The sequence below is a fragment of the Procambarus clarkii genome, chromosome 51, assembly GCF_040958095.1.
Source record: "Procambarus clarkii isolate CNS0578487 chromosome 51, FALCON_Pclarkii_2.0, whole genome shotgun sequence".
Classification (NCBI taxonomy): Eukaryota; Metazoa; Arthropoda; class Malacostraca; order Decapoda; family Cambaridae; genus Procambarus; species Procambarus clarkii.
Window position 1 is genome coordinate 11,330,970 of NC_091200.1, and position 52,500 is coordinate 11,383,469.

At 43.8% G+C, this 52,500-nt stretch overlaps 1 protein-coding gene across 1 annotated transcript; it reads left to right on the plus strand.

Annotated features, from left to right (window-relative positions):
• Positions 1-40,233: 40,233 nt before the first annotated feature.
• On the plus strand, positions 40,234-44,918 carry LOC123749260 (SUMO-interacting motif-containing protein 1-like). The gene is made up of 2 exons (XM_045731370.2): positions 40,234-41,775; positions 44,778-44,918. The coding sequence occupies exons 1-2, from the start codon at positions 40,234-40,236 to the stop codon at positions 44,916-44,918; spliced, it is 1,683 nt and encodes a 560-aa protein (XP_045587326.2).
• Positions 44,919-52,500: the final 7,582 nt, after the last annotated feature.

A 52,500-nucleotide genomic window follows, 5' to 3' on the forward strand; every position in this document is an offset into this window, starting at 1 on the left:
GAGAAATGAATCGATACCCTCCGGGAGATCATTTACATATATCAGAAACAAGATGGGACCGAGTACAGAGCCCTGTGGGACTCCACTGGTGACTTCACGCCAATCGGAGGTCTCACCCCTCACCGTAACTCTCTGCTTCCTATTGCTTAGATACTCCCTTATCCACTGGAGCACCTTACCAGCTACACCTGCCTGTCTCTCCAGCTTATGTACCAGCCTCTTATGCGGTACTGTGTCAAAGGCTTTCCGACAATCCAAGAAAATGCAGTCCGCCCAGCCCTCTCTTTCTTGCTTGATCCGTGTCACCTGATCGTAGAATTCTATCAAGCCTGTAAGGCAAGATTTACCCTCCCTGAATCCATGTTGGCGATTTGTCACGAAGTCCCTTCTCTCCAGATGTGTTACCAGGTTTTTTCTCACGATCTTCTCCATCACCTTGCATGGTATACAAGTCAAGGACACTGGCCTGTAGTTCAGTGCCTCTTGTCTGTCGCCCTTTTTGTATATTGGGACCACATTCGCCGTCGTCCATATTTCTGGTAGGTCTCCCGTCTCTAGTGACTTACTATACACTATGGAGAGTGGCAAGCAAAGTGCCTCTGCACACTCTTTCAGTACCCATGGTGAGATCCCATCTGGACCAACAGCCTTTCTAACATCCAGATCCAGCAGGTGTCTCTTGACCTCCTCTCTCGTAATTTCGAACTCCTCCAAGGCCGCCTGGTTTACCTCCCTTTCTCCTAGCACAGTGACCTCACCCTGTTCTATTGTGAAGACCTCCTGGAACCTCTTGTTGAGTTCCTCACACACCTCTCTGTCATTCTCTGTATACCTGTCCTCGCCTGTTCTAAGTTTCAATACCGTCACTGTTGTTTTCCTTCTGATGTGACTGTGGAGTAGCTTTGGTTCAGTCTTGGCTTTGTTTGCTATATCATTTTCAAAATTTTTCTCTGCTTCTCTTCTCACCCTGACGTACTCATTTCTGGTTCTCTGGTATCTCTCTCTGCTTTCTGGTGTTCTGTTATTCCGGAAGTTCCTCCACGCCTTTTTGTTCAGTTTCTTCGCTTCGATACATGCCCTATTATACCATGGATTCTTCTGTTGCTTCTCGGATTTTTCCCTTTGGGCCGGGATGAACCTGTTTACTGCCTCCTGACACTTTTGGGTAACATAGTCCATCATACCCTGTACAGACTTGTCTCTGAGGTTTGTGTCCCAAGGTATTTCACTTAGGAAACTTCTCATCTGTTCATAATTCCCCTTTCGGTATGCCAGCCTTTTGATTCCTAGTTCTTTTTTGGGGGAGATAAGTCCTAGCTCTACCAAGTACTCAAAGTTCAATACACTGTGGTCACTCATTCCCAAGGGCGCTTCCATCTTAACTTCCCTTATATCCCATTCATTTAGGGTAAATATCAAATCAAGCATTGCTGGTTCATCTTCTCCTCTCATTCTTGTTGGTTCTTTGGTGTGCTGGCTTAGAAAGTTTCTTGTTGCCACGTCCAGCAGCTTAGCTCTCCATGTTTCTGGTCCTCCATGCGGGTCTCTGTTCTTCCAATCTATCTTCCCATGGTTGAAGTCTCCCATAATTAGTAGTCCATATCCATTCCTGCTAGCAACAGAAGCTGCTCTTTCTATTATGTTAATGGTGGCCATGTTGTTTCTATCATATTCCTGTCTAGGTCTTCTGTCATTTGGTGGTGGATTATATATGACTGCGACTATAATTTTTTTCCCTCCATTTGTTACAGTACCTGCTATGTAGTCACTGAAACCTTCACAGCCCTGAGTGTGTGTGTGTGTGTGTGTGTGTGTGTGTGTGGGTGTGTGTGTGTGTATGTGTGTGTGTATGTGTGTGTGTGTGTGTGTGTGTGTGTGTGTGTGTGTGTGTGTGTGTGTGTGTGTGTGTGTGTGTGTGTAATTACCTAAGTGTAATTACCTAAGTGTAGTTACAGGATGAGAGCTACGCTCGTGGTGTCCCGTCTTCCCAGCACTCTTTGTCATATAACGCTTTGAAACTACTGACGGTCTTGGCCTCCACCACCTTCTCTGTGTGTGTGTGTGTGTGTGTGTGTGTGTGTGTGTGTGTGTGTGTGTGTGTGTGTGTGTGTGTGTGTGTGTGTGTATGTATGTGTGTGTGTGTGTGTGTGAGTGTGTGTGGGTGTGTGTGTGTGTGTGTAAGGGAAGGGGATATCACGGCCGCCTGCTCCTGCTCGTTCCTGTGTCTCATTAACTCAACTGTTGTTCGAACTTTCTTTTTTGTTTAGTTAAAGTATTGAACGACATATTACAAAGGATTTGCGGCTGGGTGAGGGGGAGATAAGAGGGGTGGAATGAAGGAGGAGGAAGAGGAGAAGGAACAGAAAAGAACGGGACTGAAGGAGAATAAAAAAAAAATGATTAAATAAAAGGAGACTTGGGAATGGAATGCTTAGTGGAAAGGTAGGGAGAGAGAGAGAGAGGGAGAGAGAGAGACAGACAGACAGACAGACAGACAGACAGACAGACAGACAGACAGAAACGAAAGCGTCTTCCACCCTTCTCACGGAGCAGCCATCTTTAAGGACTTAACTACAAGGTATCTGCACAATATTAAGACGGCACTAACCACTTCAGGCCCGGTAGTTAGATACGGATTATGGAAGGGTTAGATTACCAGTGAATGACCAGAGAACACACCTGTGAAGATCACTTGTAATTACAACGTTTCAGTTGTAATTACTCCCAACTCTCTCTCAGTTTAATTAATGATGGATTAGGTGAGTTTTTATATCCGGTAAGATAATCACGTTCTTGAAATTTCATTCTGAATCATTTAAAATTTATGTTATAATCGCAGTGCTTGCGTAACTGTTTCGTGTTACGCAAGCACGAGCGCCGACCTGCTTCATGCAGGTCGGCGTTCAATCCCCGACCGTCTAAGTGTTCGGGCACCATTCCTTCCCCCCCGTCCCATCCCAAATCCTTATCCTGACCCCTTCCCAGTGCTATATGGTGGTAATAACTTGGCGCTTTCTCCTGATAATTCCCTCCCTTCCCTCACTCACTCCTGTTCATTAAATGTCGACAATCCACTTGGCCCACTTTATCCAACCTGTCATCCAGAAATAACAGGACCGGTGGCTGCTATGGATGTATACTTTTTATACTTATGGATATAGACCATAAGTATAAAAAGTGGATTCCTTCTTTTTACTGCAGTTCATATTATGTACAGTTCATCAAGAATAGCTATAGTTAAATAAATAAATAACCCACACATGAAATGAAACGTTCAAAATCAAACGTCTCGACAATCCTTGAAGGCTTGAACCCATGCCACCTACGTCACCTACCTGTTCCGTTTTCTGTTCGTGGGGGGTTATCTGGTAGGGTAAGATATGGCACTTTAGTACGACAGTCTTTTGACGTCGGGAACACTGGCGAGAATGGGCTGGATTATCTGGGGACCAGGAGCCAGATTCACGAAGCAGTTACGCAAGCACTTACGAACCTGTACATCTTTTCTCAATCTTTGGCGGCTTTGTTTACAATTATTAAACAGTTAATGAGCTCCAAAGCACCAGGAGGCTGTTTATAACAATAACAACAGTTGATTGGCAAGTTTTCATGCTTGTAAACTGTTTAATAAATGTAACCTAAGCCATCAAAGACTGACGAAAGATGTACAGGTTCGTAAGTACTTACGTATTAATGTTAATAAATGGGCAAGGCCTCAAAATTAATTAAGACATGCCATATGTTACGGCCCTATTGGGTCGCAACTGGGTTCTTTCTCTCTTGTTATTAGAGTTTGGGTATCCGGCCCCAAGTTAGTAGTGGCTTTCAAGGGGTGTGTTCCGTAACGCAAGTAAATTAAAGGGGAAGGGATACAAATACACAAAATTAAATATATATTGCTACCACCACCATAAATAAATATATCACAGTCACACGCGGGGTTGCTATTACTACACTTATTATTTACAATAACTCGTCTTCCTCCGAAGACACGGGATGCTCCATGGTGCTCACGATGAGTAGCCCTGGTCCCCTGGTCCTCTTCTCGTGGCCTCACGATGAATCCTTAGATTCTTTAGACGAGTCTACCCCGGCTACAGGCCAGCCAAATCACAGTCCCACTGGGTGCACCGTCGTGGAGGCCTTCAACCACAAATCCAGCCTGTAGCTGGCACGTTCCAATCAGCTACGCTGCGTAGGCCACTCCACGACCGATACTAGGGTTGCGAGCCCTAGGCAGGAGCCTCGTGTGATTCCACAGATCACTCTCCTCACCACAACACCCCAGTGGCTAGTCTTCTCCACCAGTCAGCCCCGGGTACGACAATCCCTGGTTCTGCCACCTCACAGGCAGGCTAACACAACAGTGTTTATCCGGGGGGTGACTCACAGCTTCTGCAGCAAACACGTGGAGATACTATGGCTGCCTTGGGTAGACTGCCCACCGTCCGATTCAGCAGTCCCAGGTCGACTCTGTAATCAGACACGTCATCAGTACTGGTTACACTCTAGGGCACCTCACTTACAGGCTTAGACGCAAACGCCCACCTAGCCACTCCATAGATGGCGTTGCTGTCTAAGCGCCACCTCACCAGAGGTCAGCAGTGGCTGTGTTATGAGCTGATCAAGACGGGAAGGTATATCTCGTCCTCGCTAGATGGCGTCGTCCATTTGGAGGGGGTTTCGGGAGCTGACACACAGATGGCGTGGACGTCACTGCTCCGTGCTACGACGCTGGGCTCGGGTCCGTAACACCATAATATATACTCTTCTTGCCCTCGTTATCTCTAACGCAAGGGCATACCAATTACCTTAATAATTAAGCAATAATTAATTGAAAATGAATAATTAACTCCTCCCGAAGGTCGTCTGAGGCAGAAATCTGGAACAGGAACGGCTGCTTCCAATTGGCTGAGAGTTAGAGGTACTGTATGATTGGCTGATGTTTCTGGAAGTAACTCGTGATTGGCTGAGGCGTTTCGAAAATGGCTTGTGAGATAAAGTAATTTCAAAGCTCCAGGTACCTCATACCGACAGGTTTGAAGAGTGAAATGAGCGGATATTCAATAATGTAGTGTGGGAGATCATGCCGCAGTTCCTGCTCACAGAGTTTGCACCTGGAGTGCTCAGGATTGGGAGATCCGTCACCTGTAGCCACCTGCCACAGGTAACGGTAACCCAACCTGATCCTGGCAACCACTGTGTCGCACAGTTTGGTGGAGGACGTTCAGTGCTGCCTTTATATATATATATATATATATATATATATATATATATATATATATATATATATATATATATATATATATATATATATATATATATATATATATATATATATTAGAATATTTTGGTAGCAGTCTTTTCTTTTTCGTTTTTTTCTTTTCTTTTTTTTCACCTCATCCAAAACTGTTGTAACATATTACCTCACCCAAATGCAGGTATAAAAAATCGAAGATGTTTAAGCTCTGTTCAGTTATAGTTGTGTGTGTGTGTAAACTAAAGTCTTTGAAAATGTAATAAGTTTTACGAAACGCCCTCAAGTGTCGCGTCAGACTAGAAATAAAAATGAATTTTTCAGTTACCATCAACAGTGAAGAAAAATGTAAGAAACATTGAGAAAATTCATGTTAGAATTATTAATCTTACTTTTTCGGTCATATTTAATAATATATATATATATATATATATATATATATATATATATATATATATATATATATATATATATATATACAACAATTCTATCCACCAACATCCACCCACTACTAACCAACTGAAACACAACTCTCCACCATCATAAGTCACTGTCATTATACCCTCTGGCGCTACTTCCAGCACGACCCGTCGTAAGAGTCGTCCCCGTCGCTGGAGGCCAGAACACCTCGACGACTCCAGGAGCCACTGACTGCAGGAGACGCGGCCGGGACCCATCAACAACTCCCTATAACAAGATAACACGGCCCTTGCAACTCCCACTCAATCTTGTCTCCTCGTTCTCACACTTTTAACTAAGGTTCATCATCTTGGGCCACTTTTACCGGGCCAGTATAGGGTTAGATAGAGTAAGAACATAAGGACTGGAGTCCTAATGTGTCGGCGTTCGGTCCTGGACCGTATAGCAGAGGTGAGGATAAGTTAGTTCGATCCGGTGGGAGAAGGATGCCGAGTCAGGTTAAGGGGGCAGGCGGAATTGATCATTATGGAGTGGTGAAGTAAGAGCCAGGGAGGGTGTGGCGTAGAGGGCAGGGGAATCTGGTCTCTATGGTACCTCTGTACAACGGTTCTTGTCCTCTGCTGGTTCTGGGTTCCGCGGCCGAGAGTGAAGTTAATGGTATAGTAACATAGTAAATTGTTCTTTATAGATAAGAGCTAAAACAATAATTAAAAAGATTATATATAGAGAAAAAATGCTATATATTTGCTACTAAAGTTGAACTAAAGTCAATGTAAAGTAATGAAACTAGGTGAAAGGAGCAGAAAGCTGAACACAAGGTACCATCCCGGAGGTGAAATCCTCCTAGAGTCAAGAAGAGAGAAAGATCTGGGGGTTGATATCACACCGAACCTGTCCCCAGACGCTCACATCAAACGAATATCATCAGCGGCATATGCTAGATTGTCCAACATAAGGACTACATATAGAGACTTGTGCAAGGAATCATTCAAAACCTTGTATACCACATATGTCAGACCAATCCTGGAGTATGCAGCTACTGCCTGGAGTCCATACCTGGTTAAACACAAGACAAAGTTAGAGAAGATTCAGAGGTATGCCACCAGACTAGTCCCAGAGCTGAGAGGTATGAGTTACGAGGAAAGGCAACAGGAATTAAACCTCACGTCGCTGGAAGACAGAAGAGTTAGGGGGAGACATGATCACCACCTATAAAATTCTCAGAGGAATTGACATGGGTGGACAAAGGCAAACAATTTAGCTTGGGCGGTACGCGAACAAGGGGACACACGTGGAAACTAAGTAGCCAAATGAGCCACAGAGACATTAGAAAGAATTTGTTCAGTGTCAGAGTAGTTAACAAATGGAATGCATTAGGCAGTGATGTGGTGGAGGCTGACTCCATACACAGTTTCAAATGTAGATATGACAGACCCCAGTAGGCTCAGGAACCTGTACAACAGTTGATTGACGGTTGAGAGGCGGGACCAAAGAGCCAGAGCTCAACCCCCGCAAGCACAACTAAAGGGGAGAAGCAAACCTTCGACTTATAGTAGATAGTTGCCAGGACCACTACCACTTAACCAGTAATTTGGTTGTTAACGTTGAGTCATTACCACTGAGGCATTAAACCACTTACTCCCACGGCAGCCTCCCCCCCTCTCCAACATACACCCTCCTTCCCCCATCTCCAACAAACACCCTCCTCCCCCCATCTCCAACAAACACCCTCCTCCCCCCATCTCCAACAAACACCCTCCTCCCCCCATCTCCAACAAACACCCTCCTCCCCCCCTCTCCAACATACACCCTCCTTCCCCCATCTCCAACAAACACCCTCCTCCCCCCATCTCCAACAAACACCCTCCTCCCCCCATCTCCAACAAACACCCTCCTCCCCCCATCTCCAACAAACACCCTCCTCCCCCCATCTCCAACAAACACCCTCCTCCCCCCATCTCCAACAAACACCCTCCTCCCCCCATCTCCAACAAACACCCTCCTCCCCCCATCTCCAACATACACCCTCCTCCCCCCATCTCCAACAAACACCCTCCTCCCCCCATCTCCAACATACACCCTCCTCCCCCCCATCTCCAACAAACACCCTCCTCCCCCCATCTCCAACATACACCCTCCTCCCCCCATCTCCAACAAACACCCTCCTCCCCCCATCTCCAACATACACCCTCCTCCCCCCATCTCCAACAAACACCCTCCTCCCCCCATCTCCAACAAACACCCTCCTCCCCCCATCTCCAACATACACCCTCCTCCCCCCATCTCCAACAAACACCCTCCTCCCCCCATCTCCAACAAACACCCTCCTCCCCCCATCTCCAACAAACACCCTCCTCCCCCCATCTCCAACAAACACCCTCCTCCCCCCATCTCCAACAAACACCCTCCTCCCCCCATCTCCAACAAACACCCTCCTTCCCCCATCTCCAACAAACACCCTCCTCCCCCCATCTCCAACAAACACCCTCCTCCCCCCATCTCCAACAAACACCCTCCTCCCTCCATCTCCAACAAACACCCTCCTTCCCCCATCTCCAACAAACACCCTCCTCCCCCCATCTCCAACAAACACCCTCCTCCCCCCATCTCCAACATACACCCTCCTCCCCCCATCTCCAACAAACACCCTCCTCCCCCCATCTCCAACAAACACCCTCCTTCCCCCATCTCCAACAAACACCCTTCTCCCCCATCTCCAACAAACACCCTCCTCCCCCCATCTCCAACAAACACCCTCCTCCCTCCATCTCCAACAAACACCCTCCTCCCCCCATCTCCAACAAACACCCTCCTCCCCCCATCTCCAACAAACACCCTCCTCCCCCCATCTCCAACAAACACCCTCCTCCCCCCATCTCCAACAAACATCCTCCTCCCCCCATCTCCAACAAACACCCTCCTCCCCCCATCTCCAACAAACACCCTCCTCCCCCCATCTCCAACAAACACCCTCCTCCCCCCATCTCCAACAAACACCCTCCTCCCCCCATCTCCAACAAACACCCTCCTCCCCCCATCTCCAACAAACACCCTCCCTCACTCCATTTCCTTCACGAGTCTCTGAAAACTATTTTTTCCCGTCAACTTATCAGTCACGGTTGTCCGCCTGTTTTAAGAGCATTAGGAGTTTACCAAAGTTTATATATATATATATATATATATATATATATATATATATATATATATATGTCGTACCTAGTAGCCAGAACGCACTTCTCAGCCAACTATGCAAGGCCCGATTTGCCTAATAAGCCAAGTTCTCATGAATTAATGCTTTTTCGACTACCTAACCTACCTAACCTAACCTAACCTAACTTTTTCGGCTACCTAACCTAACCTAACCTATAAAGATAGGTTAGGTTAGGTTAGGTAGGGTTGGTTAGGTTCGGTCATATATCTACGTTAATTTTAACTCCAATAAAAAAAAATTGACCTCATATATAATGAAATGGGTAGCTTTATCATTTCACAAGAAAAAAATTAGAGAAAACATATTAATTCAGGAAAACTTGGCTTATTAGGCAAATCGGGCCTTGCATAGTAGGCTGAGAAGTGCGTTCTGGCTACTAGGTACGACATATATATATATATATATATATATATATATATGTCGTACCTAATAGCCAGAACGCACTTCTCAGCCTACTATTCAAGGCCCGATTTGCCTAATAAGCCAAGTTTTCATGAATTAATGTTTTTTCGTCTACCTAACCTACCTAACCTAACCTAACCTAGCTTTTTTTGGCTACCTAACCTAACCTTACAGATAAATATAGGTTAGGTTAGGTTAGGTAGGGTTGGTTAGGTTCGGTCATATATCTACGTTAATTTTAACTCCAATAAAAAAAAATTGACCTCATACATAGAGAAAAGGGTTGCTTTATCATTTCATAAGAAAAAAATTATAGTAAATAAATTAATTCAGGAAAACTTGGCTTATTAGGCAAATCGGGCCTTGAATAGTAGGCTGAGAAGTGAGTTCTGGCTACTAGGTACGACATATATATATATATATATATATATCAGATATATTGGGCAGTTGTGTGTTGTATTTTACCCAAATGTGATGTAGTCTGTTGTATTATTCCCTAAAGACCAGCCTAAACTACGTTACAGCCAATTAGGAGGAAGATGTTGGTAGATGATCACGTGATCAGCATACACAACCAAGGGGGAGGAAATAGTATAATAAGGAAATATGCGAAGTACTCAATGAGAGCTTCCAGGAAACAGTTTTAATTTTTATACAAACTTTAACGTGGATTAAGCGAATGGAAAATCTTCTTGGTCGACTTTCAGAAGTTTTACAACAAGATGACAGCAGTCAATCAGGAGGGAGAGGTTCATCAGGATATATTTTATCTTGACAGAAAGTTTTCGACTCATTCCCTTGACAGAAAGCTTTAGACACTTTCCCTTGACAGAAAGCTTTAGACACTTTCCCTTGACAGAAAGCTTTAGACACTTTCCCTTGACAGAAAGCTTTAGACACTTTCCCTTGACAGAAAGCTTTAGACACTTTCCCTTGACAGAAAGCTTTAGACACTTTCCCTTGACAGAAAGCTTTAGACACTTTCCCTTGACAGAAAGCTTTAGACACTTTCCCTTGACAGAAAGCTTTAGACACTTTCCCTTGACAGAAAGCTTTAGACACTTTCCCTTGACAGAAAGTTTTCGACTCATTCCCTTGACAGAAAGCTTTAGACACTTTCCCTTGACAGAAAGCTTTAGACACTTTCCCTTGACAGAAAGCTTTAGACACTTTCCCTTGACAGAAAGCTTTAGACACTTTCCCTTGACAGAAAGCTTTAGACACTTTCCCTTGACAGAAAGCTTTAGACACTTTCCCTTGACAGAGAGCTTTAGACACTTTCCCTTGACAGAGAGCTTTAGACACTTTCCCTTGACAGAAAGCTTTAGACACTTTCCCTTGACAGAAAGCTTTAGACACTTTCCCTTGACAGAAAGCTTTAGACACTTTCCCTTGACAGAAAGCTTTAGACACTTTCCTTGACAGAAAGCTTTAGACACTTTCCCTTGACAGAAAGCTTTAGACACTTTCCCTTGACAGAAAGCTTTAGACACTTTCCCTTGACAGAAAGCTTTAGACACTTTCCCTTGACAGAAAGCTTTAGACACTTTCCCTTGACAGAAAGCTTTAGACACTTTCCCTTGACAGAAAGCTTTAGACACTTTCCCTTGACAGAAAGCTTTAGACACTTTCCCTTGACAGAAAGCTTTAGACACTTTCCCTTGACAGAAAGCTTTAGACACTTTCCCTTGACAGAAACTTAAGACACTTTCCTTGACAGAAAGCTTTAGACACTTTCCCTTGACAGAAAGCTTTAGACACTTTCCCTTGACAGAAAGCTTTAGACACTTTCCCTTGACAGAAAGCTTTAGACACTTTCCCTTGACAGAAAGCTTTAGACACTTTCCCTTGACAGAAAGCTTTAGACACTTTCCCTTGACAGAAAGCTTTAGACACTTTCCCTTGACAGAAAGCTTTAGACACTTTCCCTTGACAGAAAGCTTTAGACACTTTCCCTTGACAGAAAGCTTTAGACACTTTCCCTTGACAGAAAGCTTTAGACACTTTCCCTTGACAGAAAGCTTTAGACACTTTCCCTTGACAGAAAGCTTTAGACACTTTCCCTTGACAGAAAGCTTTAGACACTTTCCCTTGACAGAAAGCTTTAGACACTTTCCCTTGACAGAAAGCTTTAGACACTTTCCCTTGACAGAAACTTAAGACACTTTCCTTGACAGAAAGCTTTAGACACTTTCCCTTGACAGAAAGCTTTAGACACTTTCCCTTGACAGGAAGCTTTAGACACTTTCCCTTGACAGAAAGCTTTAGACACTTTCCCTTGACAGAAAGCTTTAGACACTTTCCCTTGACAGAAAGCTTTAGACACTTTCCCTTGACAGAAAGCTTTAGACACTTTCCCTTGACAGAAAGCTTTAGACACTTTCCCTTGACAGAAAGCTTTAGACACTTTCCCTTGACAGAAAGCTTTAGACACTTTCCCTTGACAGAAAGCTTTAGACACTTTCCCTTGACAGAAAGCTTTAGACACTTTCCCTTGACAGAAAGCTTTAGACACTTTCCCTTGACAGAAAGCTTTAGACACTTTCCCTTGACAGAAAGCTTTAGACACTTTCCCTTGACAGAAAGCTTTAGACACTTTCCCTTGACAGAAAGCTTTAGACACTTTCCCTTGACAGAAAGCTTTAGACACTTTCCCTTGACAGAAAGCTTTAGACACTTTCCCTTGACAGAAAGCTTTAGACACTTTCCCTTGACAGAAAGCTTTAGACACTTTCCCTTGACAGAAAGCTTTAGACACTTTCCCTTGACAGAAAGCTTTAGACACTTTCCCTTGACAGAAAGCTTTAGACACTTTCCCTTGACAGAAAGCTTTAGACACTTTCCCTTGACAGAAAGCTTTAGACACTTTCCCTTGACAGAAAGCTTTAGACACTTTCCCTTGACAGAAAGCTTTAGACACTTTCCCTTGACAGAAAGCTTTAGACACTTTCCCTTGACAGAAAGCTTTAGACACTTTCCCTTGACAGAAAGCTTTAGACACTTTCCCTTGACAGAAAGTTTTCGACTCATTCCCTTGACAGAAAGCTTTAGACACTTTCCCTTGACAGAAAGCTTTAGACACTTTCCCTTGACAGAAAGCTTTAGACACTTTCCCTTGACAGAAAGCTTTAGACACTTTCCCTTGACAGAAAGTTTTCGACTCATTCCCTTGACAGAAAGCTTTAGACACTTTCCCTTGACAGAAAGCTTTAGACACTTTCCCTTGACAGAAAGCTTTAGACACTTTCCCTTGACAGAAAGCTTTAGACACTTTCCCTTGACAGAAAGCTTTAGACACTTTCCCTTGACAGAAAGCTTTAGACACTTTCCCTTGACAGAAAGCTTTAGACACTTTCCCTTGACAGAAAGTTTTCGACTCATTCCCTTGACAGAAAGCTTTAGACACTTTCCCTTGACAGAAAGCTTTAGACACTTTCCCTTGACAGAAAGCTTTAGACACTTTCCCTTGACAGAAAGCTTTAGACACTTTCCCTTGACAGAAAGTTTTCGACTCATTCCCTTGACAGAAAGCTTTAGACACTTTCCCTTGACAGAAAGCTTTAGACACTTTCCCTTGACAGAAAGCTTTAGACTCATTCCCTTGACAGAAAGCTTTAGACACTTTCCCTTGACAGAAAGCTTTAGACACTTTCCCTTGACAGAAAGCTTTAGACACTTACCCTTGACAGAAAGCTTTAGACACTTTCCCTCACAGGGGAACTTTTACTCAATCACTATAAACTAGATGGTCCATAGAGAAAGGCGGCAAGTTGCATAAACGAGTACACTGCAAAATTATATATATTACAATATTTACCTTGAAGCACACCGGAGGCGGTCTGAGAAATTGCACTTGAACTTTAACCCAAATAAATGTAACGTAATGAAGATAGGAACTGAGTGAAAAGACACAAAATACAGTGTACAATGAAGAATGAAGCAGGTTGACCAGGTCGCAAAAGGAGAAACATCCTAGAGACATTTAATGGGGTGAGAATAGCTTGAGCTACCTCATCCCTTTGTGTGTATTTTACCTCAATAAACTTATTTCAATTTCCTAGAGACAACATCACCCTAGTGTTATCACCAGAGTTACACAGTTATGTTGCATGAGAAAAATAACATCAGTAACATATCCGACTAAACATCTGGTTAGCTTTAAGAAATACTGACAAAGGAGCCTCGAATCGCTATATGTCGATCGAGGCTCCTATATATGTCGCTATATGGAGCCTCTCACAACGTTGTGAGAGCCATTCTTGAGTGTGCTGTCCAAGCAAACACAAACTAATTTAAGAACAGTTTCAGATATGCAACAATTAAGGCCCGTTCCGGAGCAGAGGGTACTGAGCTATGAAGACAGACTGAAGGAACTGGACCTCACCACATTGGAAACGCTATTTAGGGACATCAGCATCAGTAATAAAGAAACCTGGTCTTAGTTAATCAATTATAAATGATATTGAGATAATTTTTTTATTTTGTATCATTTTAGAAACACGAAAATACTTCTTCGCATCATTTGTATCGTTAAGCAGAGATTTGTGAGTGTGTTGAAGAGGACACGATCATAATTTACGATATTTTCCCCCCTTCTAACTTACGATATTTTCTCCTTCTAACTTACGATATTTAATATGCACTGAGACGTTCATTAAATCCATTACTAGAGAGGGGGTACCTAGCTGCCCTTGGGGCTTCTTCCTTCCCTTCTCCCTTTCCTTCTCTCCCTCTTTCGCCCAATTTCCCCCCTTCTCACATCCCTTGCATTATCCCCCCTCTCCTGTATCCTTTCCTCTCCACCCTCTTCCAATTTCTCCCTTGTCCCCTTTTTCACCGTTTCCGCATTTCTTCCGTCCTGTTCCCCTTATTACCCACTCTCTCTTAATTCCCCCCTCTCATTTCTTCCCTCTCTACTTTGCTTTCCCCTCTCTCTTCCCCCACTCCTCTTCCCTCTTCCCGCTCTCCCCTCTCTTTCTCTCTTCCTCTGTGTGTCGGTCTCTCTGTCTCAGAAAATGTAACCCAAATTATATATATTTTTTATTTACATATGGTGGAGTAAGCATGTAAACGATTTGGAATACATCCCCGATTTTATTTCTCACCTCATGAAAATAGCAGGGAGTCGCTATTGGTGACGATATTTCTGAAAGTGTGGCACTGAGGCCGACCCCGATTGGACTTTAACACTCCCATACCCTATGATTCATCTTAGAAAGTTGTGTGAGGTTAGGCTCAAGCCTCTAACCTCCAACCTCGGACAGGCAAACAAACAAACAATAGACATTCTCTATTGTTTATAATAGACATTCTCTATTGTTTATAATAGACATTCTCTATTGTTTATAATAGACATTCTCTATTGTTTATAATAGACTTTCTCTATTGTTTCTGAATAAATAATGTTCAAGAAATGCTTTATTAAAAGGTCAATAACATTTTGTAAGGTCTAGAATTATTTTTTGTATATATAAATCTTACGAAAGTTCGTCTATTTCAAATGTGCTGAAGCTTTAAATGCACTTATGAAATTAATATATTTAATTCCATAAAATGTGTTTGTAAAGTGTGCAAAATTTACTAGATATATCTTTCAAATAACAAACATAATAATAATAATTACTAGGCTGCTCATTGTCTCTTTGGGAATTTAATTAACAAAAAAAAATATGAATTTGCGTTAATAAAAGTCTTATAAACTCTTATTTTCCGAGAGCGAGGGTAAAAAAAAAAACAGGATAAAAACCCGGTGGTCCGAGGCTGTCACGTTCTCCACGGTAAAAACTATCACAAACCACGCCCACCAAAACTCGAGAAACACATCAAAACTTAAATGAAAGAACGGCGTTGTTTTTGTGCCGTCATGACACGCCGAATATAAGAGCGGTACAACTTTTCCCGCCAAATCCGTTAAGAGAGAGGGGGGCCCCGCCAAAATTCAAATCCGTCAGAAAGTTGGCGCCAGAAGTTAGGGCCGCTGCCAGGGAGCGAAAGTCACTTACTGGAGCGCCTCTTCAGCCAGTGTTACAAGGTCGCTTCACCAGCAGATAAGAAGGGATAAGAAAGTGTTGCTGCCTGTGTATCGGCAGCTGTCGGTGCGAGTTGTGAGAAGCGCATCGCACCATATTTTTCATCGTTGAAATAGTTTGTAGCTTTCAGAGAATATATATAATATATATATATATATATATATACATATATATATATATATATATATATATATATATATATATATATATATATATATATATATCGCAAAATGAGAGCGCAGGTATATATCTCACATTTATATTAATATCGGGATTTCAAGAGTTGTACGGGATTCGAACCACCGTCCCAGGATTTCCATTGAATACTCAGTGTTTGAATGGTTTGAAATGGGGACAAATAGAATGAAATGTAATGACTTTCATACATATTTACTGTTTTTACTTCGCCCACAAAGCTATCCACCCTTGTCTGGATGATATTTTTTATGATTATCAGTCCGATTGATTACAGTCTATTTCCTGTCTGACCGTGTGGCTGATAGACTGTGTGTCTGTCTGACCGTGTGGCTGATAGACTGTGTGTCTGTCTGACCGTGTGGCTGATAGACTGTGTGTCTGTCTGACCGTGTGGCTGATAGACTGTGTGTCTGTCTGAACGTGTAGCTGATAGACTGTGTGTCTGTCTGACCGTGTGGCTGATAGACTGTGTGTCTGTCTGACCGTGTGGCTGATAGACTGTGTGTCTGTCTGACCGTGTGGCTGATAGACTGTGTGTCTGTCTGACCGTGTGGCTGATAGACTGTGTGTCTATCTGACCGTGTGGCTGATAGACTGTGTCTGTCTGACCGTGTGGCTGATAGACTGTGTGTCTGTCTGATCGTGTGGCTGATAGACTGTGTGTCTGTCTGACCGTGTGGCTGATAGACTGTGTGTCTGTCTGACCGTGTGGCTGATAGACTGTGTCTATCTGACCGTGTGGCTGATAGACTGGGTGGTAAATGAACTCTGACCAGTTTTAGACTGAACTTTACGAAATTTTATACAAAATTTATATAAGATTTAAACAGATAATGATAAAATTAATAATCTCTCTCTCTCTCTCTCTCTCTCTCTCTCTCTCTCTCTCTCTCTCTCTCTCTCTCTCTCTCTCTCTCTCTCTCTCTCTCTCTCTCTCTCTCCTCTTTGCTCCTTTCATTCTTCTATCTCCCTCCCTCCTCTGTTTTTGTCATTAGGAATAGTTCTGGTGTTTCTAATGAAAAAAGCAGACTAAGGTATGTTATCTTACATCAGCTCATACGAAGCATTTAGATTAGAAATTGATTTATTGAGTTTATTATTCAATTTTAAATAAAAATAAACTTTTACGTAAAATTAAATTGTAATCATGTAGGAAACAGGATGTAGCTGGAGCCAGCTGGGTTTGCTGGACTCAACACGTGACTCTTCATAGTCATCGAAGAGTCAGACTTGATCTCCAAGATGTGAGTGTGTTGAATAAATGTTTCAAACACAGAATGTTTGGTTTGAGCCACACACCCGTACGTCTGTCCCATGGTGTAGTACGCATAATCGTCTGTGCTTTACCAACACCAAATGTAATCTTTTTGTAGCTTCCCCCCCCCCCACCTGGTAAGTATTTCTGCAAATAAATGATTAATGAACCTTGTAGCAATTGGCATTTCCTCGTACACGTAAAGGTTAGAGTGAAATCATCAGCATAAGCCTGATCTTCAGATGTAAGGCGTAGTAGATGGAGGTAGATATTCCACATCACGGAGCCCAGCACACTAACTACCCTGTGGTTCACTACCATCATCTGACTGGCTTTCAGATACTCCTTAATTAAAGACACCCTCTAAAGTCAGTTTTTTTTTAAGGTAGTCCCTAGTCTGCAAAAGAATGGAGTCTAACACACCAAGTGCTTGAATCTCTCCCTTCTCCGTCTCTTCCATCTCTCTGTCTCTTCCATCTCCCTGTCTTCCCTCCCTCTCTCCTGTCACTTCATCGGGCGCCCCGCACACACACACACAGTCTCAAACACACCAACTTCAGCATATTTTTTAGGTCGTATTCCACACATCCGTTCCCAAAACTGGAACCACCTCTCGCGTCTCGTATAATCCTTTTGCCCACTGTATCAGCAAGCAGGAGGGAGAGAGGGAGGGAGAGAGAGAGAGAGAGAGAGAGAGAGAGAGAGAGAGAGAGAGAGAGAGAGAGAGAGAGAGAGAGAGAGAGAGAGAGAGAGCTTTTTGTGCGAGAGAAAGTATTCATCTAGTTATGCTTGGGGGGGGGTTGAGCTCTGCTCTTTCGGCCCGCCTCTCAACTGCCAATCAACTGTTACTAACTAGTAATTAATTTTTTTTTCACCCCTCACCCCTCGCCAGAAAGCAGTTCCATAACAGCTGTCTAACTCCCAGGTACCTATTTACTGCTAGGTAACAGGGGGGGGGAGGGGCATCAGTGTGAAAGAAACTCTGCCCATTCTGTTTCTGCCATCACTGGGGATCGAACCCGGACCCTACGATTATGAGTCAGTGTGCTGTCCACGCAGCTATCAGACCCCCGTGTGTGTGTGTGTGTGTGTGTGTGTGTGTGTGTGTGTGTGTGTGTGTGTGTGTGTGTGTGTGTGATTCCTCTCCATAATTCTCTCTCTCTCTCCCTCTTATACTCTCCCTTCCCTTCCCAAGCTCATAAACCTCCCCCACTCTCACTCTCCAGCTTATCCACTCTTCCTCGTGTTGACTTGAGCGTAGTTTAAGCTGCCGCTTGAGTTCCCTTGTGTGTCAGTGAGGGTCTTGACTTCCAGGAAGTAGGCACTCGGAGCAGGCTCGACCGAGTTCCAGGAACTTGGACGCTGGGCAGAGCCTGGATTCCAGGAGGCTCGGGGGCGGGGGTCGGAATTCTTGACGCTGGTGGAGGTCTGGATCTTGGACGCTAGGGGGAGGTCTGGATCTTGGACGCTAGGGGGAGGCCTGGATCTTGGACGCTAGGAGGAGGTCTGGATCTTAGACGCTAGGGGGAGGCCTGGATCCTGGACGCTAGGGGGAGGCCTGGATCCTGGACGCCGGGGGAGGCCTGGATCCTGGACGCTAGGGAAGGCCTGGATCCTGGACGCTGTGGGGAGGCCTGGATCCTGGACGCTAGGGGTAGGCCTGGATCCTGGACGCTGGGGGGAGGCCTGGATCCTGGACGCCGGGGGAGGCCTGGATCCTGGACGCAAGGGAAGGCCTGGATCCTGGACGCTGTGGGGAGGCCTGGATCCTGGACGCCGGGGGAGGCCTGGATCCTGGACGCTAGGGAAGGCCTGGATCCTGGACGCTGTGGGGAGGCCTGGATCCTGGACGCTAGGGGTAGGCCTGGATCCTGGACGCTGGGGGGAGGCCTGGATCCTGGACGCTGGGGGGAGGCCTGGATCCTGAACGCTGGGGGGAGGTCTGGATCCTGGACGCCAGGAGGAGGCCTGGATCCTGGACGCTAGGAAAGGCCTGGATCCTGGACGCCAGGAGGAGGTCTGGATCCTGGACGCTGGAGGGAGGCCTGGATCCTGGACGCTGGGGGGAGGCCTGGATCCTGGACGCTGGGGGAGGCCTGGATCCTGGACGCTGGGTGGAGGCCTGGATCCTGGACGCTGGGGGGAGGCCTGGATCCTGGACGCTGGGGGAGGCCTGGATCCTGGACGCTGGTGGAGGCCTGGATCCTGGACGCTGGGGGAGGCCTGGATCCTGGACGCTGGGGGGAGGCCTGGATCCTGGACGCTAGGGGGAGGCCTGGAAGCCAGCACAAGCATCTCAAAGGCTTCACTTATTAGATTGTCAAAGTTGGTGTGTGGGCGGCGGAGTTTGCCTGTGGTTGAGGTGTTTAACAGAGTTATATCATAGTGAAGTGTCTGTCACTCCTGCGAGTTAGGACCACGCCTGTAACCTTGTTACTTAGCAGTTTGTTCTGAGGGTACAGGCTTGTTCTACACACAATATAGGTGTGTGGAAATAACTTTTTGGGTATAAATGTTTGCTTCTGCAATGACGCAAGGGGAGTAATTTATATCTCACCTTGTGTGAGTTATAAAAAACATAGTCTTGCTATCACCTAGGGGTAAATAGGTACCTTGGGAGTTACTCAGTTGGTATGGGCTGCTTTCTGTGTGTGTGTGTGTGTGTGTGTGTGTGTGTGTGTGTGTGTGTGTATGTGTATGTGTGTGTGTGTGTGTGTGTGTGTGTGTGTGTGTGTGTGTGTGTGTGTGTGTGTGTGTGTGTGTGTGTGTGTGTGTGTTGTGTGTGTGTGTGTAATTACCTAAGTGTAGTTACAGGATGAGAGCTACGTTCGTGGTGTCCCGTCTTCCCAGCACTCTTTGTCAGTGTTGTGTATGTGTGTATTAGAGAGTAATATATGTAGTAGATATAAAGGAAAAACAGATTGATTATAAAGGCAGAGGCCAAGAGCTAATAGCTCGATTCTGCAGGCACGAATATAAAATACACACACACACATACATATCTGTTAGGTAAGTTCTAACATGGGTAAAGAATTACCTAACGGACTGGAGTCATAGAGTGAAAGGGACGAGAGGTCGGACTGGCGTAGGGTAACAAACGGAGTCGAGGTCCATAATAATGACCCAGTACCTCAAGGATCGGTACTGGAGCATTATTACTTCTCACATAAATGACCAAATCTACAAGGGCCGTGATGAGGGTTCGAACCTACGTCCGAGAGGATCCCAGATATGTTGACCAGACCACACACTAGAAGGTGAAGGGACAACGACGTTTCGGTCCGTCCTGGACCATTCTCACAATCGACTTGAGAATGGTTCAGGACGGACCGAAACGTCGTCGTCCCTTCACCTTCTAGTGTGTGGTCTGGTCAACATATCTTTCATTTCCTTCAGTGTGGTGACGTCCTCTTCCCATAGACTGCTCTCGTTCCCTCGGTTCAGGAACGAGCCTCGACGCGGACGTTCATCGGCGTTATCCCGTGTCGATCCCCACACCCATGAAGCCATCACAAGTGAAACAGTTACATCCTAACATCAGTTACATCCTAACATCAGTTACATCCTAACATCAGTTACATCCTAACATCAGTTACATCCTAACATCAGTTACATCCTAACATCAGTTACATCCTAACATCAGTTACATCCTAACATCAGTTACATCCTAACATCAGTTACATCCTAACATCAGTTACATCCTAACATCAGTTACATCCTAACATCAGTTACATCCTAACATCAGTTACATCCTAACATCAGTTACATCCTAACATCAGTTACATCCTAACATCAGTTACATCCTAACATCAGTTACATCCTAACATCAGTTACATCCTAACATCAGTTACATCCTAACATCACAATCATTCTACACCACATCGTTGCTCCTGATTAATTGTACCTAAAAAGTAACAGAAAAACACACACAATTACCAAATTATATCACACACTATAAATGTGTTTCTGTATATATTTTTTCCGGTTTATAATCTCATTTCCGAGCAGCTGACGCGCCCAATAGCGTGAAGTAGAGGCGACTCTCTCCCCCTCTTCCCCCCCCCCCCCACGACCTTCGCCCGCACAAAAGTGTGCCGATGGAAACCCATTACATTACCATGTGGTGTAAAAGGATGAAAAAAAATTATTCATCGTTCTTTACCGTCTGGCCTGCAACTGACAGCGCTCAAATAACGCCCTTTTGTGCCCCACAATAGATACATGGATTTCACTTTGTTAAAAAATAAATGTTGGGATTCATAAAAGGATCGGAACCCCCCCTAAAAAAAATATATTCGATAGAGGGCGTTGAGTTCGCAGCGGCGACGTGAATAAGACAGGTTTGTTTCTGATGTTGAAACCGGTAACTAAGGAGTGGAGGGTGTTGGGTGTACCCGGGGGAGGGGGGGGGGAAGGTGTGGGGATGAACAAATCCACAAGGGCCGTGACGAGGGTTCGAACCTACGTCCGAGAGGATCCCAGACGCTGCCTTAATAGACTGAGCTGCGATTAAGGCGCTCAGTCGAGTGTTGGGATACTCGGTGTACCAATAGTAAGGATAAAGGGGTTTTGTGTAAGTGTAAGCAAGCGGAGAGTAGTGCCGACGAGAGAGTGTAAGGGAGGTATAGTGTACCCAGGGTGGAGTAAGGTATTGGGCTCGTGAGTGTACTCAGAATGGGTGTAGGCGTGCTGGGTGTGCCCAGGAATGGGTGTAGGCGTGCTGGGTGTGTCCAGGAAGGGGTGTAGGGGTGCTGGGTGTGCCCAGAAAGGGATGTAGGCGTGCTGGGTGTGTCCAGAAAGGGGTGTAGGGGTGCTGGGTGTGCCCAGAAACGGGTGTAGGCGTGCTGGGTGTGCCCAGAAACGGGTGCAGGCGTGCTGGGTGTGTCCAGGAAGGGGTGTTACTTGTACCCAGCAAGAGGTGTATTAGGAATACACCCCAGGGCGTGGTCTGGCGTAAATCAAATAACACACTCAACTCTAAGACACATTCCAATCGTTCTATTCACGAACATACTTCAAAGACACATGCCCGAAACACTCGGATGTAGCATAACACACTTGGGTGTACACACAGCTACATAAACTAACATTCTTTGATCTCCCAAATCCAGTGGAAAAGCGAAATGAGAGTTTTTCATTTCGCTTTGGTCCCAAAAGACAAAAAGAAAGATAATAAGAACAAAAGAGAACGGGACAGAGATAAGAGAATGGGACAGAGTTGAGGAAATGGAACAGAAGTAAAGGGAAAGAAGAGATAAGAGTAAAACCAGAAATAATGAGAAAAACGGAGTAACAGATAAGAGTGAGAAGACGCTGTGGGAGGAGAGGAAGAGTGTGGGGGAGACGGTGGAAAAGGGAAGAGGGTGGAAAGGGAGAGATGGGAGAGGGAAGGTGTGTGGGAGGGGGGGGGGGGAATAACAAGGAAGTAAGTAATTATCAAAAGAAGGCGCCAAGTTGGCGGAGGATATGTAGCAGGGGGAGATAGCAAGAGGGAAGCGAGGAAGAGGGGAAGAGAGAAAGAGGGGAAGAGGAAGAGGGGAAGCGAGTGAGGGGAAGGAGAACCAGACCACTGAAGACTCTCAGGGTCTGAGACTCTGGGGATTACCCAGATGTCAAAAAGAGAAGTGGGAAACAATGGGATTATTATCGGGTTGACGTGTAGAGGAGAAAGAGAGAATGAGAGGCTTTAGAAGAGAAAATAATACTAATTCATTTTGCTGGGGACAGGCAGCCTGTTTATATGGAGTATGTGTGGAGTCTGTACACCATATAATACATTCCAGCTGTTTAATACGATAACAAAACCAAAAAAAATCATTCTAATGTCTCCCTGAAGCGTGTTTGGTTGTTTAGCTAAGGTCTTTGTTCCCTGCTTGAAGCGTTCATGTACTATTCATGTCAAACGTCTGTCTCTGTCTGTCCCTGTCTGTCCCAGGAGAATAAATATCGACGAAACAGTATAGGGATTTGTGGGTTAATATTATTTGTTTTTCTACTGTTGGCTATCAGGCTTAGAGCTTTTTCTTCCTCGTAGCTCCCAAGTCAAGAGTTTCAACTCTTGAGAAACTCAAGAGTTTCCCCTGGAGCAAAACCCGTTAATGGGATTACAACCAGGTTTCCATTTACTGCTAGGTGAACAGGTTCGAACTGTTGAGGATCAGTGACCGAACTGATCCTTGCCCAAGGCTCGAACCCAGGTGAAAGTGCGTGGGGGCGAGCGTGCTACCACTGCGCCATAGAGACTTTAATGGTGATTGACAGTATGACACTTGGGTGATGGCTTTTATAATGGAAGATCTGATTAGTTGAGAGTTGGTGATGTGCCATGCACGCAGCCTCTGATTGGTCGCGAATTTATGGCGTGTGCAGCCTCTGATTGGTCGAGAGTTCACGCTGCACAGACTATGATTAGAGGAGTGTTTGTGGTGTGTGTGAGCGCACACCCTGTGATTGGCTGGTAGCTGGTGGTGTGTGAGCCGCAGTCTATGATTGGTCGAGAGAGAGAGTTGGTGATGATGGTGTGTAAAGTGCAGCCTGTGAGTGGTAGAGTGCGCATGAGTGCAGTTTCATGTCATGACTGAAATACGCATGAAGCGAGTAATGACCCTGGTGTTTCATTTTTCATGAAACAACTAAAACGTGAAATGACAGCGAGATGGTGAGGGCAGAGTTTCGTCAAAACCGTGTTGGCACTGACTGGTGCCAGAGTACACCTAGATGTGTTTGTTGAGTCGGGTGTCAGCTCCCAAGCCCTGCCTGTGGAACCATTAACATCTTACTGCACTAGCTCATTCCTATTGTGTTTTTTCGTATTATATTTAATTAAAATTGTGTATTAAGTTGGATTAAAGACCGTCTTCCTTAACTCCATTCTATTTACTTTAAATTATTTCATTTTAAAATCTTTCTGACTTGTATGTGATTTTTTTGTACCTCTCTACTGCTCCTGTGAACACTACTTTTTGTCGACTTTCAGCGTTGTTTGTTTGTCGTTATCAAGTCCCTTTTATTCTCTTAGCTTTCTGTGTGTTAAGCTCCAGGTCCCTTAGTCTTTTCTCATGGGTCAGAGGCTTCAGGTGTGTGTGTGTGTGTGTGTGTGTGTGTGTGTGTGTGTGTGTGTGTGTGTGTGTGTGTGTGTGTGTGTGTGTGTGTGTGTGTGTGTGTGTGTGACAGGGAAGTGAGATCTAATTCCTCATGTCCCGCCTACTTGTCTTTTTGCACTTGTTTCGTTATAATATAAATCTAGTGACGTTAGGAAATCTTTGGCCAAACCCACACGTACAGGGTACGAATATTTTCTCACATTTCTTTGAGTCACTTGTACTGGCAACTTCCAGGATGTCTCCTCTACTTTCTCTCACTTGAAAGAAGTTCTCTTTGTCCACTATCTGTTCCTTTCAGTAGCTTCCCGTGGAGGTCAGGTACCCATCCTGGATTTCGTGGGAAAGTGATATGGAGTTTAGAACTCCGGATGAGTTGAAGAGCGCCATAAGTTTTTTGATATACTAAATGTAATGTGCTTTTTGCCAATGATAATAAATTTTTGCATAAAATTCGTGTGGATCCCATCCCATGTTGGAGTTGAAAAGCAGGATTTTGTAGATCAATTGGCCAATGAGGCTTGCAGCAGGAAAGAAAATACTAATTATGACTTTGGACCATCTAATGCAATTGGTAGAAACATACAAATTAAAGAGATTACTTCAGATTTAGAAGAACTAAGGAATACCCAAAAGATCTGAAAGTTGCAGTATTAAAAGCTATGACAACTTTTGTAATAATAGATATTTGTATGGTTAGTAGGGTCAGCATAGTAGCTGGACCAGGCCATGTGATGTACTCATTGCCCGAATTCGCCTTGGCTATAGACACATCTGGCAGGTTAGTGAGGCTGAGCCACTACCAGAATATTCAGATTGTAAACTCTGTGACTAATCATTAACTCATTAACACAACATTACTGAATGTGAAACCGTTAAAGATTTTAGACTTCCTGGCCTGCTGTACAATCAACTACACAATTATTTAATTGAATCTGGTATATTGAAAGACACCAATTTATCCAAAATTTGCTTGTCCATTCTTATGAATGAGGAACGATAAATTTTTTTTATTTATTATTATTCTTATTGTAGGCTGCATATCTCATTAATACATCTCTGCCTTGTGAGGTGAACAACAGAAAGTTGCATTTACCAGTTGGTAAACTGGAACATGTGTAATATCTGATGATGTACCATGTGACCTTATGAAACATATATGTGCTTCAGTCTACAATTTAGCCCTGATGTCTTGTGTTGTTGATTCGCTACTTGGAGCAAAAAGTTCCAAGTAGCACGGGTTATGGTGATCCCGTAGTGGACTTACCTGGCACAGGAGAGGGGGTGCTGTAACTTGTGTGTCTTGTGCAGGCGATGAGTCACAATAACGTGGCTAAAGTATGTTGACCAGACCACACACTAGAAGGTGAAGGGACGACGACGTTTCAGTCCGTCCTGGACCATTCTCAAGTCGATTGTGTCTCCATTATTACGTTTGTAACCTTCAACGAGGTTACAGACGTTGAAGGTTATATATATATATATATATATATACATATATATATATATATATATATATATATATATATATATGTGTGTGTGTGTGTGTGTGTGTGTGTGTGTGTGTGTGTGTGTGTGTGTGTGTGTGTGTGTGTTAGATAACAGATAATTCCTACATTTAATGGCGCTCTTGAATGTCTGTAAATGTGGAAAAACCGTGATTTTTAAACCTCGTTTAATTTCCATGTCTCATACCATCATTTTAGCTTTTCCATAAACAGTGTTCTACGTCGAAATAATTCTACATTTTATAATCAAAATTATTCAGATTTACTTAAAGGGAGGTATTGCCACCGTAAACCAAAATAACGAGTGGTTTTGAAGTGATACTTCAAGTGTTAACCATTCCCAGCACCAGTTGTTACACACACCAGCAACTTCACCAATATAAATAAACACAGGACTCTGATTACCACACTTTAGCGAGGGGAATTATGTGGCTTACTGCGATGAAAGATTTGACAGCCATTTGCATAGATGGATCATGGGATAAAAGGCATTTGTTGACATGTTTGAACCCTTAATGGCCGCAGTTGTGGCGCCATTCAAGCTGGGGATATGGTAATACTACTGATGGATTTGTGACGTGATGTCACGGCTGTAGTGACCCGGGGGCGACGCCCCCTGGGGTCTTCAACAAGGGATTAATGGGACTGATGTCTTTTTTGAAATTATTATTTTGGGTAATGTTGTTATATATTTGCTTAGATCTCTGTGATAGTGCGTCGTAAAACTTACGTTCTATGAACTCACGTAAATTTTCGTGAATGCTCATTAGTGAGCTGAGTCAGTAAGAGTAGTTACTGTAAACAGGCAGCTTCGTCTTGGTCTTGTAAATGAGAGAACATACCTAAATGTAACGTGGTGATTGATATTAGAATTAGTGTTCGATATGCAGTGTTTCGGCTATATATAATTTGTTATCATTGTATCTGTTGATTATTTCGGTGTCGTTGGTCATGATATCTCTGGTGATGGTCTGGTTGTATGTAAAGATAGCAGGTTCTTTGATAGAACCTTGTTGTTTGAATATTGTGAGGCACTATGGAGGACATGTTATCCTCTTGTTTAAGTGGACATGTAAAGGAATAGACGACAATCATCTGTTTCATGGTGTTCTGTTTGTATCAACAGAGTTCTTCATGAACAAGTGTTCTTCCTCTCAGGGTATATATATATATATATGGTAAGTTATGCAGTTTCTTTAGTGTAGGTAGAAGTCACACTTTTGTCTACTGTCTTTCAAGACTATTTCCTCCATCTTGGTGGCCGTTGTAAAGAGGCTCCTGTAGAAGAGCTTTATAGGTAGGACAGGTTCTCTAGTGTTCACCTCATCTTCAGAGAACAGCGGGTCATCTTTCTTTCATCATGCAGGGCCATCTCACCTGGTCTGGGCTCTTGTGTGTGGCACTTTGTGCCCTGATTAAGGTGCCATTTCATTAGGTGACTGGAAACGTGGACATCAGGATAGCAAGTTCGACTCTGCAAGCACCGTAACACAGCAGACACTCAAAGGTGCAGGCGATGAGTCACAATAACGTGGCTGAAGTATGTTGACCAGACCACACACTAGAAGTTGAAGGGACGACGACGTTTCGGTCCGTCCTGGACCATTCTCAAGTCGATTGTGAGAATGGTCATTCTCAAGATAATCGACTTGAGAATGGTCCAGGACGGACCGAAACGTCGTCGTCCCTTCAACTTCTAGTGTGTGGTCTGGTCAACACTCAAAGGTAAACACAGCAGACACTCAGAGGTTAACACAGCAAGCACTCACAGCAGACACTCAAGGGTTAACACAGCAAGCACTCACAGCAGACACTCACAATAACACAGCAGACACTCACAATAACACAGCATACACTAAAAAGCAACAAGTGAGACACAGACAAAGCACAGCACTCTCGAACACAGGACAGGTAGGCACGTACTCCCCCCCCACCCCCCTCACGGTTCAAACTGGCCGAGAAGGGTATATAACCAAGCAAGAGGGGGGCGCTGACCCCTACAGCTGTTATTGCCGTGACGAGGAGTCGCTTGCAGTGCACCTAACCTCCTCTCTGGTATTCAGATGAGGCAAACGAGGCATGAGAGGGCGACGCGGCCCGTGCCCATACGGGGATATAGAGGTGGACATCCTAGGGGCACCAGATGGGGCACTCGACCATCTCGTCAACGGCGATGCTGGATCAGTGTTCCTCGGGGCTCTACAGATGGAGTTAGAGTAGAGTGACAAGAGAGCATTTTAGGGGTTTACTGGAAGCATGTTACTGGAGGAGGGGGGGGGGGAAGGAAAGGGGGGGGGGGGGGCAAAAAAATTAATGTAATTGTCCTTCTCGCAGTTTTCAACACGAGTATTTTCTTTCATATTCCGTGTATTTGGTCTTTCCATTTTCCTGTCCAGTTTATATATCTCTCTCATTCATGTATCCGTTTTTTTGTTGTTTTGTTTCGTGATATATTGGGGCATTTAAGCATCACTAAATCGTGTTGTTTTCGTCACACACACACACACACACACACACACACACACACACACACACACACACACACACACACACACACACACACACACACACACATATATATATATATATATATATATATATATATATATATATATATATATATATATATATATATAACTGAAAACTCACACCCCAGAAGTGACTCGAACCCATACTCCCAGAAGCAACGCAACTGGTATGTACAAGACGCCTTAATCCACTTGACCATCACGACCGGACATCACCTCATTATGTCCGGTCGTGATGGTCAAGTGGATTAAGGCGTCTTGTACATACCAGTTGCGTTGCTTCTGGGAGTATGGGTTCGAGTCACTTCTGGGGTGTGAGTTTTCAGTTGCATATTGTCCTGGGGACCATTCAGGCTTGTTCGCATATATATATATATATATAAATATATATATATATATATATATATATATATATATATATATATATATATATATATATATATATATATATATATATATATATATATGTATATATATATATATATATATATATATATATATATATATATATATATATATATATATATATATATATATTTCAAGTTGGTTTCGCCCGTGGTGGTACCCCGAGTACATAGTGTAACTCGGCTGTTGCTCATAGGGTAGTAAGTGTCATTTTCCTGATTGCTTAATGCCTCCAAATTGTATTGAAAATGGGCGTTTTTTCCTCAAACTTTGCTTTTGAGCTTTGAGTGCGACAGCCTGGTGGAGACGTCTTGGAGGTGTGCCTGCAGAAGCCTGTCGTTGGGGCGCATTGTTTCATAAGTCAGAAGCCTTCAGGGTCCTTCAAAGCCGTAAGCGGTCTGAGGTAAAGCTCAAAGCACAGTGTGAGGGTAATGATAGTCATGCCGCCTTTAACTTTGAATGGATAAGCAGTCAGAAAAATAAAACTAACCAGGAACAAAAATTTTGTTATATTGTGTAACCTGGATCTTTCCTCAACAGGGTGTTCTGAGGGCCCATGGTACCCTGTTGTGAAGGCTCATGGTACCCTGTTGTGAAGGCTCATGGTACCCTGTTGTGAAGGCTCATGGTACCCTGTTGTGAAGGCTCATGGTACCCTGTTGTGAAGGCTCATGGTACCCTGTTGTGAATACTTCTTCCTTTCTCCTTCAATGCCACTTCTTGCTTTTTCCAGTACATCATCTTGCCTCTTCAAAGCCCGTAAAGATCAGCGAATTACCGCTCCGTACCTGTCGTAGCTCCTCACCTAGAGAGAAGTGAGGAGCCATTACCAACCTCCCTCATTATCTTAGACCTGGCCAAGTATCCACCGTTGAAAACACCTGGGATTTGGTACACTCGGTTTCCCTATTTGCTCAGATGTAGCGAAAATAACCCCTTTCGTCACTGTTCCAACTTCCCTCTACCTTCGCCCCCTTCTCTTCCATCCCTTTCCCATTGTAAGCACCAGGTACTGAGGTATGGTGTAAACGAGGAATTACAACGAAACACAAGGTACAGGACACTATCAAACCAACTCATAGAAGGAAAAGCAACATGTAAAAGATCTGGGAAGAATGATGTCTTACGACCTGATATTTAGTGAACGTAACCGAGCAAATATAGCGGCGGCCAGGACAATGATAATATGGATTATGAGATCGTTCAAATGCAGAGACCACACAGCAATGCTAACACTATTTAAATAACTGATGCTGTTCCGTCTTGAGTATTGCTCGGTACTCACTTCCCCTTTCAGAGCAGGAGAGATCTCTGAATTAAAGGGAATACAGAGAACATATACGGCACGCATAGAAACGATTAAACATCTGAATTATTGGGAGCGTTTCAAAGCTCTCAAAATGTACTCTCTGGAAAGGAGATAAAAAAAGGAATCAAATAATATATACATGGAAGATACTGGAAGGCCAGGTCCCAAATTTGCACAGTAGAATAACAACATACTGGAGCGAAAGGTACGGAAGGAAATGCAAAATAGACCCAGTGAAGAGTAGAGGTGCCATAGGCACAATCAGAGAACACTGTCTGTACATCAGAGGTCCACGGCTGTTCAACACCCTCCCAGCAAGCATTATAAATAATGCCGGAACGAAGGTGGAGGTATTCAACAGGCACTTGGACAGTTTCTTGCAAGAAGTACAGGACCTAACCAGGCTGTAGTGGATATGTGGGCCTGCGGGCCGCTCCAAGCAACAGCCTGTTGGACCAAGTTATCACAAGTCGAGCCTAGTCTCAGGACGGGCTCGGGGAGTAGAACAACTCCCGAAAGTAGAAATCATATGACATCTAAATTTCCACTCCTGAGAAGCGTCCCTGAACTGCGCCCACTTTCTGTCAACCCAATAAGTTGTTCTTCATATCCTGTCAAGACATCTGGGACAGCTGTGGGAGCCACCTATCAATAGACAGATGTCTTAGAGGTCCTGGTAACCTAAACAGAAGTCCAGATGAGACCGCCAGAGGTCCAAATGACAAAGGCGTATGTTCGCTACAGAGAAATTCAGACGAGTAGATTGAGTTGTCAAGAGTATTGTGATGTAACGGAAGTGTATCAACACTTCCGTTGCAAGTGTATCACTTCCAAGTGTTAATACTCACAAGTGTATCTACACTTGGGTGTTGATACACTTCTGAGAGTCTGTTCTGTCTGTCTGTCTGTCTGTGCCTCTCTCTCTCTCTCTCTCTCTCTCTCTTTCTCTCTCTCTCTCTCTCTCTCTCTCTCTCTCTCTCTCTCTCTCTCTCTCTCTCTCTCTCTCTCTCTCTCTCTCTCTCTCTCTCTCTCTCTCTCTCTCTCTCTCATCCCTCCCTCCCTCTCTCTCTCTCTTATTGACTCTGAGCAGCTCATAACATTGTCTCTTAAATTAGACTCATATTTACAGAGTGCTGGTGAGGGGAAGGAAAGGATTGGGGTTGTATTAGAAGAGTTGGATTGGATGTGGGGGTCGTTGGAGAGTGGGGGAAGAGATGTTGTGATGGGGATTAGGATGGGTAAAGTTGTGAGATCGTGGAAAAAGGGGGTGACGTGATAGGGGGGGGGGGGGGTAGTATTGTGGGGTTCAGCGTCCGTTGGGGGGAAGGTTTGGGAAGGGGGTGATGATCACGAGGGGTTTGGATAGACTGGGGGGTTGTGGGTTCGTGGGGGAGGGGGGAAAGGGGGAGAAGAGGTTACTGGGGGAGATGGGATTTCTTGGGGAAAGGTTGAGAGTTCGTGGATGATGTTGTAGAAGCTGAGGATTTCTGGGAGAGGGAGAGAGGAAACAGGTATAATACAGGTAAAAGCAGGACTAATTAATTTGGTCGCAATTTCAATCACTCTTTAGCGTATGTAGATATTAATTAAATTTTTGTACGAGGAAGATCTATCTATCTTATGGGAGTTTCTCTCCCAAAGGACCTCCAACTTCACCCTGTTATTCATAAGGTATTTTTTCCCCTCTAAATTAAACTCAAAATTACTTTACGTTAATTTTAATTTTTTTAATATTTCATGTTTTATTTATATTATTGAAATCGGAATTCAGTTATCTATTTACTGTCTTGTTTCAGGGTAGGTTAATAAGACATTTAATAAAATATTTTTTTGTAATCTCTCTTGTTTTGTTTTTCCTCTCTATTTCTGTCTGTCTGTCTGTCTGTCTGTCTGTCTGTCTGTCTGTCTGTCTGTCTGTCTGTCTGTCTGTCTGTCTGTCTGTCTGTGTGTCTGTGTGTGTCTCTCTCTCTCTCTCTCTCTCTCTCTCTCTCTCTCTCTCTCTCTCTCTCTCTCTCTCTCTCTCTCTCTCTCTCTCTCTCTCTCTCTCTCTCTCTCTCTCTCTCTCTCCCCTACACCACAACAGCCCACCAGAGCCAGGCATCATTGAAGCTCTTGACTCCCGTAATTCACTTACGAGTTGAAAAGTGCCTTTGCTTTTATTATCACAATGAAGAGAGATAAGGAGAGAGAGGGGGAGTGATGCATGGGAGTAGGGGAAAATATGGTGAGAGTGGACATGGCGGGACAGGCAGAGCATTGGAAATTGATGAGTAGCGTAGATGAGAGATGCAGGAGAGAAGGACCCCGATCATCGGCGTGTGAAGAGTTTGCAACAAGGAGGATGAATGTTGATTAGGAAGTAACGACGGTATTAATCACTCATAAAGGTGTGAAACGTCATGTCCGGTTGATGGTTTGAGCAAGTGCTTGATTGATGACCAGTTTGATTGACAAGTGAGTGGAAGAGTTGACTACATGGGTGTGAATAGCATAATTTGAGGAATTTTAGTATTACTTGAAAAATTCTTGACAAACTATATTATCCTTTATATTTGAAAAGGTTATAATATTTTTAATATTTTAATTAATTATAGATTTTTAAATATATTTGCTCCCAGGTTATCAATTTATATTTTGAATATATTTTATAGTCGTCTCTTCATCTTCTGATGTGTGGTCATCATGTCTTCAGCCTCGTTATTGTGACTCATCGTCTGCATAACCATATAGCATAAAGTATATAAGTGCTATAGTCGAGCACACTTAAGTCATCTGTATAAGTGAACATGTAACTTAGCTTCTTAACAGATGTATCTAGAGTTTGGTAGTGTAAGCAACAGGTCACCTGTGTCCCCTGTATGACTGACAATCCTGTGAGCTGGGAATTTTTTCTCAACCTATTGAGAACCTATTTAATCAACCTATTATTGAAAACCTATTTCAACAACCTATTATTCAGAACCTATTTAATCAACCTATTATTCAGAACTTATTTTTTAACCTATTTAATTGTCATATAGTGTAGGGAAGCCGCATTAATGACTATGTACATAAATATTAAAAAAAAATATGGCGGATATACCAAAGATTGTTACTTAAAACTCCATGATAACAGAAATAATAATAGTGTAATACTACTGTTATTATCAATACTGCAAAAAAAAAATAATTATAATCTTTATTGTAAAGGAATGAAAGCAAAACTATGGAAAGAAAAGGACAGGTCAGATACCTGGTTGATACCTGGTTGATACCTGGTTGATACCTGGTTGATACCTGGTTGATACCTGGTTGATGGGGTTCTGGGAGTTCTTCTACTCCCCAAGCCCGGCCCGAGGCCAGGCTTGAATTGTGAGAGTTTGGTCCACCAGGCTGTTGCTTGGAGCGGCCCGCAGGCCCACATACCCACCACAGACCCATTTAAAAACATTAGGCCAGCGTCATGTGCAAACCTCTCTGGTCAACACAGTATGATTGAACACAACACAATTGACTGAATTAATCAATCAATTCATATAAGTATACTGAGACAATATAATACATTATAGAAGGATGGAGTAGTTATATTTCTACCCCCTACCTCAAGTAGCTTACAAACCTATACAGTATACAAATTTATACATTATATAAATCCATACAAAATACAAATTATAATTTTGTTTTATATTTCAATTATATTTACACAGGGGTAGCATGCTCTCAGAAACCCTTGGACAAGAGTGTTGCAGAAACAAATCCACAAGGGCCGTGACGAGGGTTCGAACCTACGTCCGAGAGGGTGCATCACGCTATTGTGATTTCTGTGTGTAGTGTTGTAGGAAACCTTCAAACTGGAGGTTTCAGTAAGCCAACCCTACAGTTCAGTATATTAATGCAAAACTCAATCTGTCATTGTACTGAAAACCCTCAGATCAGAACTGTTGGGTAACTCTAGGGACGTGTGTGTTCGATCCCATTGTATATTCCTTAAAATTTTCTATTAGATTCAACATGTTTATGTGACTTTGTTATACATTTGATTTTAACAAATTATTAAATTAACATTTATTTTAATATCTATTTGCTTTTACCAGAAAATACTATGATTATACCAGTAAATGTATGACTGGTTCAGGAAATACGTGATCCCTGCCCAGCCTGGCAGGTTATACATCATGTATGTTGTATGCTGTATGCTGTATGTTGTATTCTTGCTCCTAAACCTACTAACACAGGGAGCGAAGACCATAAGCTATCAAACTATTCACAAATAAAATAAAACTTAATTAAAAAATATATATATATATATGAGTAGAGAACCTTTGGTAATTATTCGGTAAATGTTATTGAATTAAATGCAATTGCACTTCACAGGTATGTGCAATATAAATGATTAATACGAGTCATTTAGAATGAAAACTAAATTATCATTGAACTTAATCCGCAAGCTCACTCGATCCTGTCACCTGAAATGTTTCAGATTTTTCACCCACCAGCGTGACAGGAAACTCTAATTGGGAATAATTGGACCAAAAAAAGGCCCTAATTAACATGAAAGTGACTCTCCGGTGAAGCTCCAATCCTGCCACCCAATCAGTGAGGATTTTACACCGTTGAATAAATCTTAAAATATATATTTTAGCAAAAACATATTTGCCAAAAAAAAAATGCTGTGTTTGTATCTCAAAATATCTCATTGGGAAAAAAAATGTATTTAATGGTTTACCTCATTAAGGTCTAATCTACTTATGAGGGTAAAAATGGGTATCAAAATGTTGTGAGTGAAAGTATTCACTTGAGACACTTTACTGAGTATGCTTTATTGAGGGAAAATATTGTGTAAAGATAATGGATGATAAGAAATGTATACCAGTTGAATGGGTTCGAATCCTCTTGATGGCTCCTACGTATTTTTTTCAATTGAGGCATCACGTGAATGTGATTTCATCTTGCATGGTAGAAGATGATTCATATTGATATTAGTATTCTCGCAGGCGATACTCACACACACACACACACACACACACACACACACACACACACACACACACACACACACACACACACACACACACACACACACACACACACACACACGAACGTTACAGTATTCATATATTTCTTATATATTTGACATTCTTAATAACGTGATCATTTAGGCAACTGCTAGGTCCAGAGTTAGTCGTATTTGTATTAATAGTTTGCGAGAGAATTAGCATACGAGTTTGAGAGAGACTAAGTACATTCTGTATTATTATTTGTTAATTAAAATAATTAATTACGTGTTAGAATGTTAATACATGTGTATGTCTGAATACAGAGGAGAGGGTATGTATACAAACTTCAGACGAACCTTGCAGTGAAATGTGTATTGAGTTTTCCATTTGTAGATTATTTTATGTGCCGAAATTTGTATATCTAGTAGCTAAGTATATTATATATTAATGTAGTGTAGCCACCTCAGGTAACGGTAGCCACCTGCCACAGGTAACGGTAGCCACTTGTCACAGGTAACGGTAGCCACTTGTCACAGGTAACGGTATAGCCACCTGCCACAGGTAACGGAAGTCACCTGCCACAGGTAACGGTAGCTACCTGCCACAGGTAACGGTATAGCCACTTGTCACAGGTAACGGTAGCCACCTGTCACAGGTAACGGTAGCCACTTGCCACAGGTAACGACAGCCACCTGCCACAGGTAACGCTAGCCACCTTCCACAGGTAATGCTAGCCACCTGCCACAGGTAACGGTAGCCACCTGCCACAGGTAACGGTAGCCACCTGCCACAGGTAACGGTAGCCACCTGCCACAGGTAACGCTAGCCACCTGCCACAGGTAACGGTAGCCACCTGCCACAGGTAACGGTAGCCACCTGCCACAGGTAACGGTAGCCACCTGCCACAGGTAACGGTAGCCACCTGCCACAGGTAACGGTAGCCACCTGCCACAGGTAACGCTAGCCACCTGCCACAGGTAACGGTAGCCACCTGCCACAGGTAACGGTAGCCACCTGCCACAGGTAACGGTAGCCACCTGCCACAGGTAACGCTAGCCACCTGCCACAGGTAACGGTAGCCACCTGCCACAGGTAACGGTATAGCCACTTGTCACAGGTAACGACATAGCCACCTGCCACAGGTAACGACAGCCACCTGCCACAGGTAACGACAGCCACCTGCCACAGGTAACGACAGCCACCTGCCACAGGTAACGCTAGCCACCTGCCACAGGTAACGGTAGCCACCTGCCACAGGTAACGCTAGCCACCTGCCACAGGTAACGCTAGCCACCTGCCACAGGTAACGGAAGTCACCTGCCACAGGTAACGGTAGCTACCTGCCACAGGTAACGGTATAGCCACTTGTCACAGGTAACGGTAGCCACCTGTCACAGGTAACGGTAGCCACTTGCCACAGGTAACGACAGCCACCTGCCACAGGTAACGCTAGCCACCTGCCACAGGTAACGCTAGCCACCTGCCACAGGTAACGCTAGCCACCTGCCACAGGTAACGCTAGCCACCTGCCACAGATACCTCAAGCTGATCCAGACAATTACCATGCCACAATAGTTGGTCATTTCATTGAATTTTTAGTTTTAGTTTTTATTAACATATTTAATTTATGTAACAGTCTTAGTTAAAGTGTCCGGTGTGTGAATAGTTTATTACTCATACAGTTGTATTATTTGCTTGTATTTCACTGTATCCTCGCTTTACCCACTAGTGGAATTACTTAAGCTGATGTTCTTCACCTGATTGGATGAAGCAATCAGAGGCTCTTAAACCCTCGTCTCATGGCGCTTCCCTCTCCTGCTAGGCTCTATCCTTTCCATCTTAGATTCTCCTATCCCATACTCCCTCTCCTCTTTCATTGGCTCTCTCCCACCTCCGTCATTTACTCGCGTGTAAGCAAAGAGGATCGCAGGACAGGCAAGTTGATTAACAGGAATAGTGTGTGTGTGTGTGTGTGTGTGTGTGTGTGTGTGTGTGTGTGTGTGTGTGTGTGTACTCACCTAGTTGTGTCTGCAGGATCGAGCATTGACTCTTGGATCCCGCCTTTCGAGCATCGGTTGTTTTCAGCAATGACTCCTGTCCCATTTCCCTATCATACCTGGTTTTAAAATTATGGAGTGTGAGTGTGTGTGTGTGTGTGTGTGTGTGTGTGTGTGTGTGTGTGTGTGTGTGTGTGTGTGTGTGTGTGTGTGTGTGTGTTTGTGTGTGTGTGTGTGTGTGTCATAATGCCTTAGTTTCTTCTGGGTCAGCGTTAACTGACTGTTCGTCTAAATGTATTCCTAATTGGGATGCTGTACAGTTTAATGAGGATTGTTTTAAAGTGAACATGCCATTGTAAATGAGATTTGTTAGGGCTTTAAGGCTTACAATACTATTCGGTCAAAAATACATCCAAGAGAAGCGTATTTGAAGGCTTGCTGGTTGATAAGGGTCGAATTGGATTGACAGGTAACACAAGATGTCCCCATACATCTTAAACTACAGGTGACGACGTTTCGGCCTGTTTTGGACCATTATCAAGTCGTTGTGTTGTTTGCTAATGGTACAGGCCGGACCGAAACGTCGTTACTTGCTAATGGTCCAGGAAGGACCGAAACGTCGTCACTTGCTAATGGTCCAAGACGGACCGAAACGTCGTCACTTGCTAATGGTCCAGGCCGGACCGAAACGTCGTCACTTGCTAATGGTCCAGGAAGGACCGAAACGTCGTCACTTGCTAATGGTCCAGGCCGGATCGAAACGTCGTCACTTGCTAATGGTCCAGGAAGGACCGATACGTCGTCACTTGCTAATGGTCCAGGAAGGACCGAAACGTCGTTACTTGCTAATGGTCCAGGACGGACCGAAACGTCGTCACTTGCTAATGGTCCAGGCCAGACCGAAACGTCATCACTTGCTAATGGTCCAGGCCGGACCGAAACATCGTCACTTGCTAATGGTCCAGGCCGGACCGAAACATCGTCACTTGCTAATGGTCCAGGCAGGACCGAAACGTCGTCACTTGCTAATGGTCCCGGACGGACCGAAACGTCGTTACTTGCTAATGGTCCAGGAAGGACCGAAACGTCGTCACTTGCTAATGGTCCAGGCCGGACCGAAACGTCGTCACTTCCTTTTTTCAGATGTGTGGGTCGGGTGTGTAATTTTCAATCCCGTTATTGTGACTTCCTGTCTGCGTGGGTAACAGTGCTGTCCGTGTTGAACCAATTGGGTGGTTCTTGTGTCGTAACGACCGGCCTAGAGGGATAGAGAAGGTGTTTCCTCTGGCAAGGTCATTCTACCGAACTACCAGACTGTTATGACCAGCCGAGAGTGGTAGGCTAAACAACGATGACTAGCCTAGTGTGGATTAGCACACTTCCACTGCCTAGTTGCCTCTAAACTCTCAATATGCACCTGTGGCGGAGGCTCGAACCCTGCAACACCCGGATTGCCAGCCTTAAAGGCTACATCTGTACCGCTTTATTTATTTTCATTGTCCGGGAACACATTTTTTATTCACATTGTACTTTGGGGACAAGTTTATGATGGAAAAAAAGAACCTTTTTTTTCATTTTGCAACTGATCATCTTCTAAAATCTACATATTTGATGGGATTTCTGTAGTCATTTTTTCTTCCAAATGGATGGGATCATAATATTTATTTTCAATTAAGCAATCCTGTGAATGTACTAACATTTAAATACTGTTATTGTACTTTTTTCCATTTTTTTTTTAGGCCAACTGAAAAAAAAAACTATTAAACCCGCTATCATTGGTAGCATTTTAGAACGTGGGGCGCCTGTCGCCATTACCTATAGAGGGCAGCACACAGGCTGGCCCAATGGCACTTTTAATTGTAACTAATGGACTGCAGAGATTTTTGTAACGCATACGGGAGAGGGAATTGGGTAAATTACTAGGTAATGGAGAGCCGCAGGGAAGGGCTGCCCTTTTGGAAATTATGCAACATTTTATATATATATATATATATATATATATATATATATATATATATATATATATATATATATATATATATATATATATATTTATATATATACATGTAGATATGATAGAGCCCAGTAGGCTCAGGAACCTTTACACCAGTTGATTGACAGTTGAGAGGCGGGACCAAAGAGCCAGAGCTCAACCCCCGCAAGCATTATATTTATATATATATATATATATATATATATATATATATATATATATATATATATATATATATATATATATATATATATATTGTATGTTTTCTCTAATACACGTGTCATTAAATACAAGAGCATTGTGACTATTGTTAATTTCCTTGTGGATATTTTTTTCCATTCTAGGCAAATATCTTCTGCCATCTGGAAGAAACAATAGATCACTTAATCTTTCCATTTTCTATTGTTCGACGTTTCGTCAGCAATGTGACATCTTCAGGAGTACACTGTGATGCACTAACACAGCAATACTGAACTTGCAAGATTGATTGATTGATTGATGAAGATTAAGGGTGGCTTTATCTAGACTACACAGTCTCCAGAGCTGCAATGATACACTACAATGATACATCTCAGTTTGTCAGAGGAGGCAGAGATGTGATTTCTCATAATGAGGGAAGATGTGTGAGGGCTGTTATAATGAATGACAGGACACATCCTTGTGTTTTGACTGCAAGGTTTGCAGTTCCTGTCAATTATGTCTCGTATCATCTTCTCATCCTTCTTGGATGCCTGAGTGAATGTATTTTTGTAATATACTAAGATGTCTTCTCTTGGGGGTCAATTGTCTATCCTTAGGGCCTGATTATCCTCAGTCAGATGCCGGCCCAGCTTCTTACTTACGATTTCATCTAATTCTGTATTGCTGTAATCGTTATTCACAACAATTTGGCGGATTCGTTCAAGTTCGTGGAACAAGAGCTGCCAAAAAGAGCATGTACGTATTGCACGACCTACATATGCATTGATGACACTTCTCTTACACCTGTGAGTGCATTCACTCTCACCGTTCATACATTGTCATGCATCAGTTGGTTTACGGTACACATCTGTGATGAGTCTACCCGAGTTGCCGTCAATAAGAACATAGAGGAATGGAATCCTGTCTCCTTCACTTTTCTCAACAGTGAACTTCAAGCCTGAGAATTCTTGTAGCTTGTCATGAAGTCTCTCCAATGTGTTATCATTGTCAACACACACGAACGTGTCGTCGACACTTGCAATACGAACATGCTCTTCTTGGCAGCACTTGCACCAGTGCCCATCATCTGGGTAGGGGATCCCAGTGCCCATCATCTGGGTACGGAATCCCAGTGCCCATCAACTGGGTAGTTTTTCCAGTGCCATCATCTCGGTTGGGTATTCCAGTGCCCCATCATCTGGGTAGGGGATCCCAGTGCCCATCATCTGGGTAGTGGTTCCAGTGCCCCATCATCTGGGTAGTGGTTCCAGTGCCCCATCATCTGGGTAATGGTTCCAGTGCCCCATCATCTGGGTAGTTGTTCCAGTGCCCATCATCTGGGTAGTGGTTCCAGTGCTTTGCCCAGCACCTTAACAATGCTGTTAAGACGGTCCTGATCAGAGAAACTCTTGCATGCTTCCAGACTTCAGAAGAAGATTTACAGAAGATCTGAGCACTTCCAGGCATGACAGAAGCACTTCCAGGCATGACAGAAGCACTTCCAGGCATGACAGAAGCACTTCCAGGCATGACAGAAGCACTTCCAGGCATGACAGAAGCACTTCCAGGCATGACAGAAGCACTTCCAGGCATGACAGAAGCACTTCCAGGCATAACAGAAGCACTTCCAGGCATGACAGAAGCACTTCCAGGCATGACAGAAGCACTTCCAGGCATGACAGAAGCACTTCCAGGCATGACAGAAGCACTTCCAGGCATGACAGAAGCACTTCCAGGCATGACAGAGGCACTTCCAGGCATGACAGAAGCACTTCCAGGCATGACAGAAGCACTTCCAGGCATGACAGAAGCACTTCCAGGCATGACAGAAGCACTTCCAGGCATGACAGAAGCACTTCCAGGCATGACAGAAGCACTTCCAGGCATGACAGAAGCACTTCCAGGCACCACAGAAGCACTTCCAAGCATCACAGAAGCACTTACAGGCATCAGAGAAGCACTTCCAGGCATGACAGAAGCACTTCCAGGCATGACAGAAGCACTTCCAGGCATCACAGAAGCACGTCCAGGCATCACAGAAACATTTCCACGCATGACAGAAGCACTTCCAGGCATGACAGAAGCACTTCCAGGCATGACAGAAGCACTTCCAGGCATCACAGAAGCACTTCCAGGCATCACAGAAGCACTTCCAGGCATCACAGAAGCACTTCCATGCTTGACAGAAGCACTTCCAGACATCACAGAAGCACTTCCAGGCATGGCAGAAGCACTTCCAGGCATGACAGAAGCACTTCCAGGCATCACAGAAGCACTTCCAGGCATCACAGAAGCACTTCCATGCTTGACAGAAGCACTTCCAGACATCACAGAAGCACTTCCAGGCATGGCAGAAGCACTTCCAGGCATGGCAGAAGCACTTCCAGGCATAACAGAAGCACTTCCAGGCATAACAGAAGCACTTCCAGGCATGACAGAAGCACTTCCAGGCATCACAGAAGCACTTCCAGGCATCACAGAAGCACTTCCAGGCATGACAGAAGCACTTCCAGGCATGACAGAAGCACTGCCAGGCATGACAGAAGCACTTCCAGGCATGACAGAAGCACTTCCAGGCACCACAGAAGCACTTCCAAGCATCACAGAAGCACTTACAGGCATCAGAGAAGCACTTCCAGGCATGACAGAAGCACTTCCAGGCATGACAGAAGCACTTCCAGGCATGACAGAAGCACTTCCAGGCATCACAGAAGCACTTCCAGGCATCACGGAAGCACTTCCAGGCATGACAGAAGCACTTCCAGGCATGACAGAAGCACTTCCAGGCATCACAGAAGCACTTCCAGGCATCACAGAAGCACTTCCAGGCATCACGGAAGCACTTCCAGGCATAATAGAAGCACTTCCAGGCATCACAGAAGCATTTCCAGGCATCACAGAAGCACTTCCAGGCATCACAGAAGCACTTCCAGGCACTAATTATACAGAAGCTAATTTTTGCACACCCACCCTCCGCCTCGTCTCACTCCGTAATGGAAGCTCATTTGTATGGAAAGATAAACAAGGAGGAAGCTGTTGAATTAGCGGACTAGAAATTGTTAATAACAGCAGGTGTTTTATCGTGACGAAAGTCAGGTATTACTTTTTCAGGTATTATCAGGTATTACGTTTCGCCTGTAAGATTTTGATCTGGAGAGGATTACAGCATTATTAGCACAATTATGAAATGTTTAGTGTATTTTTATGATGACATTGTAGTCACGTGTGTACTAACGTAGTTGTACTTCCGGGGGTTGAGCTCTGGCTCTTTGGTCCCGCCTCTCAACCGTCAATCAACTTAGGTGTATTTCTCGTAGCCTTTCCTCGTAACTCATGCCTCTTAGTTCTGGGACTAGCCTAGTGGCATACCTCTGAACTTTTTCTAGCTTCATCTTGTGCTTGACAAGGTACGGACTCCATACTGGGACGTGTGTGTGTGTGTGTGTGTGTGTGTGTGTGTGTGTGTGTGTGTGTTGTGGAAAAACACATTGAATACGTATAAACATATAAATCACCCTAATATACTGGGAAGTTTTATTTTCCTTGTATATCAGTATGCTTTAAGTATACTGATTGGGTAGCAAGCTGGTAGATTTCAGTCTCTTCCACACACACGCACACACACACACACACACACACACACACACACACACACACACACACACACACACACACACACACACACACACACACACACACACACACAGGAACAAAGACATGGGGCTGGCTGATGTCGACCTTGGACCACTGCGCAGTTATCGCCTCTCTGAGTCTCTTCGAGCACCGAACTATGTTCTCCAACCTTCTCTCTCTCTCTCTCTCTCTCTCTCTCTCTCTCTCTCTCTCTCTCTCTCTCTCTCTCTCTCTCTCTCTCTCTCTCTCTCTCTCTCTCTCTCTCTCTCTCCTTCTCTCTCTCTCTCTCTCTCTCTCTCTCTCTCTCTCTCTCTCTCTCTCTCTCTCTCTCTCTCTCTCTCTCTCTCTCTCTCTCTCTCTCTCTCTCTCTCTCTCCCCCACCATCCTTCCGTGTTCCTCATAACCCTTTCTACTCCCAACTTTTTATTCATTTCTCGTCCCCCTTCCTCTTCCATCTTTCTTTTCTCATTTTGTTTTGTTTCTTCCCTGTTTTCCTTGCGTTTCTTACGCCCCCCCTTTGCCTATTCACCTTTGCAGCTTCCCCTTTTCTTTCTCTCTCTCTCTCTCTCTCTCTCTCTCTCTCTCTCTCTCTCTCTCTCTCTCTCTCTCTCTCTCTCTCTCTCTCTCTCTCTCTCTTATCCTCTTCCTTTCCTTTCGTGTGCTTCTCTTCCATCTTCTCAACTATCTTTCTGTGTCTGATTTGACTCTTCATTTTCTCCTATTCATTTTCCCCTCAACACCACCTTAATCTCCCTTCCATATTCCCTTCCATTTGCTCTTCCTTCTCTTCTTCAACCCCCATAATCTTCTTCCTTATTTGGTTTACATTTGCCCTCTCTTCCTTATCCTTAATGTCTCGCGCCCTTTCACTCCTCATCTGCTTCTCCTCTCTTCTCTCTCCCCCTTCCGTTCACCTTTTCACCCTTCCGTTCACCTTTCCATCTCCCTTTTATCTTGAAATGATCTTTTCAAGGTTTTTCTATTTTTTGGTCCCTTTCCCTGGTCCCTTTCCCTTTTTGTTATTCCATTTTACTTTATAGTGACTCTTTTCTACTTTTGTATCACTTTGCCTTCTCCCTCTATACATTTCCCTCTTCTTTTCTCCCTTCCCATTTCTATCCTGTTCAACTTATATGCCTATTCTACCTCTGGGCCCCTTCTTTTTTTTTTATTGCTGCCTTAATTCCCCTATTCCTTCTTCCCCCCCTCGTCTCTTCCACACAATTGCCCCTTTCTCATTTCTCGCCTATTCCTTCTTAATTATTTCTTCGTAAAAACATTCATCTCAACTTCTTCAAGTTTACTTCTTTTTTCCATTTTTTTGTCCCTTGTTTTATGTCTCTTCGTTTCTGGCCTCTTCTTTTTTATTGTTTCCTTTGGCTTACCCTTCTCTGTCCTCTTCTGCCTCTTTTTTGTTTATCTCATCCTCCTCATTCTATCTGTCTTCTCTCCTCTCTCTCCATTCTCATTTCTTTTCTATCTTCTTTTTGGTCCTTCTTACTCCTTTGGGCCTCCTTCAATTCATTCACTTTCCCTCCTTCTTGATACGTTTTCCATTCCATCTCCTCCCTCCCTTCTCCCCTCCTTCTCTCCTTTCCCTTCCTCTCACCTGATTCGTATCCCTCTGCTACCTCCTCTTCCTCCTTCCTATTCTTTCATTCCTCTCCTCCGTCTCTTCCGTCTCTCTCTTTGCCTCCTTCCCTCCCCCTCTCCACCATCCCCTCCCTTCTCCCCCCCCCCCTCCTGAGTCTAATATTAGCTGTGATATTGTTCAATGGAAGAATCCTCGCGTTTTTTTTTTATTTCTATATCCGGTGAACGTGTGTTTTGACACGTGGAAAATTTGCACGCACGCACAAATGGCTACTAGAGTTTAACTCGAGGAAGTGCAAAGTGATGAAGATAAGCGTAGGGAGGAGGCCAAGGTACCAGCTGGGTGAAGAAATCCTACAGGAATCAAGATGAGAGGAAGATCTAGGGGGTTGATATCACACCAGACCTGTCCCCTAAAGCCCACTTCAAAATGATAACATCAGCGGCGTATGCAAGGGTGGCAAATATAAGAACTGGCTTCAGAACCTTGCATACCTCTTATATCAGACCAATACTGGAGTATGAGGAGAGTTCCCTGGAAACACAGACCGAAACTGTCTCTATTTTCCGCTTGTTACAACTTGTAATAAAGTTGTTACATCTTGGCTTAACGTGTTTATGACGTATTAGAACTTTGTTACAACTTGCTATATTGGTGGTTATAACTGGTTAGGTGTTAAAACTTGTTCGAACGTTGTACCAACGTCGTAGTTTCGGTGTGTGTTTGGCGGGTTCACACACTGACACAGAAACACAGTTTTGTAATAAGTTGTTTATTTTTAGTCACCGTCCTTCAATATGGACTTAATTCATCTTGAAAACATGTTCAAGAAAAATATACATAATCCCAAAGATCAAAAGTTTTTCTTCAGAGCACAGATTAAGAGGATCAAAGTTACCTTCATTCAAGAGGCGCAGAAGTAACGGGGAATTTACATAAGTATACAAATAGATGGAAAGATATAAACTAGGTGTATATATACATATTAGGTGGTGTAAATATAAATTCGAGATAGAACTCGTTGCAATAGATTTAAATTGGACAACTTTAGATTAACATAGGATATATTTAGATTAAGAAACCCTAAGTCTTGAATTAAATTGGATAAATCTTGATTTAAATAGGATAAATCTTGATTTAAATAGGATAAATCTTGATTTAAATAGGATAAATCTTGATTAAAATTAGATAAATCTTGATTTAAATTAGATAAATCTTGATTTAAATAAGATAAATCTTGATTTAAATAGGATAAATTTGGATTTAAATAGGATAAATTTGGATTTAAATAGGATAAATCTTTATTTAAATAAGATAAATCTTGATTTAAATAGGATAAATCTTTATTTAAATAAGATAAATCTTGATTTAAATAGGATAAATCTTGATTTAAATAGGATAAATCTTGATTTAAATAGGATAAATCTTGATTAAAATTAGATAAATCTTGATTTAAATTAGATAAATCTTGATTTAAATAAGATAAATCTTGATTTAAATAGGATAAATTTGGATTTAAATAGGATAAATTTGGATTTAAATAGGATAAATCTTTATTTAAATAAGATAAATCTTGATTTAAATAGGATAAATCTTTATTTAAATAAGATAAATATTGATTTAAATAGGATAAATCTTGATTTAAATAAGATAAATCTTGATTTAAATAGGGTAAATATCTCTTTAAAAAGGGTTTATTCAGCATAACTTTGGCAATAGAGTTCTGGATGAGTACAAATAGTTAATTATATATATATATATATATATATATATATATATATATATATATATATATATATATATATATATATATATATATATATATATATATATATATATATATAGGCTCTCTCCTGCATAGGTCAGCAAGTAGGCCTGTTGTATGTGGCTTTTTTATTACGTAGTTTTGTTTAGTTAAACAACATTCCGTCGTCAATATTCGAACTCAAACAATCGTTTCTAGTTGGTTCTTATCATTTTGTTTGCGACTATCAGAGAGTATCTGAGAATGACCATAAGGTTTGTACTGTTTTTCTCTTCTTAATTGCTGACTTGCCTTTGTCTAGAGTGCTACTCTCATTCTGGTAGACTAGTACGAGTGTCTTGTACAGCCACTAGTACGCGTAGCGTTTCGGGCAGGTCCCGGGAATACGATCCCCGCCGCGAAGAATCGTTTTTTCATCCAAGTACACATTTTACTGTTGCGTTAAACAGAGGCTACAGTTAAGGAATTGCGCCCAGTAAATCCTCCCCGGCCAGGATACGAACCCATGACATAGCGCTCGCGGAACGCCAGGCGAGTGTCTTACCACTACACCACGGAGATTGTGCTCCTCACGGAGTTGGTAGTCCCCTGCATGAGGAGCTGCTGCAGCTAATATCAAGAGTAGCTTCCCCTCTCTACTTTTGTCTAGAGTGCTCTCACATATAGAGTAACTCTATTATATCAAGCTAATGTGTGTGTGTACTCACCTAGTAGTGCTTGTGTGTGTTGTGGTACTGGGTACTCACCTAGTACTCACCTAGTAGTGCTTGTGTGTGTTGTGGTACTGGGTACTCACCTAGTACTCACCTAGTACTCACCTAGTAGTGCTTGTGTCCTCTCCTTGTGTGTTGTTAATTCAAGAACACAGGGCTGTAATGAGCATCTGTGTGTGTGTGTTTACACGTACATAATTCAATACATATATTAAGTGCTTGAACACACACATACACATTCACCAAGAGCAAGTACCTCACCGTAGTTAATGATAAACACGAGGCAGCTCTCGGGTGGTTATGTCTTCCCCCTTTGTCACGTCTCATCTCAGCCTCGGAGAGGCAGCATCTTAACTATCTAGCATCCTCTTTACTCGGCAACCTTCCACTTTCTACCTATTACTCTGTCCTTCACGCCTCCCTATTCCTACCCATCAATCTTGCTCTCCTTTTCCTTCCCTTTTCCTTTTCCTTTTCATTGACATTGCACAGGCAGACTGTGCAATGTAGGCCGGCTGCTTTATCTTACACAGTTACATCTTACCATCTTACATCACACTACTCACACCCTCTCGGATAACGTTGATGTAACTTAGGAATAATGTTGGTCCAGCGATGGTCCAGCATTGGTTCGGCGTTGATATGGCGGTGGACCGGTGGTGGTGTTAAACGTTATCCGAACCTATTTTGTTCTGTGGGATGAGCCCAACTTTGAGGCCTTTTGCACCTTCCGCACAACCGTTCTCGTCGGAACATTTCAGTCATTTCCCCTTTAGTCCACCAGTCCTAGTATCTAGCCTACCAGTCCTAGTATCTAGCCCACCAGTCCTCGTATCTAGCCCACCAGTTCTCGTATGTAGCCCACCAGTCCTTGAATCTAGCCCCCAACGTTCTCCTTTGGTAGATTTATAATACCAGCGTGACTCTCTATACACTAATTGCTTTTTGCATCAATCATGCATACGTCAGCTATAAGATCATTACGTGTGGTGGCCCTGGAGTCATTAGTGGGTTCCTAACTAGTGGTGGGCCCCTCTTCCCTCACCCTTCCCTCTCTTTCCCCTTTCTTCCTCTCTCTCCCTCTTCACTTCTGTCACTTGAGTGTGTGTGTAACTTGCGGCCATCTTTCTCCTATTTCTATTTCACCTTTTCTCTCCTTTTCTTTCATATTTCTCTCTGACACTTACCTGCTCTCGTCTCTTCTACTTGGTAGAGCATATTTTGGTAGTTGGTACCACCTCTGGTGCAATTGTAGGGACCCTTAGCCTCGGGGAAGAGAATAAAGTGTATTCAAAGAAGATCTTGTGGATTCTTCCAGATCTATTGAGTATTTTATACTCCCAGGGAGGGAGCCGGTCGGCCGAGCGGACAGCACGCTGGACTTGTGATCCTGTGGTCCCGGCTTCGATCCGGGGCGCCGGAGAGAAACAATGGGCAGAGTTTCTTTCACCCTATGCCCCTCTTACCTAGCAGTAAAATAGGCACCTGGGTGTTAGTCAGCTGTCACGGGCTGCTTCCTGGGGGTGGAGGCCTGGTCGAGGACCGGGCCGCGGGGACACTAAAGCCCCGAAATCATCTCAAGATAACCTCAAGATAACCCCCCAAAGACCCTACTTTTGTGTTCTTTTTATGGAATGGGAATTTGTGTAATGTTTTATCACTCTTCTTTTAACTGATTCTCTGTTGTCTCCCTCTTCCACTTTTCTTCTGTTCCAATATTCTCTCTTCTCAGTTCCTCTCCCACTTTCTTCATTTTTCTTCTCGTCTTGTATTTCGCATTTTCCATTCCATTTCCCTTCCACGTGTTGAGTTTTTTTCTTCCTTTTTTTCAATCCCTTTCCACATGCCCCCTTCTATTCTCTTTCCTGTCCTATCTTAACCTTTCTACTCTTCCTCTCTTCCATTTATTCCATTCCCTCCCTCCCTTCCTCTCCCCCCCCCTCCGTCTCCTTATCATTCAGACCTCGTGCAATTGATAATGTTCCATCATATACCAAACACCAGCTTTTACCCCAGTTCTCCCCCCCCCCCTCATGAGTGCCTTTATGAGTGCCTTTATGCACTCATGTTCGAGTGCATAAAGTGTTCGGTGCCACCGTCGCATGTGGCGAAGAGGGGAGGAAGGCAAATGAGAAATATATTTGACTCTCATGGCACTTGCAACATGGCAGTTTAGACACTGGTGGCACTTGCAACATGGTAGTTTAGACACTGGTGGCACTTGCAACATGACAGTTTAGACACTGGTGGCACTTGCAACATGACAGTTTAGACACTGGTGGCACTTGCAACATGGTAGGTTAGACACTGGTGGCACTTGCAACATGACAGTTTAGACACTGGTGGCACTTGCAACATGGTACTTTAGACACTGGTGGCACTTGCAACATGACAGTTTAGACACTGGTGGCACTTGCAACATAATAGTTTAGACACTGGTGGCACTTGCAACATAATAGTTTAGACACTGGTGGCACTTGCAACATGATAGTTTAGACACTGGTGGCAATTGCAACATGACAGTTTAGACACTGGTGGCACTTGCAACATGATGGTTTAGACACTGGTGGCACTTGCAACATGATAGTTTAGACACTGGTGGCACTTGCAACATGGTAGTTTAGACACTGATGACACTTGGAACATCTACCATGTTGCCTCTCGCCAAATATCTACCTCTAATCGCCAGGTAGATATTCAGGTAGGAGCAGGTAGATCCTACTTGCCTCTGGTTATCTTGAGATGATTTCGGGGCTTTTTAGTGTCCCCGCGGCCCGGTCCTCGACCAGGCCTCCACCCCCCAGGAAGCAGCCCGTGACAGCTGACTAACACCCAGGTACCTATTTTACTGCTAAGTAACAGGGCTATAGGGTGAAAAAAAACTCTGCCCATTGTTTCTCGCCGGCGCCTGGGATCGAACCCAGGACCACAGGATCACAAGTCCAGCGTGCTGTCCGCTCGGCCGACCGGCTCCCTCAGACAGTTCAACTTATATATGTATAATTAATCTTGCCTCATCTCATATAAAATGTATACCAAGTGGAGGGCCGCTATACATAATACGCATGAATACAGACGTGAAAGTATGAGGAATGTATGAGTATTGAGCGAGACTTTCCTGTATATTACGTTCCTTTATTCTTATATTGTTATAGATTGTTTAACGTGGGATCGAATTGTTGTTTCAAGCGAAGGTTGAACGCCATGCCTCTGTCCCTGTATCCTCACGCTACACTCCATCTCTACACCCCCCCCCCCCAGCATCCCTACACTCCCCCTGCATCTCCCGTCAGCATCCTCCAAACACAGTAGGGGGTCTGGTAGCTGAGTGGACAGCGCGCAGGACTCGTAATCCTGTGGCCCGGGTGTCGATTCCCGGACCAGGCAGAGACAAATTGGGCAAAGTTTTTTTTCACCCTGATGCCCCTGTTACCTAGCAGTAAATAGGTACCTAGGAATTAGACAGCTGTTACGAGCCGCTTCCTGGGTGTATATGTGAGTAAAAAAAATGAGTTAGTAGTTAGTAACAGTTGATTGATAGTTAAGAGGCGGGCCGAAAGAGCAGAGCTCAACCCCCGCAAGCGCAACTAGGTGAATACAACTAGGTGAATACAGCATCTATACACTCTGGTCTCCATTCGCCTCATTTTTCATTCTCCTTATATCTTCTCCGTGGAATTTCCTTCTGGGATAAACATTTCCTTCAGCGCACCACCTGCAGGAATTGGTATGTAGTCCGTACACAGCGTAATGCGTGTACTCACCTAGTTGTACTCACCTAGTTGTGTCTGCAGGATCGAGCATTGACTCTTGGATCCCGCCTTTCGAGCATCGGTTGTTTACAGCAATGACTCCTGTCCTATTTCCCTATCATACCTGGTTTTAAAATTATGAATAGTATTTGCTTCCACAACCTGTTCCTGAAGTGCATTCCATTTCCCCACTACTCTCACGCTAAAAGAAAACTTCCTAACATCTCTGTGACTCATCTGAGTTTCAAGCTTCCATCCATGTCCTCTCGTTCTGTTACTATTCCGTGTGAACATTTCGTCTATGTCCACTCTGTCAATTCCTCTGAGTATCTTATACGTTCCTATCATGTCCCCCCTCTCCCTTCTTCTTTCTAGTGTCGTAAGGCACAGTTCCCTCAGGCGCTCTTCATACCCCATCCCTCGTAGCTCTGGGACGAGTCTCGTTGCAAACCTCTGAACCTTTTCCAGTTTCATTATATGCTTCTTCAGATGGGGACTCCATGATGAGGCGGCATACTCTAAGACTGGCCTTACGTAGGCAGTGTAAAGCGCCCTAAATGCCTCCTTACTTAGGTTTCTGAATGATGTTCTAACTTTTGCCAGTGTAGAGTACGCTGCTGTCGTTATCCTATTAATATGTGCCTCAGGAGATAGATTAGGTGTTACGTCCACCCCCAGGTCTCTTTCACGCGTCGTTACAGGTAGGCTGTTCCCCTTCATTGTGTACTGTCCCTTTGGTCTCCTATCTCCTAGTCCCATTTCCATAACTTTACATTTGCTCGTGTTGAATTCTAGTAGCCATTTCTCTGACCATCTCTGCAATCTGTTCAGGTCCTCTTGGAGGATCCTGCAATCCTCATCTGTCACAACTCTTCTCATCAACTTTGCATCATCCGCAAACATCGACATGTAGGACTCTACGCCTGTAAACATGTCGTTAACATATACAAGAAATAGAATTGGTCCCAGCACCGATCCTTGTGGTACTCCACTTGTTACTGTTCGCCAGTCCGACTTCTCGCCCCTTACCGTAACTCTTTGGCTCCTTCCTGTTAGGTAGTTCCTTATCCATTCTAGGACCTTTCCCCCCACCCCCGCCTGCCTCTCGAGCTTGAACAGCAGTCTCATGTGCGGTACTGTATCAAAGGCTTTTTGGCAGTCCAGAAATATGCAGTCTGCCCAACCATCTCTGTCCTGTCTTATCCTCGTTATTTTATCATAGAATTCCAGAAGGTTTGTTAGGCACGATTTCCCTGTCCAGAACCCATGTTGATGTTTGTTCACAAACCTAATGTTCTCCAGGTGTGCAACCAGTCGCAGCCTAATTATTCTTTCCAGTATTTTACAGGGGATGCTTGTCAGTGATACAGGTCTGTAGTTAAGTGCCTCCTCCCTATCTCCTTTCTTGAAGATCGGCACGACATTTGCCTTCTTCCAGCAACTGGGCAATTCTCCTGACATAAGTGACTCATTAAAGATCATTGCCAGAGGCACGCTGAGGGCCTGTGCTGCTTCTTTTAGTATCCACGGTGATACTTTGTCTGGTCCAACTGCTTTAGTTGCATCTAGAGTTGTCAACTGTTTCATTACCTCCTCTGCTGTCACCTCTATATCTGATAGTCTTTCATCTAGGGTAACCCCTTCCAACAATGGGAGCTGCTCAGGCTCGGTAGTGAACACTCCATGGAAACTGGCATTCAGTGCCTCGCAGATTTCCTTGTCACTTTCAGTATATGCCCCCTCTGTCTTCCTTAGTCTTGTCACTTGGTCGTTCACCGACATTTTTCTTCTTATATGACTGTGTAGTAACTTAGGTTGTTTTTTCGCTTTGATTGCAATATCGTTCTCATAGTCCCTTTCCGATGTTCGTCTTATGTTAATGTAATCGTTCCTAGCTCTGTTGTATCTGCTTTTGTTGTCCTCTGTTCTTTGTCTTCTGTACTTCCTCCACTCCCGTCTGCTGGCCATTTTTGCTTCCTGACACTGTCTATTAAACCATGGGTTATTATATTCCTTCTTATTTTTTCCCTTTACCGTTGGTATAAATCTCTCTTCGGCCTCCTGGCATTTCTGTATGACTAGGTCCATCATATCTTGGACTGTTTTTCCTCTAATTTCTTCCTCCCACTGCACTTCACCCAGATAGTCCCTTATCCTCATATAGTCCCCTTTCCTGTAGTCAGCTCTCCTTTCCCAGATCTCTTGTCCCATGGTCATAAGTTTGAATTCCATCATGTAGTCAAAGACTAGGACACAATGGTCACTGGCCCCTAGA

What these genes read in the sequence shown, in the direction of transcription:
- LOC123749260 (XM_045731370.2), top strand. Translation starts at nt 40,234, where the DNA reads ATGACAGAAGCACTTCCAGGCATGACAGAAGCACTTCCAGGCATGACA. An exon ending in TCCGTAATGGAAGCTCATTT is followed by an intron (nt 41,776 to 44,777) that starts GTATGGAAAGAT and finishes GTTTATTTTTAG; the next exon opens with TCACCGTCCTTCAATATGGA.